Raw genomic sequence first — 70,935 nt, forward strand, 5'->3', positions numbered from 1 at the left:
GGACTTTCCTGTTGAGGCTCTGACTGTGTTTCCTGTGACTGACCTGCTCATCAAGTCATTCATTCAGCAGCAGGAGGAGGTTGGAGGTGGTCAGATCTGGATTCCAATTCAGCTCTGGGACTTGAGTTGTGTGACTTTGGATGACATTGACTAACTTCGTGAGCTGGCCCAGAATTAAAGGGTTTTCTGGGATGTGGAACTTCAACTGCTAAACCCAAGACAGTCCTGGGTGCCTGGCTGGCTCATCAGTAGCCCATGTAGCTCTCAATCCTGGGGTCGTGAGTTCAAGCCCCACTTGGGCATAGAGCTTACATTTAAAAAGGAATGCATAAACAAACAAACAAACAAACAAACAAATAAAAGCAGCATGGCCCCAGGCACAATGGGGATGCTTGGTCACCCCAGATGGCTACTCAATCCTTCTAAGCCTGAGTTTCCAAGTATAAAATGTTGCTACATGCTGTCTGCTTCTCTGCTCCTCATCACCTGGGGTTGTACCTTTCAGAGAACACAAGTGCAGGGGAAACAATTTAATTCCATCTGGTCAGGAGAAGTTGGCTGACAGCTTGGCTATATGCTCCTTCATCCACTGAAGCCAAACTTCTGAAGGGCAAAGCAACTTTTTTAAAATGTCTATTTATTTTTGAGAGACATAGAGTGTGAGCAGAAGAGGGAAGAGAGAGAGGGAGACACAGAATCTGAAGCAGGCTCCAGGCTCTGAGGGACCCCAACCTGGGGCTAGAACTCATGGACCACAACATCATGACCTGAGCTGGAGTCAGATGCCTAACTGACTGAGCCACTCAGGTGCCCCCTGCAAAGCAACTTTTTACTGACATTCTGCTTGGAGTCCTCAGTTGGGCTCATGGTGTGACATGAATCCCTAGTCATGAGCCTCTCTACTTGACCCGCCTCCCCCACTGTTCCCGGCTACTGCCTCTTATGGCCAGGTGAGCGTGGCAAGATCTGAACACACCATGCTCAGCAGGCAGTGGTGAGACAAGGGTTGGGTGTGGGCGGATGAAGGCAGCTTGAAATACAAAACCCAGAATTCTGGTCACAGTGTGATTGCATAATAAAAGGGGTCTTTAGGCTTCAGCCAGGATGGGAGGCATGAGCATGGCAGGAACAGAGCAGTCTTCCTGAAGGGTCTTCCCTCATGCCTGCTGTTGGTCGATTCTCCTCTTGCCTGAGGTTGGTGGCCTCCACATGTTGCCCTGGAGCCCGGTGCACAGTGGACTCAACACAGTACAGGAAGAAGCTTTGGAGCTGTAGTTCCTATGTAGGAGGGTGGGTTTTGAGCACAAAGTAAGGAGAAGTGAACTCAGAAGTGAACTAAGCAGTTGTAAATTTGGCCACCCATACTTCCTCAAAAAGGTGAACATAGTTTTACCATCTGACTGAGAGGTCCTACTCCTAGGTCTAGACCAAAAAGAAACTGAAAACGTATGTCCACACGAAAACCTATAGATGACTGTTCACAGCAGCATTACTTGGAATAACCAAGAAGTGGAACAATCCACATGTCCCTCGATTGATGAATGGATAAAAAATGTAGTATAGCCATACACTAAAATATTCAGCTTTTATATAAAAAACAAATGAAGTACTGGGGTGCCTGGGTAGCTCAATCGGTTGACTGTCTGGCTCTCAGTTTCAGCTCAGGTCATGATCTCATGGTTTATAGGATCAAGCCCGGTGTTGGGCTCTGTGCTGACAGTGCATAGCCTGCTTGGTATTCTCTCTCTCCTCTCTCTCTGCACCTCCCCCAACAGTCTCAACATAAATAAACATTTAAAAAATGAGATACTGATTCATTCAGTATGGATGAACCCTGAAAACGTTATGCTAAGTGAAAATTGCCAGACACAAAAGGCCGCATGTTACATGATTGCATTTATATGAGATGTCCAGAATAGGCAAATGAATAGACACAGATAACAAACAGTTGTTAGGGTGCCTGGCTGGCTCAGTAAATTGAGCATCCAACTTCAGCTCAGGTCATGATCTCACAGCTCATGGGTTAGAGACCCATATCTAGCTTTGTGCTGACAGCCTGATTCTGTCTCCCTCTCTCTCTGCCCTTCACCTGCTCTGTCTCTCTGTCTCTCTCTTTTTCTCTCTGTCAAAAATCAATAAACATTTAAAAATATTAAAAAGAAAAGAAAAAGAAAACAGAAAGTTGTTGCCAAGGTCTGGAGGAGGAGGGAATGGGGAGTGACCACTAATGGGTACAGGGTTTCTTTTTGGGGTGATGAAAATGTTCTGAAATTAGATAGTGGTGATGGTTGCACAATCTTATGAATGTATTAAAGCCCGCATGCATTGTATTTGGTGCACTTCCTAGCATGTGAAATATAGCTCAATAGGAATAATAATAAACAAAGTTTGGCCACTCGGTCCTGGTCCTGGTACATGTAGAAAGTACAGCAATGGAGTGATGCCTTCAGGATCCTGTTGCTACACTTTGGCATTGGGATGGGATATTAGAAGATGGATGGGTTTGGGTGGGTGTAGTCTCCTGCACCCAGGATACAAGTGGAGCCTCCAATTGGGTCACCAGTGGCAAATGCCCATGGAGGTAGTAAAACCTTTGTGATGAATGGGGCTCTGATGGCCAAGTATGTTGTGGAGGAGATAAAGCTTAACATTTTCTTGAGACCATCCATCTCTACCATAATCAGGCTAAGAACCTGAGTATGGGCAGGCCCATTGACATAGGAATTGGGAAAAGATGTGGTAGCCCCTTAGGCCCTCCTTTCTCATGGGAACATCTGGTGGGCAGCCACACATCACAGAGTGTAGGGGAGATGCTGGCTTTAGAAAGCCTCAGTATAGAATGGACTTCAGTGACTTTCCAAGTGGCATTATAGCAGAGAAATGGGACCCATGACCCATTCACAAGTGGCTATGTGGGCAAGGCGCCCCTACACATACTAGCTCAACGGATAGCTTCCTTGAGAGAGATCCTTCAGGTTCCTTTATCTTTTTTTTATGACTCTGTTCTAGTGGGGTTTTGTTTGTTTGTTTCAATAGCATTTATTTCTGCTCTAATCTTTATTATTTCCTGTATTCTGATAGTTTGGGGTTTTATTTGCTGTTCTTTTTCCATCTCTTTGAGGTGTAAGGTTAGGTTATATATCTGAGACCTTTCTTCCTTCTTTAGGAAGGACTGGGTCACTATGTACTTCCCTCTTATGACTGCTTTTGCTGCATCCCAGAGGTTTTGGGCTTTGGTATTATTTTCATTGGCTTCCATGTACTTTTAATTTCCTCTTTAACTTCTTGGTTAGTCCATTCATGTTTTAGAAGGATGTTCTTTAGTCTCCAAGTATTTGTAATCTTTCAAAATTTTTTGTGTGGTTGATTTTGAGTTTCATAGTGTTGTGGTCTGAACATATGCATGGTATAATCTCAAGTTTTTTGTACTTGTTGAGGACTGATTTGTGTCCCAGTATGTGGTCTATTCTGGAGAATACTCCACGTGTACTGGAGAAGAATATGTATCCCATTGCTTTAGGATGAAATGTTCTGAATATATCTGTTAAGTCCATCTGGTCCAGTGTGTCATTCAAAGCCATTGTTGATTTTCTGTTTAGATGATCTGTCCATTTCTGTAAGTGGGTGTTGAAGTTCCCTACTATGATGGTATTATTATCAATGAGTTTCTTTATGTTTATGATTAATTGATTTACATATTTGTGTGCTTCCACATTTGGAGTATAAATGTTTATAATTGTTAAGTCTACTTGGTGGATAGACCCCTTAATTATAATATAATGCCCTTCTTCATCTCTTCTTACAGTTTTTATTTTAAAGTCTAGATTGTCTGATATAAGTATGGCTACTCCAGCTTTCTTTTGGTGACCATTAGCATGATAGATGATTCTCCATCCCTTTACTTTCAATCCGAAGGTGTCTTTAGGTCTAAAGTGGGTCTCTTGGGAGCGCCTGGGTGGCTCAGTTGGTTAAGTATCCGGCTTCGGCTCAAGTCATGATCTCACAGTTTGTGGGTTTGAGTCCCGCATCAGGCTTTGTGCTGACAGCTAGCTCAGAGCCTGGAGCCTGCTTCTGATTCTGTATCTCCCTCTCTCTCTGACCCTCCCTTGATCATGCTGTCTCTGTCTGTCTCTCAAAAATAAATTTAAAAAACATTTAAAAAATAATAAAAAAGTGGGTCTCTTGTAAACACCATATAGATGGATCTTGTTTTCTTATCCATTCTGTTACCCTATATCTTTTGATTGGAGCATTTAATCCATTGATGTTTAGAGTGAGTACTGAAAAATATAAATTTATTCCCATTATGTTTCTTGTAGAGTTGAAGTTTTTGGTGGTGTTCTCTGGTCATTTCTATTCTTTGTTGCTTTTGGTCTTTTATTTTTTCATCTTTTCTTCCCTTAGAGAGTCCCCCTTAAAATTTCTTGCAGGGTTGGTTTAGTGGTCACGAACTTCTTTAATTTTTGTTTGCCTGGGAAATTTTGTATCTCTCCTATTTTGAATGACTGCCTTGCTGGATAGAGAATTCTTGGCTGCATGTTTTCTGATTCAGCACATTGAATATATCCTGCCACTCCTTTCTGGCTTGCCAAGTTTCTGTGGATAGGTCTGCTGAAAACCTGATCTATCTTCCTTTGTAGGTTAAGGAATTTTTTTCCCTTACTGCTTTCATGATTCTTTCCTTGCCTGAGTATTTTGTGAATTTATGATATGCCTTGTTGATGGTCAGTTTTTGTTGAATCTTGTGGGAGTTCTCTGTGCTTCCTGGATTTTGACGTCTGTGTCTTTTCCCAGGTTAGGAAATTTTCCACTATGCTTTGCTCACATATCCCTTCTACCTCTTTTTCTCTCTCTTCATCTTCTGGGACCCCTATGATTCTGATGTTGTTCCTTTTTAATGAGTCACTGATTTCTCTTATTCTTAAATCGTGCTCTTTTGCTTTACTCTCCTTCTTTTTTTCTGCTTCATTATTCTCCACAAGTTTGTCCTCTATATCACTGATTCACTGCTCTGCCTCATGCATTTTTGCCACCATGGCATCCATTCAAGATTGCAGCTCAGTTACAGCATTTTTTATTTCATCCTGACTATCTTTTACTTCTTTTATCTCTGTAGAGAGGGATTCTAATCTATTTTTGACCCCAGCTACTGTTCTTATTATTATGATTCTAAATTCTGGTTCAGATACCTTGCTTGTATCTGTTTTGGTTAAGTCCCTGGCTGTCGTTTCTTCCTGCTCTTTATTTTGGAGTGAATTCCTTTATTTTGTCATTTTGAAGGAAGAAAAGGAATTAATAAGGTAAAAATTTTTTAATTAAAAAATTGAAAACAACACACACACACACACACACACACACACACTCAAATAAATGATGATAAATCCTAGATGTGTTTTGGTCTGGTTATTGATAGGAGCTTGATTGATTAGAGAAAAAAGGGGAAAAATTAAAATTAAAAAATTAAAAACAACACACCCATACAAACAAAATCAAATAAATGATGATAGATCCTAGGTATGTTTTGGTCTGATTATTTAAAGGAGCTAGATTGATTAGAGAAAAAGAGGGGAAAGAAAAAGAAAAAAGAAAACATTAGAAATTTTGAGAAAATGAATACAATGCAATAGAACTTGAAATGATAGAAGTAAAATAGAATTTGAATATTTTACAAAAAAGTAAAAAATTTAGTCAAAATAAAGGAAAATATTTTTAATAAAAACTGAAAATCAAAATAAATGTTTTCTCTTTCTGCATTCAAGTAAAAGAAATGAAAGAAAAACAGGAGAAAAAGAAAATTGAATAGATGGACCAACAAACAGTCTGAAACACAATTGATATTACATCGTTTTTCCCCTAGAAGTCAAACTCTGAAGCACTTTATAGTCCATAAACTAAGCAGGCAGAGAGATGCTGGTGCTCCTGAAGAGTGAGGTTGGCCCAGTTGGGTGGGGCTTAGTGTAACAGCTCGTTCTCCACTAGACGGCGCTGCTTAGCTTACTGGGGTGGACTGTTGTGGGGCCTGTAGGTATGTATGTCCATGGAAGAGCAGGGTGAAAATGGTATCACCCAGCTAGGTAGTCTAGTATCAGAACTCTGTGCTCTCCCCAATCAAGAATTGTGCACCTGTCCTTTGTCTCCAGTTTCCATCCACTCTCCACTTTTTCACTGTCCGTGACCACACCATCAGGTTACCAGGCAGCACCTCCCTCCTGAGTTTTATCTGAGATATGGCTGTGTTTCCCAACCCCTCACTTCTGAGGGACTGTGGCTTTGACCCACTCAGATCCTCTGGGGGAGGGTCTCACTGAGCAATGGCGGGGTGCCAGCCGCACCCAGGAACTTTCGCAGGACCTTCCTGCTGCCGATGTCCAGAGACTTGCAGCTGGGTGCCAGCCTACCCCAGAAAAAGTTCATGCGATCATGTAGCAGCAGCATGTCCAGGATTATGGAAAATCACCCATGGCCCAAAGACTTCCCAGATCCACTCTTCTCCTGGGAATTCACCCTTCCCACCAGAGTACCACTTGGAATTTGAACTGTGAAGTTTCAGACTCTGCACTGCCTTATTTTATAGAGTCTTAATGGAATTTAAACCCTCTCCTTTCTCCTTTTCCCCTTTTTATTTAGTTCAGTCCCTACAGCTGTTACCATTTTTCCACTTTCTCTCTAGCTGCGTTTGTGGAGGTGCTTCCCCCGTACTCTCCCTCCATCTCCATCCTCTCTCCTCAAACAAAAACAACTCCCTGCCCTTCATGGCTCCTATCTCCCCAAGTTCACCTCTCCGCAACACATACCTGCCAAGTTCTGTGGTTCAGGTTTTGTAGATTGTTATGGTAATCCTCAAATCAGTTTTCTAGGTGTGCAGGATGGTTTAGAGTTGACCTGGCTGTATTTCATGTACACGAGACAGATAAAAGAGTTCCATGCTGCTCTGCCATCTTGGCTCCTCCCTCCCATCTTCTTTTTTTAAAATCCTTTTTTAAGTTTATTTATTTATTTAAAAAAGGAGAGAAAGAGAGAGAGAACAAGTGGTGGGGGCAGAGAGAGAGGGAGAGAGAGAGAATGCCAAGAAGTCTCCACAGTGTCAGAGAGAGCCCAATGCAGGGCTCAAACTCACGAACTGTGAGATCATGACCTGATGTTCAACTGACTGAGCCACCCAGGCACCCCAGGTCCCATTATCTTCTGATGGGGCCTGTGAGCTTTGGCTGCAGAGAACTGTTAGGTATAAAGGTGGCTAGATTGGACAGGTGGGATCCAAGCAGAAGTGAAGGAATAATCCCAAACAGGCTCCACGCTATCGGCATGAAGCCCAGTTTGGTGATCTTGAACCGTGAGATCATGACCTGAGCCAAAATCAAGAGTTGGATGCCTAACCAACTGAGCCACCCACGCACCCCTCAAAAATATTAAGCTATGTTTTAAATGATAGGAGACACTTAAGAATCAAAACATCCAATATTGATTCAAGATCCTGTCAGATCTTCCTGGTTTTAATAATGTTTACCCTTCTAGTGTTTTGTTTGGCTTTCATTAAATTTTAAATTTAAATTTTATTTAGTAGGCTCCAAACCCAAAATGAGGCTTGAACCCACAAGAGTCACATGCTCCACTGACTGAGCCAGCCAGGTGTCCTTAGTGTTTCGTTTTTTTAAGGAATGACTAATTAAAACAGAGCGTACATAATTTTCAAATTTTATTTATTTATTTATTTAGACTTAAAATTTCTTATTGTTGTAAATACATGTGACAAAATGTGTTATATTAACCTTTTTTTAACTTTATATATTTTGAGAGAGAGTGTGTGTGCGTGCACGTGCAAGCAAGCAAGCAAGTGGGGGAGGGGCACAGAGAGAGGGAGAGAGAGAATCCCAAGTAGGCTCCATACTCAGTGTGAAGACTGACTTGGGGCTTGAACCCACGAACCAGGAGATCATGACCTGAGCTGAATCAAGAGTCAGATGTTTAACTGACTGAGCCACACAGATGCCCCTTTAACCTTTTTGTTCCCTTAAGTTTATTTTTTTAGTAATCTCTACACTCAATGTGGGGCTTGAACTCACGACCCCGAGATCAAAAGTCACATGCCATTCCAATTGAGCCAGGCAGGCACCCAAATCTTAACCATTTTTTTTTATCCAGCTCAGTGGTATCAAGTTCAGATTTTATTTTAAGGCTTACGATCTCATCCGATGATAATCACATCAGGGTGGCACATGTCCCAAAGCCAGGAGCCTCGGGACTCTCCATTTCCACCAACCCCATCCCATGCCACATTTTGTGCTCCTTTTGGCCCGTTCCTCAAAACCACCAGGACAGAGCAATGTGAGTCAGACTGCCCTTGTGACCATCTTGTAAGACACTAACATTTCAACATATTTTTGTAGCCTTTCTCATGAAATGACTGTCATTTGGCAAAAGCAAATATTCACACCTAGTCAGAATTGTGTTTAGGTTGCTTGCCAGACCAGGAATTTATATCAATGCTTCTCCCATCCCTCCCATATCCATGGGTTTGTAACTTTGGGCAAACACAGCCTATGTGCAGGGACTGCTTGTCATCTGTCAGCCAGTGAGTCGAACTAGACAACCTTGGAAGGGACCCAAGTGGCTGAACAATACTCCCTCCTCACTCCGTGCTCCCAGGTTCCTCCGAGCCTCACCCCAGGGGAAAGTAGCCAGGATGGCAAATGTTCAGGGTCTTGGAGACAGGCCTGAGCCTGAACTTGTACTTGGATTCTCCCAAGAGGCCTACTCCATTGCTGCCCAAGCCTCACCTCACAGATGGCCTCCCACCAACACTGAGGCTCAATGGTCTGAAGACAAAGAGATGCATGTTCATGAAAAGTATGGGGAAGGCTGGTCAAGCAGGAAGGGGGTGTGGCAGGATGGCAAGGGCAGGTTTGTGGGGGCACAGCGGCCGGGCCAGGCAGAGCGAGGGGCCTGGGGCCTGGCTGTGGGGTGAGACTGAGTTCAACACAACCACTGCCCATTCCAGCCCCACCTCTCTTCCAGGAAACGCCTCCCCACCACATTGACCACATCCCCCCAGGTTGCCTTGGAAACACTCCTCAAGGGCAAGAGGAGTTGGGGCACCGTTGCCCAGCAACAGGTGGTGCCCGCCTTTCCGGCCTCATCTGAGGCAACTGCCGGCACCCTGCACAGGGAGGAGTGCTCTGAAGAGAGAGGCAGGAGCCCTGGGGCTGCCCTGACATAAGGTGAGGTGGGCAGGAGGCCCCTGCAGGTGGGAGACATGGAGGGGGGGGCAGAAAGAGACGGCAGAGACAAACAAGGGAGGCACAGTTGGCCAGGGCCAGGACAGAGGCGGAGAGGAGAGGCGGGGACAGGTGCAGAGGCGGTGCCCGGAACCTGGCAGGACAGCAAGCCCAGTGGAACCTGGAGAGAGCAAGGCCAACTCCAAGGAGAGTCCTGAGGGCACAGGAGCACCCAGGTGCTAGCCAGTGGTGGGAGGGGGCGCACACGCAGGGTGGGAGTTGGGAGGAGACATTCTCGTTTCCGCACCCACCACTTCCTCTGAGGCCCAAGCAAGATGTGGGGGAGCCTAGACAGCAGGAAAGAATCCCTGGGGCCCTTACAGTTTTGTCTGAGGCACTCCAGGGTCTGGGCAGTGGGGGGGAAACAAGGCTTCTGGAAGCAGGTTCAGGAGGCTGAGCAGGAGGGGCGGCTGCTGACCAAGATGGGATGCTGGCTCTCTAGCCTTCTGCCTGTCTCCGGCCCTTCTGGGCCCCCTTTGCTCCTCAGTCTTCCGGGGTCTGTTTCCCAGGCCAGATACGGAACCCCTCAGGCCTCTGTCTTCTCATTCTTGTTTGGACACATGCTGCCTCTCTCTTCCTGTAGATAGTGCTGACCCTTTCTCATGTACTTCCTCTCCTGACCCCCTGTCTCTTCAGATGTCTTCAACCCCAGAGCAGCCCTCTGGGCACATGGAGGGACTCTCTGAGTCGGAGCTGGTTACGTGGCCTCCACTGCCCTGTGGGCCCTGCATCCCCATCATGCTGGCCTTGGCCTTTCTTGCCGCCCTCTTCCTCCTAACCACAGCTGTGTTGGCCGAACGCCTCTTCCGCCGCTCTCTGCGCCCAGACCCCAACTACCATGCACCCACCCTGGTCTGGCGTCCTGGAGGAGAGCTGTGGATCGAGCCCAGGGGCACTCCCCGAGAGCGCTCGGAAGACTGGTATGGCTCTGCAGTCCCCTTGCTGATGGATGGGGCCCCAGATCCTCCCACCCCTGGGGGCACCTTGGAGGCCCGAGCCACAGCCCCACCAGTCCCCACAGCTCCACTCACCCCTCCCAGCTCCGTGGTCCTCCAGAGCCCACCCAGGGCCCCAGTCCGCAGCACCTTCTGGGGGCCCCAGGCTTTGGAGGAGAGGCCCTACGCCCCAGGCCTGGTGAGCTGGGCTGAGCCTGAACTGAGGCCAGAGGCCAGCATGCACTTGGGGAGCCCACAGCCCCGGAGGCAGCGGCTGGGGAGCCCTGATCCTGAGTGGGGCCTCCAGCCACGGGTCACCCTGGAGCAGATCTCAGCTTTCTGGAGGCGTGAAGGTCGGACCAGTGTGGGGTTCTGATTCCCAAGGGCCTGGAGGACTGGCCTCTCCTGAGGAAGGCCCTACCTCAGAGGGTCTCTCTGAGGCCTTAAGACTCTGAGGCTCCAGCCTGTGAGCCCAAGTTCATACTTGGGCCCACAGGGAAGAACACCCCTCTGAAGGCCTTTTACATCCGGATTTCAAGTCCCTGGATCTGGGACTGGGCAGGCACTGTATGGACAGAGCATGTGCTGCAGGGGAAGCCCAGAAGTGTCTCTCTGGCTGCCCAGGGCGGAGGCTCAGAGAATTGGAGGTGGTGCCAACTATGGGCCACAAGCCGCCAAATCACATTCTAGATTAAGAAAGATCTCAAGATAACAAACAGGTAGGAAATAGCATCATCACAGAAGCTTCCGCCTTCCTTCATTGTCACCTAAGACAGCGACATCAAGTGCAGGGGTCCTGTGGAGGCTGAAGAACAGACTGAGTGTAGCTGAGTGTCAGTCCTGCCAGCAGAAGAGGACAGGAGGCCAGCCTCCCAGAGCCACGGCTTGTGTGCCTCCAGGAAAACACAGACTGAGGTCAAGAGCAGGCAAAGGAGCACCATACTACGTCCAAACTGTAGCTTTGACCCCATCTTGCAACAGGAAACTCGGTCACCAAATTGGAGAGGCCCCTCCTTGCCTCCAGCTAGGACCTCGAGTCAGTGGACATCAGCGGACAGCGGTCCCACGAAGGCTGACACCTGGCAGCCCTCTGACTCTGACCCTCCAGGGTGAGGGAGGCCGGCCCACACAATCTGAGTTTGATCCCGTGCAGAAAGGAGCACTGTCACAGGGCAGAGCAGTGCCCAGTGTGCGGGCTCTGGCCATCCTCCCTCCCAGCTTGCTGGATCAATCCAGATAGACAGATTTGCCCCGTGACAGGCTTATTTATAATGCTCCACCCGGTAGAAATATTCCACCCAGTGGAAATGATTCTATAACCATCTGTATCACCTGGCCACCCCTCTGGGAGGAGAGCCAGGGGCTGTGTTCCCGGGGGTCCAATTTCCCAAACATTCCATCATGCATGTTAGGATTTTTGCCTTATCATCTTACCACCTGTACTATTATTTACTTTATTTGTTTCTGTAAGGTAATTTACTATTTGTTTAATAAATTTATTGCAAAGGAACATTTTTTGTATCACTTCTGCAAATGGAAAATGAGTTATCACTTGCCATAAATAGTAAGTAAAACATGAAAATAAATACAAGGTTAAACAAAGATGATATGTTCTAAGTAGACATTGTTCCCTCCCAGCTGGAAGCATTCATGACCCAAGGATCTGCTCTTTCTTTTTTATTGATTAAAAATTTTTTTAATGTTTACTTATTTTTGAGAGCAAGACAGAGACAGAGAGTGAGTGGAGGAGGAACAGAGAGAGAGGGAGACACAGAATCCGAAGAAGCCTCCAGGTTCCAAGCTGTCAGCACAGAGCCCGATGCGGGGCTAGAACCCGCAAGCCGTGATGTCATGACCTGACCCAAAGTCGGATGCTTAACTGACTAAGCCACCCAAATACCACTCATTTTTTTAAATGTTTATTTATTTTTGAGAAAGCACAAGTGGGGGAGGGGCAGAGAGAGGGGGAAAAAAGATCCAAACCTGGCTCTGCACTGACAGGCTGATAGCACAAACCCAAAGTAAGGCTCAAACTCATGAACCTCGAGATCATGATCTGAGCCAAAGTCAAATGCTAACCCGACTGAGTAACCCTGGTGCCCCGTGCTCTTTCTATGTAAAATAAAAAAGAGAACTAATGGGCCAACAAGTGTTAGGAACGTGTTAGACATTCTAGAACCATCCTGTGACATTTCCCCGGAAGTACTGAGACAGACTAATGGCCCTGCACGGGGAGCAGCCACCCTGTGGTATTTAATGGCCAGGAACCTCCCAAGTTCACATGCAGGAAATGCTGCTGGGCAGTGACCAATAGTCAGCTCCTCCTTCCTGCTCAGGACAGCCTGGACCTCCCATCTCACTCTTGGGATGCCAGGAGTCAAAGCAGCAGCAGGGCACCTTCTCTGAGCCAGGCCCTGGGGGCTGAGGAATGAGCCCTGGCCTGGGCTCTCAAGGAGCTGAGACTCTCCAGGGGCCGGAGCTGGGGTTGCAGGGGGCGCCATGACACAGGGACACATGACTGATACAAGATAGAGATCAGGGGCCCTGTCCCATCTCGGTAACTCAGGAGCTGGATCAGGACGTCACTTCTCAATGTCGTCATCATCTGATGGGACTGGGTTGTGGGGACTCTGCCCACGAGGAGCAAACACACAGCCCACCAGGGAAACAAAACAGACACACAGCGTTCAGAGCTGAGATGCCAGCCTACCAAGCGCTCGGCAGAGGTAAGGCCGCAGCTCTCCACCTAGCTTTGCCACCCACTCACTCCCAGACTTCAGGAAAGGGATTTTTATGGTACTGGGACTCACATTCTTTTTCTGTACAAGAAAGTGGAAAGTTGAACAAGATGCCCTATGGCAACATCTAGCTGTGACCTCTAAGGATGCTATAAAATGATAAAGGCGTGGGGCGCCTGAGTGGCTCTCTCGGTTAAGTCTGACCTCGACTCAGGTCACGATCTTGTGGTTCTTGGGTTCGGGCCCTGCCTCAAGCTCTCTGCTGTCAGGTTAGTGCCTGCCTCAGATCCTCTGTCTCCCTCTCTTTCTCTGAGCCTCTCCCATTCTCTGTCACTCTCTCTCTCTCTCTCAAAAATAAATACACTTAAAAAAATGAAAGAAGGGTGTGTGCATGCAGTGATGAGTGTGATCTTCCTGATATAGAGCCCAGAGACCTCTTTCCATTCCCAAACCCAGACCAGGGGCCACACGTACCAGGAGCCCAAGACAGGGACACAGATGACTAAGTGGGTGGATTCACAGAAGCGTTAGTTTTGCCCTTTATCCTTTCTGTTTTCATTTTAATTTATTTTTTAAAGTTTATTTATTATTTATTTGAGAAAGAGAGAGAGAGTGTGCACAAGCAGGGGAGGGGCAGAGAGAAAGAGAGACAGAATCCCAGGCAGGCTCTGCACCATCAGAGCCTGATTTGGGACTCAGACTCTCAAACTGTGAGATTATGACCTGAGCGGAGATCAAGAGTCTGAGGCGTCACCGACTAAGCCACCCAGGAGCCCCACTCACTTTTCTGTTTTAAACCTCTCTGCTGTTTGTTTTTAACACCTTCTAATCCCCTTTTCACATTGAGTCTTTCATTTAAGTCTTTAGGCGCTTAAAATATACTTACTGTGTGGTTCTTCATTTGATACTTCTGTTGTCTGGAGTTGGAGGGTGCTTATTCTCATCCATGACAGATGTTTCCTCCTATACTTTCTACTTTGGGGCTGTGAACTCAGAGTCAGCAGGCCCTTAGCAGTGGGAATCCACGTGACCAGGTTTGGGGGTGTCTTTCTAGAAAGGTTCTGGGTTAGCTCCTGCTGAGGGTGCTTCAAGAGTATTACCAACCCTGGACTAATGTATTTGTTCATTTTATCAGGGCTTCAATGACCATGCAGATGGTATAAACTTGAACCCCAAACCCGTGTAAAGGCCAGCCATTGGTAATGAATTCTCGGGATACATTTTCTACTGCCATGAGATCTCAGGGTGAGCCAGAGTTCTTTTATACTCTTTGAGCTGATAGAAATGGAAAGGTATTCTTTCTAGTCTACTCCTTTTTTTAAGTTTATTAATTTATTTTGAGAAGGAGACTGCAAATGAGGGAGGGGCAGATAGAGAAAGGAGACAGAGAGAGAATCCTAAGCAGACTCCTCAATGCTGGCATGGAGCCCTGACTCAGGGCTCGAACCCACAAACTGTGAGATCATAACCTGAGCCAGAGTCCAATGCTCACCCGACTGAACCACCCAGCTGCTCCATTTCTAGTCTATTCTTTCACTGAAAGTATCACCCTTTAAGGGGTTGAGCTTTATATTCAGGTCTCAGGTTTCAATGCCCCAGGCCAGGCATATATCCAAGGTCTAGGCATAAAACCCAAGCCCCCTTCATTGCCAAGTTCAACACAACCACACAGCCCTCTCACAGCTCTGGTTTTCAATTTCCTCTCTGTGGGCGGGGATTCCCCTTACTTTCTTGAAACCCAGTTGTGCATTTCAAAACATGTTTACTTGATTTTATGCTGAATTTCTAAATGTTTCAAGGGGGGCATGTGTTGGTCAGGTTACACCATTCACAAATCACAATGGTCAGACTCTTTCCTCATAATGAACTTCAAATCTCTTCCACCATAAAACAACCAGCCTACCCAGCCATGAATTCTCCCTCCTCACCACACGTTGCCTCACACCTCCTTCCCCGCCAGACTTTCAGAAAGAGCAGTCTGTCCTAACCATCTACGTTCTCTCCTCTCCTCAGCACCCCGCCCTGCTGAGGCTTCCGCATGCTCCCACACCTCCAGAGAAGCTGCTTTCACCAAAATCATGGCTGCATATTTTACAGAAAGGGCACAGGGCAGCCTCCTGAAGGCAGCATTCGACCTGTTGATTCTTTTCTTGACACTGTCTCTTCGCCTGGCTTGTGTGACTCTCCACATATCTGATTTGCCTTCCGTCCCTCTGGCCACCCTCTCTGACCTTTTTGTTGTCTGTGTTCTTCAGAGGTCAGTCCTGGAGTGCTTTTGTTCTCTGACACACTTTTTCTGGACAATCTCACTCACGCTCAGGGCTCCACCTGCTGTCTCTTACCTGACAAGCCCTCAGTCTCCACCTCCAATGGGAGCAGAAATGTGTCATATTCTATGAGTATTCCAAAGTAATAGTAACAGTAGGGGAGAAACAAGATGATTAACTGAAAGATTATCTCAGAGCCACTCCCCAGCTCTCCCTGGGTACAGAATAAGTATTCCTCCTCAGGATAAAACCAGAAAAAACGAGGGGCCCCTGGGTGGTTAATGTCAGACTTCAGCTCAGGTCATGCGCTCGAGGTTTGTGAGTTTGAGGCCCACTTCGGACTCTGTGCTGGCAGTGCAGACCCTGCTTCAGATCCTCTGTCTCCCTCTCTCTCTGCCCCTCCCTCTCTCTTTCTCTCTCAAAAGTAAATAAACATTAAAACAAAACAAGACAAGACAGAAAAAAAGGAAATGCGGGGATCATGGATTCACCTGGGTCAAGAGGCCAAACAGGAGACATAGGAGGCTGTGTGGACTGGGAGACAGAGGTGGGAACAGACCACACGCCTGTCTGTCGGAAAGTAGTCGCTAGGCTATACTTACCATGTCTGTCCTGATTTTCCAGCAGAAGCTAGAAATCCAGATATTTAGGTAATATCAAGCAAAACGTTGGTTACTTTAGGAAGATAGAAAAATAGATAAAGATAGATAGATAGATAGATAGATAGATAGATAGATAGATAGATATAGACCTAGACATAGATATAGAGATGGAGATAGATCAAAGATTCTTGTTCCCCTTCCCCCCCCTCCCAGGTGACACTTGACAATGTCTTGAGACATTTTTGGTTGTAACATCTAGGGGGATACTGCTGGTGTCTAGTGGATAGAGACCAGAAGCCTGCTGAATATCCTACAGCATACAGGAAAGTCTCCCACCACCAAGAATTATCTGGGTCAAAGGCAATACTGTGAAGGGGGGGAAACCCTGACTGAAGACCATCTGGGAGCAGGCAGCCACGCCTCACACCACTAACGGCAGTGTCCAGATCAAAAGCCAAAGGAAGCAAGTCTGTGGGCCACGTGTGATTCATGAACCATCAGCTGGAGATCACTTTTTTAAATTGTTTAAATTTTTTTACTTTTAACGAGAAAGAGGAAGAGTCCGTGAGTGGAGAAGAAGGGCAGAGGGGGAGAGAGAGAATCTTAAGTAGGCTCCATGCTCAGTGTGGAGCCCCAAGTGGGACTCAATCCCATGACCCTGGAATCATGAGCTGAGCAGAAATCAAGAGTCAGACACTCAACTGACTGACTCACCCAGGTACTTTCTTTTTTTTTTTAAGATTTTATTTATATGTTTTTTTAAATAAAAACAAATTTTTAACTTTTAAATGTTTATTTTTAAGAGAGAGAGAGAGAGACAGAGTGTGAGCAGGGGAGGAGCAGAGAAAGACACACACACAGAATCCAAAACAGGCTCCAAGCTGTCAGCACAGAGCCAGAAGCGGGGCTTGAACTCGCCAACCACAAGACCATTACCTGAGCCAAAATCAGACGCTCAACTGACTGAGTCAAGTAGGCACCTCTGAATTTTTTTTAATGTTTATTTACTTTTGACAGAGAGAGACAGAATGTGATCAGGGTAGGGGCAGAGAGAGAGGGAGACAGAGCCTGAAGCAGGCTCCAGGTTCTGAGCTGTCACCACAGAGTCCAAGGTGGGGCTCAAACTCACTAACCGTGAGATCATGACCTGAGCTGAGATCAGATGCGTAGCCAATTGCACCACCCAAGCACCCAGAGCTCTCTTTTCAAACAAACTTGAATACATGCTTGGGAAGTCTCCTGAAGTGAGGATGGAGGATCCCTCCTTGTCTTGGCTTTGGTGGAGTGAGGTGTGTCAGCTTGCTCCCAGATGGTCTTCAAACAGGGTTCCCCCACCTTCACAGTATTGACATTTGACCCAGATAATTCTTGGTGGTGGGAGACATTCCTGTATGCTGTAGGATATTCAGCAGGCTCTCTGGTCTCTATCCACTAAACACCAGCAGTATCCCCCTAGATGATACAACCAAAAATGTCTGCAGACATTGCCAAGTGTCATCTGGGTGGGGGGAGGGGAACAAGAATCTCTGATCTAAACGAAGCATTCTTATCAATTAATGCACCTGCCCACAGAACTGTCCTGTTCAGGATAGGCCTGCCGGGAACCGTGTGGGCCTCCTCTTGCTTTTGGTAGCACCCGAAAGGATTAAGATGCAGACATCCCTGGAGGAAACAGATAAATGAGATAATACTCAGAGGCTTCTAGGAATTCATTGTAATTGGAGAATAAAAGTTCTGGAAATTAAACATATAATTGCCCTGCTTAAAAAGTTAATTGGGGTGCCTGGGTGACTCAATGGGTTAAACATTGGACTCTTAATCTCAGCTCAGGTCTTGATCTCAGGGTTGTGAGTTCAAGCCCTGCATTGGGCTCTACCCTTGGCATGAAGCCTACTTAAATTTAAAAAAAAGTTAATCAAAGGAAGGTATGAGACGAAAAGTTTTTAACATCTCTTAGGATGTAGAACAAAATGAGAAAGAACTAGAAAATATGAAAGAAACACGAAGAGATAAAGGATCAATCTATTCAATATTCATCTAACAGAAGTTCAGAAAAAGAGCACCGAGAAAATGGAGGAGAGGAAATACTCAAAGATTCTATCTGATTGAGAAAAAAATATTTCAAGCCGAGAAAACAGGTCTGAAAAGTGGCCCTCACCTGGCTGCACCCTGGTTCTCCTGGAAGCTCTTAGAAACACACACCCCAACATCCCTGCTTCTCCTCAAGGTGGCGTAAGGGGACCAGATTCAGCCTCCTGCCAGACACCACACCACCACCCCAACAAAACCAGACAAAACACCAGAAACAACGGTTTTCAACACACTGGACACCAAGCAATGAAAGACAGTGACAGACGCACCGAAATCCCAGAGAGAGAGGAAAACAAGCGAGGTTTGTCCTTTGAGGACACCAGGGGGCTGTGCTCAGGACCCTTTCCCACCAGCCAGACCAGCATGTGACAAGGTGGAGGGCAGAGTGTCCAGGAAGGTTTGGCTTAGTAGCGGGGAATAAGCACCCCGAGCTGAACACTGCTATGCACCTGCCTAGCAAATCAGACAGATCACAGAGGATCTGGCACTCGGCGTGGTAAAACTCACAATGCTGGCCAAGCAATCACAGATGACCGGGCAGGCAGACAGGCAGGAAACACGACGCAGAATGAGGAGAGTAGCCAATCAACTGAAACCAACCCAGAACTGACACAAATGCTAGAATGAAAAGGATGAATGAAACAGCAATTATAAACTGTATTCCATGTCTTTAAAAAAAAAAGTTAAGTACAGACATGGAGATATAAAAAAGACATAACTCAAACTTCTAGAAATGAAAACTTCAATGTCAGGGGCGGTTGGCTGGCTCAGTTGGTAGAGCACACAACTCTTGCTCTCAGGGTTGTGAGTTCGAGCCCCATGTTGGGTGTGGAGATTAAGTAAAAAAAAAAATCTTAAAAAACGGAATGGCTAACATTAACAACTCGGGCAGCAACCTATGTTGACGAGGATGCAGAGGAGGAGGAAACCCTCTTGCACTGCTGGTGGGAATGCAAACTGGTGCAGCCACTGGGGAAAATAGTATGGAGGTTCGTCAAAAAATTAAAAATAGAACTACCCTAAGACCCAGCAGTTCCACTACTAGATACTTATCCAAGGGATAAGGTGTGCTGTTTCGAAGGGACACATGCACCCGAATGTTTATGGCAGCCCTATCCACGATAACCAGAGTATGGAAAGAGCCCAAATGTCCATCGATGGATGAATGAATAATGACGATGTGGTGTATATATATATACAACAGAGTATTACTCAGCAATCCAAAAGAATGAAATCTTGTATTTGCAACTATGTGGATGAAACTAGAGGGTATTATCCTACACAAAATTAGTCAGAGAAAGACAAATATTATATGACTACACTCATATGAAGACTTTAGGATACAAAACAGATGAACATAAGGGAAGTGAAGCAAAAATAATGTGAAAACATGGTGGGGGACAAAATGTAAGAGACACTTAAATATGGAAAACAAATAGAGGGTTACTGGGGGGAGTTGTAGGAGGGGGGATGGGCTAAATGGGTAAGGGACATTAAGGAATCTACTCCTGAAATCATTGTTGCACTGTATGCTAACTAACTTGGATATAAACTTTTAAAATATATAAATTAAATAAAAATTGTAAAAATACAAAACTTTTTAAAAGCAATTATTCAAAATGAAACACAGAGAAAAGGTTCTTTGAATGAAAAGCACATTCGTGTGCTGTGGGACGGCCTCTTGTGGCCTTACATGTGAATAACTAGAGCTGAAGGAGAGGAAAGACACAGGGACACAGGAAAAGGATTTTAAGATCGAGTGGCTGAATAATTTCCAAGCTTGATGAAAATTATAAACCCACAGATCCAAGAAGCTCAACAAATCTCATGCACAAGAATCTACATCAAGGCGCACCATGATCAAATTGCCCAAAGGGCCACCTGGCTCGCTTAGTTGGTAAAGCAGACAACCCTTGGGCTCGGGGTTGTGACTTTGAGCCCCACATTGAGTGTGGAGATTACTTAAAAAATAAAATCTTCAGAGGTGCCTGAGTGGGTGGCTCAGTTGGTTAAGCATCTGATTTCGGCTCAGGTCATGATCTCATAGTTTGTGAGTTCAAGCCCCACATCCAGCTCCATGCTGGTGGCGAAGAGCCTGCTTGGGATTCTCTCTCTCTCTCTCTCTCTCTCTCTCTCTCTCTCTCTCTCTCTCTCTCCCTCTCTCTCTCTCTCTCTCTGCCTTTTCCCCATGCTCTATCTCTCAAAAAAATAACCTTTAAAATAAATAAATAAATAAATAAATAAATCTTTAAAGGGGCTCCTGGGTGGCTCAGTTGGTTAAGTATCTGAATCCTGATCTCAGCTCAGGTCTTGATCTTGGGGTCATGAGTTCAAACTTTATGTTGGGCTCTGTGCAGGGTGGGAAGCCTACTTAAAAAAAGGGGGAAAAAGGCAACGCCCAAATTCATGGATCCAGAGAACAGATTGGTGTTTGCCAGAGGTAGGGAGCGGGGGACGGGCAAAGTGGGTGAAGGGGGTCAAAAGGTACAAACTTACAGTCATAAAATAAGTCCTGTGGATGTAATGTACCATGTGGTGTGTATCATTAACAACACTGAAATCTATATTGGAAAAGTTACTAACAAAATAGATCTTAAAAGTTCTCATCACAAGAAAAGAAAATTGTGACTATGTGTGAGGATGGATGTTAACTAGACTTCTTGTGGTGATCATTTTCCAATATACACAGATATTGAACCATTACATTGCATACTTCAAACTAATATAATATTATATGTCAGTCACATCTCAATTCAAAAAAAAAGTGAGGGCAACAGGAGACATTTTCAGATTTACAAAAGATGAACCCAAAAAGGCTCACACCAAATGAAAATGTGAAAAGACATCCTTCAAGCAGCAGGAAAATAATCCTAGAAGAAATCAGGATTTACAAAAGGAATGAGGAGCATCAGAAATAGTAGATATAGGGGCATCTGGGTGGCTCCGTTAGGCGTCCGACTCTTGGTTTCAGTTCATGTCATGATCTCATGGTTTGTGAGCTTGAGCCCTGCATCAGGCTCCACTCTACGAGCATGGATTCTCTCTCTCTCTGTCCTCCGCTCTCTGTCTCTCAAAATAAATAAACTTAGACATAGGGGCGTCTGGCTGGCTCAGTCGGTAGACCATGGGACCCCTGATCTCTGGGTTGTGAGATCAAGCCCCATGTTGGATACAGAGATTATGTGAAAAAAATTTTAATTAAAAAAAATAGTACACACATGGTGATGTATATACATACATATTACTCATGTTCTTATTCTTTAAGTACCTTTCAAAGATAATTGATTTTTTCAACAAAAAGAATAGTATATTAGGGGGAGTTGAATATATATGAAAGTTAAATACTGACAACGATAACATAAAGGCCAGGAGGGAGAAATGGGAAGTCTACAGTTGTAAGGTTTTTATACTATGTATGATGTGGTGTAAAGCCCCTCAAAAGCAGACTGACATAGGTTAAAGATGAATGCTATCAACCCTAAAGCACACACACACACACACACACACACACACACACACACACATAAGCTAAGAGTTATAGCTCATAGGACAACAAAGGAGGGAAAAACTATAAAAAATACCTCCAACAAAAGGCGTCAGAAGGGACTCCTGCGTGGCTCAGTCACTTAAGCATCTGACTTCAGCTTGGATCGTGATCTCGTGGTTCATGAGTTCAAACCGCATGTCAGACCATATGCTCGTGAGTTCAAGCCCCACATCTAGCTCTGTGCTGACAGCTCAGAACCTGGAATCTGCTTTGGATTCTGTGTCTCCCTCTCTCTCTGCCCCTCCCCTGCTTGCACTTAGTCTCTGTCTCTCTTGAAAAGAAATAAACATTAAAAAAAATTAAGGCAACAAAAAAGGAAAAATAGAACAAATAAAAAAAAAAAACAAGTAGCAAGATGACAGATTCAATTCCAACCATATCAATGATTACATTAAACATAAATAGTCCAGGCTAAATTGGAAAGGAAGAAGTAAAATTACATTTTCAGAAGACACGATCTTATATAGAGAAAATCCTAAGGAACCCACAAAAAATTATTATAACCAATAAATAATTTGACATGGTTGTAGGATACATAATCAACATACAATATATATAAGTTCATGAAAAGATGTCCAGCATCATCGGTCATTCGGGAAATACAAGTGAAAACTGCAATAGGACACACTTTCACACCCACTAGGATGGCTAGGATAAACAAGAGAGACAAAAAGAAATAGTGGTGAGGACGTGGAGAGACTGGAACTCTGTACATTGCTAGTGGGTATGTAAACCGATGGAAAACAACTTTGGAAAGCAGTTTGGCAGTGCTCAAAAAGTTAAATACTGGGGAGTCTGGGTGGCTCAGTTGGCCAAGCCTTGGACACTTGATCTCAGCTCAGCTTGATGTCAGGGTCATGAGTTCAGTCCTCCATGCTTGATGTGGAGCCTACTTAAAAAAAAGTTAAACCTGACCCAGAAATTCTCTAGATATCTACACCCAAGAAAAACTGAATACCTAAGTTTACACAAAAACCTGTCCATGAGTCTTTACAGCAGCATTATTTATAATAGCCAAAAAAGTGGAAGCAAGACATATGTGCATATGTGCATGTGAATGGATAAACAAAAGGTGGTCTACTCACAAAATGAAATATTATTCAGCCACAAAAGGAAATGAATTACTGATGCATGCTACAATGTTCATGAACCTTGGAAATACGCTAAGTGAAGTCTGTCATACACAAAAGGCCTCTAAAAGAAACAAGTTTGGTTATAAGGACAACCAACAGAAAGACTACTGATAAAAATAGAACTAACAGGGGTGCCTGGCTGTCTCAGTGGGTAGAGCATGCAACTCTTGATCTTGGGGTTGTAAGGCAAAGCCCCATTTTGGGTGCAGAGATTACCTGATAGATAGATGATAGATAGATAGATACATACATACATACATACATAAAATTTTTTAAATAATAAAACTTGGGGAGCCTGGGTGTCTCAGTCATTTAAGCATCCTACATTATTAGCTCAGGTCATGATCTCTCATTTCTTGAGTTTGAGCCCCGCATCAGGCTCTGTGCTGACAGCTCAGAGTATGGAGCCTCTTTTGGATTCTGTGTCTCCCTCTCTCTGCCTCTCCCCCGCTCTTTCTTTGTCTCTCCCTCTCTCTCAAAAATAAACATTAAAAAAAATTTTAATAATAAAACTAACCAAAGTAAAAAAAAAGAACATGTGTATAAGCTAAATTCTTTGTCCTTGACACAGGGAGTCTAGAAACCTTTAAAAGCTATAAAGGATCATCTTTACAACTCAAGAGAGGCACCAGAAGAATTAAAAACAATTTCTTAAAAGTGGTTCTCGGGGCACCTGGGTGGCTCAGTCGGTTGAGTGTCTGGCTTTGGCTCAGGCCATGATCTCACATTTCATGGGTTCAAGCCCCATGTCAGGCTCTGTGCTGACAGCTAGTTCAGAGCCTGGAATCTGTCTTCGGATTCTCTCCCTCTCTCACTCTGACCCTCCCCTGTTCATGCTGTGTGTGTGTGTCTCTCTCTCAAAAATAAATAAAACATTAAATTTTTTTTAAAAAGTGGTTCTCTCCAGGGAGTGCATACAGATTTTCACTTCTTCATTTTATACCATGATAACTGAATTAATTAACGAATGAAAAATAAAGGCAAGGATAAATTAACTGTCAGTAAAGATACATGAAGCTTTTTTTGGTTCTCTTTTAATTACTGTATGCAGAGCGTCCCTGAATTGTTGCCACAGACAGGTCACGGGAACAGTTCTCTTACACTTTCTCTGTCTTCCCCAGTGCGCTTTCATTCATTAGGATTAATTAGACTGGAATTTACAAAAGTCAAGTCTTGGTTTAGCCCCTGAAATCATCCGTCTCTTTGGGCAGTCACTCTATCACAAATACAAAACTGTGTCAAGTACAGTCTTTTACCTAAAAAGCTGCCACATCTCAGTAAGTTCCCCTTCCGGCTCGTAACATTCGAGAAAACAAAGCAAATCATGCAAAAAATAAAAATGACATTGTTTCGGCTTTCGGTGAGAGTATAGTTAAGGGGCTTTTATTGTTGTTTATTCATGTGGGAAGAATGATTTTTATCCAGCCTTTAAGAAATCAGCATTGTCTGGAGCACCTGGGTGGCTCAGTCAGTTAAGCGTCCGGCTTCGGCTCAGGTCATGATCTCAGGGTTTGTGGGTTCGAGCCCCATGTTGGGCTCTGTGCTGACATCTAGCTCAGAGCCTGGAGCCTGTTTCAGATTCTGTGTCTCCCTTTCTCTCTGCCCCTCCCTCACCCATGCTCTGTCTCTCTCTCTGTCTCAAAAATAAATAAACTATGAAAAAAAAAAAGAAATCAGCATTGTCCTTCACATACTGATATATGATTTCAACAAATCTGCTTTCTTTTGGCTGAAAAGCAACCAAATATCAAGAAGCAAGTGGGATAGCTCTTTGTTGGTACTAGGGCTTCGGAACCTCACAGCTGAATTGCTGGAAGAGAGGGAAAAAGGTTACTCAGCAACCTACCAAACTAGAGAGATGTTTCAGGATCTCTGTCTCTGATCATTTTTCCAGTGCAGTATACCAGATTCCAGGGATCCCAAGACACTGCATGCCTGGAATGAAGAAAGCCCGCATCATCTGGCATAAATCTGAGGTGTGCAATGATCAGTGGAGACATTATTCACAGATCTACAGTCAGATTCCCTTCAGTGCTTTGTAGATCGGTTTTACAAGCTGAGCTACTTAGGGCCTCAGAGAGCAGGTCTTAAAATGTTACTGAGTAACTGCCAAAATGATCTATTACTCAGGAAGTGACTGGAACAAAGTCCAGAGGTACTGAAATATTTATGGAGTTTTACCTACTATATTGTCTTGAAGGGCTAGCGATAAATTAATATATGTGTCCACACCACATACAACCACAGTGGGATCTTTTAAAGATCCAAAGTTGAATTGCTTTCAGATACACTTTGGTTTGCTAATGTCTTGCCATTTTTAAATGTCTCCAGTTTTTAACTGGCCTTGGCACATTAACTCACGCCCACTGAGTTCACGGACTCTGTCAACCCGGTTTGACCTCTTGCCTTCCTGGACCTGGACCCCTAGACTGAATGCCCCAGTTGGAGGGTGGAGGGCTGGGAACAGCGAGGAGGACTTGAACCAGGGGTGGGCAGGTGGGCAAATGGAAGCAGGATGGATGGGTTGATGATGAATAGAAGCCTTGGAACCCTCTGAAATATACAGGGTCTTATAAAGTCGCTGAGAGACTTTGAGCAGTTGGGTCTGGCGCCTTAGACCACTTGGCCATCCTGACACCCTAAGAGACCTTGAGCAGTTGGATGGAGAGCTGGTGAGGGGAGTAAGCTGGAGAAGTGGGTGGAGGAAGGAACTGTGGCACACCTCTCCTCGGCTTTCACCCTTGAGCAGATGCACTGAGTATTCATAGCCTCCCTGGCTGTTATCTTTGGAACCCCAAAAGGAAGATGGAAGCAGAGAAAGAAGGTGGTGTGGTTGCAGTGCCCTCTGGTGGCCAAGAGGGGACTTGACATTTGGTATTCTTTTTTTTTTTTTTTAATGTTTTATTTAGTTTTTTGATACAGAGAGAGACAGAGCATGAGCGGGGGAGGGACAGAGAGAGGAGACACAGAACCAGAAGCAGGCTCCAGGCTCTGAGCGGTCTGTACAGAGCCTGACGCGGGGCTCGAACCCACGAATGTGAGATCTGACCTGAGCCGAAGTCGGAGGCTTAACCGACTGAGCCACCCAGGTGCCCCTGGTATTCTTAGGTACAAATATTTTCATTGTCTATTCTCCCCCCGCCCCACCCCCCCAGAATATAAAGACAGGGATTTTTGTCTGTTTACTCATTGTTGTATATATACTGTCTTGAATAGTGCCTGGTACCTAGTAGGTGTTCAATACATATTTATTGATTGAGTGACTGACGGATTTCAAACCCTGCTCCACCACTGTATTGATGCATGACCCTGAGCAGCTCTCTTAACTTCATAAATCTTCAGCTTCCTCATGGGTAAAATAGAGACATTCACTCCCACCCCTCACGAGCACTGAGGGACCGAGGCCTACCTACTTGGGCTGAACAAGGGCGCTCAGGCAATGGGTATTCCCTGCTCACCCACCAGCCAGAGTTGATGATACATTATACGCTGACTGCAGCACCCGATTTGATGGGCACACTCACCATAATGAGCAAGGGCCTTACTGGGCATGGGCAGCTTGGGGGAAATATCCAAACCCAATCCCAGGCTGGCCAGACAAGAAGGAAGTGTACCCAATAGACAGGGTGATATCAGGTGAGGTGTGAGATTTCTCTTCTTCCAATCCTGCCTCTGACCCCCCCACTCCCACAGCCACACCCAGCTCTTCCTACTGCCCTGAACCATGGGGCTCCATCTGTCCTCTGAGTTTTGCACATGCTGTTTCCTCTGACTACGTTCCCTTCTCTCCAGCCGCATTGCCACAACCCACGGTCAAGGCTCTGAGGGGCTGCATCAGCCTCCTCCTGGGCTCCCTGCAGCCACTGTGGCCCCCTCAAACACATCTTTGTGCAGTGGACTCAGTCTAAACTGCAAATATGCTTATCTCACTTTCCAGCTTCAGTCTGATTGTTCTTAGGACAGAGTCCAAGTCCTCTGACCTACCATCTTGTGGTCTGGACCCAGCCCAGCTCCTAGCCATCTTGCCTCTCTTGATCCCATCTTCAAATCTTCCACCAAACAATCCAAGTCATTTCCTACCTCTGAGCTTTGCCCTTGCAGTCCCCTCTGCCTGGAAATCCACTCCCTTGCAAGGAAGGCATGTGCTGTTTTTGCCTGCTCAGGATCCATTTCCTTTTTCTCTGGTAATGGAATCCCCTCCCAGCTCTCGGATCTGGAGGTGCCTGTAGGACTGACCCATTTCTGGCTTCAGGGTGAGCTTGAGACTGAGCCTGGTAGATTTCTTCTTTCTGTCTTAATTGGGATGTGGTGGGTGCAGCACGCACTCCCCAGTTGGCCACAGCCCACTCCACTTCTCCCATATATTTTATGAGCTTGGGTCCTGGAGGCTTTGCGTTTGAGATTCCTAGTATGTATGATACACTTCTCCCTTCTGCGTCTGTCAGGCTCTGATTCCCTCCTGGATCCCAAGTGTTTTTGCCTTCCCACTCCCAGCACATCCGGGAATCCTGATTTCCTTATTTTGACACTCAAAAGTGCCCCCTGGTTCTATCAGTGTTCAGTTATGCCCCTTCAGGTCTGGGGAGCTGAGGCTCAGAGATCTAAGTTCCTTGGAGCCGGGAAGTCTGCCTAGCTGAACATGACCGTTTTCCCTGGAGAAAGGACAGGAGGACCCAGGGGTGGATGGGTGTATTAAGGAGAACAGGAGTATCCCCAGGTGGCACCACTGGGCCGTGTCCTGTGAGAATGGTCCCTTCAGATCACGGCATCACCAAAGAAGCAGCTCACCACTTCTGCCCAGCATCTTTGCTAGAATCATCTCCACTGTGTGCTCTCAGCCTGGCCACAGCAGGCACTCAGTGTGTGAATGATGGTCTTGGCTTGTCTGGGACTTTCACATGGGAGATGAGCTCATTGTTCTATCTGCTCCCTTCCCAGCAAGGGGTCTCCATCACTGAGGAAGGGGGGAGGGGGGAGGTTACCCCCTTCAAGGCAGACTGGGACCCCCAGACTTCCTCTGGGAAAGGAGCTTTGTGGGTGAGCTGTGTTTCTCTCCTCCTGGCAAAAGGCAGAGAAGACAGCTGGTTCTAGGAAGGGTGAGGTAGCTCCAGACTAGAGCCTTTCTGGGAAAGTCACTTCAGGGGCCACTTTGCCCTAGAGAGCCCTCATGTCCTTTCTTCCCAGAGCCACTCCAGAAGGGTTAGAGACAGGTGAGCCCCAGGCTTGAAGTGAGGGTAGAGTGGCCAAACAAGTGAGGCAGACCTCAGGTGTGGGAGTGTGTTTGGGAAGCTGGATTTAGAGTCTCTGCTTAGAGCCCTGAGACTTGACTTAGCAGGAAAAGAAGTTGACATCTGAGGGGCGCCTAGGTGGCTCAGTCGGTTAAGCATCCGACTTCAGCTTAGGTTGTGATCTCACAGTCTGTAGGTTCAAGCCCCGTGTCGGGCTCTGTGCTGACAGCTCGGAGCCTGGAGCCTGCTTTGGATTCTGTGTCTCCCTCTCTCTCTGCCCCTCCCCTGCTCACTCTCTGTCTCTGTCTCTCAAAATAAAATAATAAAGACATAAAAATTTAAAAAAAAAAAAGAAGTTGATGTCTGAACATGGACCTCCACCTTCCCATCCCCTACTCCCTCACACTGTGCTCTGGCCCCAAATGCTCCATGCCCACCTTCCTTTCCAAGCTGATGATAGCACTATGGCACGAGGACCTAAAGGGCCCGTGGCACCAAATGGCGACACATGGTGGACTCTTCCGGAAACCTCAGAAACGATAGTCAGGTTCTCACCTCCTCCAAGGAGGTGGCAACAATAGCCGAGAGTGAGAGGGAACATAGTTAATAACCGGTACAACGTGAGCATCGACCAGGTGGAATGTTCTAGCTGAATATCAGACCTGATGCCATTTTTCCTCAAATATAAAATGTCAGTGACTATAAAATACACATGCTACTACTGGGAAAGAGACGTGTCAATTAAACTATGACCAATGCTTTCTTATCACTTACAAGTTCTTTCTGGTATTTGTTAAAAGAGCTGTCTTGGCCAACACAGTGTCCCCGTGTTTTATCTACAAGCTGCATGCCAGGGCCACGATGGGCTGTGTGATTCCTGCTGCCCAGCTGACAGCAGCCACCATTGGTTAAAGTCGCACTTTGACGTGGGAGACGAAGTGGGTGAAAAAAGCCATATCTTAGAATCGATTGACTATGGTGATTTCTAAGAGTTCCTGAACGCTCATTATGTGTTAACTATCACGCAAAGAAATCCAGACGGTTGATCATTTATCAAACCCATTTTACAGGGTAGCAGAGGTGAAATCAGCCCTCCACCCCACACAGGCAGAGCCAGACTTCAGCCCAGGCTAACACCTAGCGAGTCCTGAACTACAGCCTCCAGGGGCCCAAGCAACCGTGTTATTCCACTCCCAGGGGCACTCTCTTTTGCTTTAGGGCCGGTAGGCACGGCACACTGGAGTGGTCCCTTCAGCAAAGAGCTTGAGGGAGAAATCAAGGGCCGGGGCAGCCTGGGTCAGCATCCCCAGAGAGATGACGTCAATGTGGGGCCCGCAGAATTGAGGCAGGTTGGCCAGGGTGATGCCCCCGCTGGCCTCCACGCCCACACTCGGGAACCGGGCCTTCAACGCAGCAGCCGTGGGGTGCAGCTCCTGCGAGACACAAGCCGGGAGGGTTTGGGGGGGGGCGGTGAGAGCGAGTGACGGGACCCCTCCCCGGGAAGCAGACCCCGCCTCACCTCGGGCCTGAAGTTGTCCAGCAGGACGAGGTCTGCTCCTGCCTCGGCCGCCTCCACGGCCTCCTGCAGACTGCTGACCTCCACCTCCACCTTCAGCGAGAAGTCCGCCACCTGCCGGGCGCCTCGAACAGCCTGGCGAGTGGGGGAACCGGAGGGTGAGAGCGAGGACAGGGGCACCTGGCACGCGGGGCACAGTGAGCTGGGCCTGGGGTTTGAAGGGCCCCCCCCGTGGATAACGAGCTCGGGGTTAATTTTACGTGGCATAGGAATGGCTTCTTTCACCAGGGTGGGGGGGGGGAACTACGTGAGGAGTCCCACTCCCACCCCCCACCCCGGAGGCACTGTTCACAAGGGCAGGGGGGGGAGTCCCTGGTAGAGGGGAAGGGCTGTGGCTGAGGGTCGGAGCGGGGCTCAGCCGGACACGCACCTTTTCCACTCCGCCGGCTGCCAGGACGTGGTTGTCCTTCACCATCACCAGCCCTCCCAGGTCGTAGCGGTGGGCGACGGCCCCGCCCACTTGAAGCCCGTACTTCTCCACCAGCCGGAAGCCTGGCGTGGTCTTCCTGGTGCCCGCCACGTGCCCGGCCCAGCCGGCCCCCCGGGTGGCCTCCACCGCCAAGGCCGCAGCGCTGGCGACCCCACTGCAGCGGGCCAGCGTGTTCAGGGCCACCCGCTCCCCCAGCAGCAGGCAGTGGGCGGGGCCCCGGACCTCGGCCACCTTGGCCACAGGCACCAGCTTGGAGCCCTCGGGGAGGAGCCAGGAGACCTGGCAGTTGACTCGGGCAAAGATGGCATCGAAGAAAGGCCTCCCGGCCAGTACCCCGGGGGACTTGGCCCACAGGGCCGCCTGCGCGGGGGCTGCCCCGGTGACCAAGGCTGCGTGGTTGGGACCTGGGCAGTCCTCTCGGAGCCAGCTGTCTGCCAGGGCCGCCAGAGTGGCAGGGGGCAGCAGCAGCGCCAGGCCTGGGAGGGAAAGACGGAGAACAGGTTACATTTTGGCCGCCTCTCTTGTAGTCAGGCGTGGTTGTCAAAACATTTAATGACCACCGGGGCGCCTGGCTGGCTCAGTCCAAGGAATCTGTGATTCTTGATCTCCAGGTTTGGAGTTGGAGCCCAGTGTTAGGTATACAGATTACTGAAAAATAAAACCTTAGGGGTCGGGGGTGGGGGGAAATTTTTAACAACCAGCTAAACTGGGGACTAGCCAGCCAATCAAGATGAAGATGTGGGGGTCCTGGAAGAGGGGCTTGTGGGCGACACAAGGTTGTCAGCAAATAAATAAAAGAAAAAGAAAAAGAAAATAAAGCAAATAAAAATGCAGGGCACCTAGTTAAGTTTCTGACAAACATCACATTTTTTTAAACAGTCTTTGAAAAAAATGTTTTTTGAAAGACAGAGCATGAGCAGGGGAGGGGCAGAGAGGGAGGGAGACACCGAATCCTAAGCAGGCTTCAGGCTCTGAGCTGTCAGCACAGAGCCACATGCGGGGCTGGAACCCAAGAACTGTGAGGTCACGACCTGAGCTGAAGTTGGAAGTTCAACCGACTAAGCCACCCTGGCCACACCACCTTTTTTTTTTAGTATAAATATATCCTAGGTGATATTTAGAACATACTTACACTTAAAGTTTATCTGTTGATTATCTGAAATTCAGATTTAACCGAGTGCCCTATATTTGATGTGGCAAACCTAGTGCTAGGTCAACAGCTATTTATCAACTGGGAGAGAAGGCACATTAAAGTCACCGCAGCCTTTCCAGTCTGCCTGGCATAGAAGAATTAGCTATAAGTGGAAGCCCCCAGAAGGATGTGTGTGCCCCACAGCACCAAGTGTTTTAACGGCTGGAAGGTCAGCTTTTTCCAGATGCAGAGGCTGAGGAGAGGCAAGTCGGCTGAGGTCACACGGCATACTGGCCCCAGAGTCAGACTCACCAGGCCTTGCGGTCACGGCCATTTGTCCCTCCACCTGTGCGCTCTTGCTTGGAGACTTCCTCCCACGCCTGATGTTTCAACAAACTGTCCTCTCTCTAGAGATGGGGTGATACGAGGAGGAAGGTGCAGGGGAATGTTGGGTTTGAACCCTTGCTCTCTGAGACACAACTTCGGGAGTGTGGATGAGTCCTTTCCTTGTAAAACAGAGTTGTGGACAAGGTGGTGCTTCTGGCCAGCGTGTCGCGGCTACTGGGCTCCTAACGTCTGTTGAATGAGTGGGTGACGGCAGAGGCTGAGCTCAGGCACAGTGCGACATCGCCATCTGTCGGCCAGGAGAAGACAAGGACAGAGTTTGTTTCCCCTCCAGGGGTGGACGGAGAAGTCTGAATAGCATGTTGGGGGTTTTTTTGCTTCCTCATTTTGCTCCAGGTTGAAGTGAAGACCAGGCATTCCTGTTTCCTCTACTCTTACAATGAGGCCCTTCTTGGCCAGCCTTTCTTCCCCAAAGCCAAGCACCCAATCTTCACGCCGCGCCCTTCCCCCATACCCTCAGACTCAACAATTGCACTAGGCCCTCCTTTCTTACACACTGCCCCAAGTGGCTTCCGTTCCTCAGAACCATCTGTGTCCTGGCGGGTGCTGAGAGCAGTCAATAAAACCAACAAAGACATAGTTCCCATCTTCACTGTTCACCATCCAGAAAAAGCCAGTGGACATAGAGCTGAGATGCAGAAGCCTCCACACCATCCATACAAGGTGCAGTGATGTTTGCTTTTTAAAGTGAATCTGGGAGCGCCTGGGTGGCTCAGCTGGTTAAGCGTCCGGCTTCGGCTCAGGTCATGATCTCACATTCGTGGGTTCAAGCCCCATGTCGGGGCTCTGTGCTGGCAGCTCAGAGCCTGGAGCCTGCTTCGGATTCTGTGTCTCCGTCTCTCTCTCTGCCCCTCCCCTGCTTGTGATCTGTCTCTGTCTCGCAAAAATAAATAAATGTTCAAAAAAACTCTTAAAAAAGTGAATCTGAACCCATCCCCTGTGAGTAGTATAGTAAACAAGCTGTGAGGCACCCCTGCAATGTAATCTTCCTGGACAACAAAGAAAGGAACCAAGTACTGATACACACAATGGTGACACATTTCAAATGTATTATTCTAAGTAAAGAAGCCAGATTCTAAAGGCTACATGGTATTTGAGTTCATCCACATGACATTCTGGAAAAGGCAAAACCACAGCAAGAGAACAGACTGGTGGTTTCCTGGGGGCGGGGGAGGGACGGGCCACAAAGGAGCAGCCCCCCCCCCGGGGAGTTTTTGGATGGGACTGAACTATATTTTGTCTCTGAAGGTGGCTACACCACTGATGCGTTTGTCAAGACTCACAGAACTATGCACAAAAAAGGGTGAATTTCACTCGCAGTAATTATACCTTCTTAAACCTGACTTTAAGACAATAAAGTAAATCGCTCTCCTGCTTAGATCCCCACTTTCATTATGTCCGTGCTAGCCAACGCTTCTCTCCGTTTTTTTCATTTATTCTTTTGACAAGTCCTGATGGAACACCTGCTCTGTGCCAGTTAGTAATTGCTGGGTGACGGGGTGGGCAGCTCCTCCTCTTAGCTTTCAGACCTTAGCCTATGTTGTTCCAAGCTCGTGCCTCTGCCCGCAAGTCCCTTCCCTTCCCCTCACCCCAAACTCCTCCTCCACCTCGACTCCTCTTTGGGGTCTTCTCTTAGCTATCAGTTCCTCGGCAGGGGGCTTTTGCGCTCCTCCTAAATCAGGCCACGTGCGCGCCTGACTCCTTATCTATTGCTGTCTCCTCTCTAGGGACAAGAAAGTGTCCATCCAGAGAGCTCACTGCCCTGTCTCAAGTGTCTAACACACCGAACACACTGAGCTATACAAATGTGCTGCTTTTATAGGTCAAAAATGGTCACCTATTGGCAATTTCATATTGTTTAGCTTAATACTAGGTGCTCAATGATATCCATCCAAGCAGAAAGGCTGCACAGGGGGAGGAATCGGAACCCAGACTCTGGGGCCACATGGCCTGGGTTCCAATACTGCCTTGGCCGCCTTTAGCGAAATGATCTTGGGCAAGTGACTGAACATCTCCAGGGCCTCAAAGTTGCCTCCTTTGTGACAGGGATAACAAAAATAATCGCCTCACGGGGTTGTATGGAAATTAAGTGGGTTAATATTTGCAAAGCCTTCAGGAACACTGTCGGGCACATAGCGGATGTGTTTGCCAAAGGACAGCTGAACATTTACCAAGGGTCGTGGGAGCAAAGACGAAGAAATGACTAAGCGTCCATGAAAAAGGGGGAGGTGGTTTTAGTGGCCTTGAAGGATGAGTAACGTTTTCCAGGCAGAGTTATGAGGTAGAAAGGGCGTGGGGAGACATTTCAGGCTGAAAAAGCAGGTGTTCAAGGCTCAAAAGTAAGAAAATAGAGAAAGTTTGAAAGGGAGGACTTCAGGAGAGAAAAGGGATGGCCAGAGTGAAAAAGGACTGAATTACTTAGCTGAGCAATTTAGATCCTAGGGACCATCACAGAATTTTAAGCAAGGGAATTATTATTATTTTTTAAGATTTTATTTTTTAGAACTCTCTACACCCAGCGTGGGGCTTGAACTCACAGCCCTGAGATAAAGAGTCACATGCTCTAAGGGCGCCTGGGTGACTCAGTCTGTTAAGCGTCCGAGTTCGGCTCAGGTCATGATCTCGCCATCCATGAGTTCGAGCCCCGCGTCGGGCTCTGGCCTGACCACTCAGAGCCTAGAGCCTGCTTCAGATTCTATGTCTCCCTCTCTCTCTGCCCCACCCCCACTCACTCTCTGTCTGTCTCTGTCTCTCAAAAATGAATAAACATTAAAAAAAAAAAGAGTCACATGCTCTAGCAACTGAGCTAGAGAATTACAGAATTATCGTTTTGTTCCAGAAGAGTAACTTTAGCCACCAACTGCAGACCGGTTGGGAGGCAAAAGGATGCTGAGGTGATTGGCCAGACAAAAAGAGACAAAGCCCATAGGAAGAGCAAGCAGGGACAAATATGAGAGCTATAGAATCCACTGGAATTAGCAGCTCATGATAAGTAGAAGCCTTGGGTTTCTGCCGTGCGTAGTTGAAAACTGACATACGGAGCAGTTCAGGGTGGAGGAGGATGGGGACAGCAGAAATCAACCGACTGCGTGCTTGTCGTGTGCCCGCCAAGGGCACCGCACTTCCCTCCGGCTCTCTCCTCTGAAACCCACCTTGGGGAATTATTGGCATTTTACGAGTATGGAAACTAGATATCCAGGAACTCCCTGCGTCATGCCCTGGTGCCACAGCTTATAAATAAACAGCAGAGCTGAGGGGGGGCGGGGGAGTGACATTGGCTTTGCAGATGTTAAGGTTGAGCTGCCAGCAGGAAAATGGGCGTGGCCGTGTCCTGGTGGTGGGACCTGGAGTTCAGAGAGACACTGGGTGAGGGACGGGGATTTTGGAGCCACCAGCAGACATGGGTGAAAATAGCAACCAGTAAGATCATCAGGTCATGTAAGAAGAGGAGGGCTCTGGGAAGCACCAGTATTTAAGAGAAGCAGCACCAGGAGGGAGTGGGCGTCTGGAGCCAAGGGTTTCAAGAAGTAAGATGTGAGCAGAAACAAATAGAAAGAAGGCTGCAAATGGGCATAAGACTTAGCAACTGGGAGGCCATTGCTGGGTAGTGAGGGCAGAAGCCACCTTCTCATGGTCAAGGAGTACATGGGAAAAGAGGAAGTGGAGTTGGTGGGTGTGACCACGATTTTTAGCAGAAACTGAGAGAGCAGGGCCCCACCTGCGGCGCTTTTCAGCCCTCCTGCTCAGCCCCAGTGCAGACCAAACAAATCAGAATCTTTCTGGGTAGGTCCCAGGCATCCAAATTTTAGAGGAGCTTCCCCTGTGACTCAGATGCACATAAGGGTTAAAAACAAATGCTCCGAAATAATTTAGGCAGAGAAGGATAGATACCATATGTTTGCACTTATAGGTCTAGCAGGAGAAACCTAACAGAGGACCATAGGGAGAGGAAGGGGGAAAGAGAGCTGAGGAGAGAGAGGGACACAAATCATGAAAGACTATTGAATACTGAAAACGAACCATGGACTGAAGCAGGGGGAGGGAGGGAAGGGGTGAGGGTCATGGAGGGGGGCACTTGTGGGGAGAAGCACTGGGTGTTATATGGAAACCAATTTGACAATAAACTATTAAAAAAACAAAAACAAAAACAAATGCTCCAGGGAACCTGGCTGGTTCAGTCAGTAGAGCAAGTGACTCTGCATCTTGGGATCATGAGTTTGAGCCCCACGTTGGATGCAGAGATTATTATAGAAAAAAAAGAAGAAGAAGAAGAAGAAGAACCTATGCTCACTTGTGCTCACACAAGTCCACACATGCTGCCTTCATTTCTATGAAATGTCCAGAAAAGGCAAATCAAAGCAACAGACATCAGAATAGTGGCTGTCCGGGGTTGGGAATGAACTCTAAATGGCATGGGGTTGTACTGGAGTGATGGAAATGATCTATGGGGATGCTGGGCAATTTGGCAAATTTACTAAATTCACTTAGACAAAACAACCAAGAAACTATGTGCTGCCGAAGGGCAGGGGCGCCTGAGTGGCTCAGTCAGTTTAATCACCTGACTCTTAAGCATCTGACTCTTGATCTCAGGGTCTTGATCTCAGGGTCGTGAGTTCAAGCCCCACATTGGGCTCCATGCTGGCTGGGGAGCCTATCTTAAAAAAAAAAAAAAAAAAGGTAGAAAACACCTTGTACCTCAGTGAACTCTGGACACTGAAAATCAGGAAGAAAGACAACCAGACACTGGAATTCCTGACAGGAGAGCGTACCACCACCCAGCAGTAATCTTGCCTGAATAGCTAACCCAGAGCAAGATCAGAATTCTTGATACAACCACCAATTTACAAGAAAACCAGAGGACAAAGGAACACGTTAAACTCTACCATGGGAATACAGCCAGCAAAATTCAGACCATAGGAAACTCTACCAGAGGACAATCTAATTTCTTCAACAAATACATTGCAAGAAAAAGAAAAGATTGAAAGGATCTTAAAACAGGGGTGCCAGACTGGCTCAGTCAGTAAGGCATGCAACTCTTGATCTCAGGGTCATGAGTCTGAGCCTTATGTTGGGTGCAGAGATTACTTAAAAATAGTATCTATAGGGGCACCTGTGTGGCTCAGTTGGTTAAGTGTCTGAGCGAGCCCCAAGTGGGGCTCTGTGGTGACAGCTTGGAGCCTGCTTGGGATTCTCTCTCTCCTCTCTCTCTGCCCTTCCCCCTGCTCATGTGCTGGCAAGCAAAAATCTCTCTCAAAATAAACATTTTTAAAAGATAAAATATTAAAAAGTTTTTTAAAGAATCTTAAAACACATACTAACCAATTGCAACATATGGATCTTATTTGGATCCTAATTCAAACAAAGTGAAACCAAATTAGAGTATTAATGAGACAATTGAAAATTTAGACACTGACTGGATATTTGATAGCATTAAGGACTTTTTTTTTTTTAAGAAAGAAACGTCCTTATCTTTTTCAGAAAATACATGTGAAGATGTTCATGTATAAAGGACTTGAGAGCTGGTTTTACTGTAAGGTAGTCCTGAAAGGTAGAAAGTAGAAGTGGTGTGGATGGAGCCGGGCTGGCCAAAAGCTGGTGGTTGTTGAGACTTGCTTGATGGGTACAGGAGGCCTCATCATATTTTTCTGTTTACTTTTGCGTATGTTTGAATTCTTTATAATGAAAAAAGTTAAGAAGGAAGGAAGGAAAGAAGGAAGGAAAAAAGAAAGAAAGGGGAGAGAGAACCCTCATTTGACACAGGGTCAAGGAAAGTTGTGGGTTGTGTTATTTTGTTTTGTTTCTAAGTAGGCTTCCCGCCCAGCAGGGAGCCCGATGTCAGACTTGATTGAACTCACAAACTCAAGATCAAGACTTGAGCTGAGATCAAGAGTTAGATGCTTAACCAACTGAGCCACCCAGGCACCCCAGGGAAAGTGTTTTTAGGATGAGTGAGGCAGTCCTGCTCAACCTTGGCTGCTCAATGGAATTATCTGGGGGAGCTCTCAAAATGCTGATGCCTTGGCCGCCTCCCCCTGCACCCCGAGATTCTAACTGGTCTGCAATGTGGTAGCATGATTCCAATTTGTAGCAGAGCTGAGAGCTTCAGATGTAGAGGAAGAGAATCATCATTACCACCCGTCAATACCTACCATATGCCAAGCACTTGCCCCGTTGCCACCGGCCTGGCACGTTGTCACAAATCCTACCCCCGGATCCTCAAGCTAGAGCTCATTCGTATTTACAGAAGGAAATCTGAGACTCAGCAATGTAAAGGAAACTACCTACAGAGCGGAGCCAGGAAAAAATAAACCTAGCCAATGACCAGTGTCCCTCTCCAGGCCGGATACTTCGGGAACTCCACGAAGCCTCCCCCAGCAGGAATTACTCTCTTGGAGACTTTGAGATCCACTGTTCCGCTTGTGTATCGCTGAGTCAGAATGTTACCTGCTCCGTGTTCCATGTTCCCTTTGTGAAAAATAAACAAATACCTCCTGGTTGCTTCAGCCCCCTCACCAGGCATTTCCAACAAAAGGGATTCCTGAGGGAAACAGCTGTTACTGAAAGGAACATCGGAGAAGGGAGGGCTGTTTTTGCAACTGCCTGGGAGACCTTGACCTAGAAACTACCACCCACAGGGGCAGCCGTAACACCCTGTTCCGCCTTCTACCCTTGCAGTCGTCATATGTGAAAGTTGTCTCAAGATGCCTAGACCTCAGAGACTATAATTTTATCCTGTGGGATATGACTTAGATCTCTCCATTGGTTGTTCAGAGTTTTATTAAAATTGACATCCCGGGCCACCTGGGTGGCTCAGTCGGTTAAGCGTCTGACTTTGGCTCAGGTCATGGTCTCGTGGTTCCGTGAGTTCAAGTCCCACATAGGTCTCTCTGCTGTCAACTTGGAGGCTGCCTAGGATCCTCTGTCTCCTTCACTCTGCCCTTCCCCCGCTCACGCATGGGCATAATCTCACTCTCGAAAATAAATCAATATTAAAAATTTTTCAAAAACTGGCATCTCTGTTTTTGAGGGGATGCAATGCATCTTGGAATATTTGTCGCCTGCATTTCCTCCCTCCTTTCCATCCTTCCATCCTTTCTTCCTTCCTTAAGTTTTATTTATCTAAGTGATCTCTACACCCAACATGGGGCTCGAACTCACAATAGGAGTTGTGCGCTCTCCCAACTGAACCAGCCAGGCACCCCTCTTGCACTTTTCTTCTTTACAAATGTAATAATGTATAATGTACAGATAAAGGGATGACCCTGGCAGAATATATGAAGATTTTCCCCCTAGGGCGCTTTTGCTGTGGATGGTGGACTGATCTTACTGTGCTTCTATGTGGCCCTAACTGGATGGTGGCTCGGGGCCGTGAGAAACTAGGCCAGAATGAGAACTTCCACACCTTCCTCTTTCCTTCTGTCATTTAACTTGCTGCAGTCTGTGACCAACGGGCACAAAGGAGGCTCTGTGAACACACCTAAGATGAGCGTAACAAGCGTGTTCTTACTTTCCTGTGTGACAATGTGGCCTGGGCCAGCAGCTATGGGGATGGCACGTGTTCCACCTAAAACCAAGTCGGGGGGCTCCTGGGGGGCTCAGTCGGTTAAGCATCGAACTCTTGATTTCGGCTCAAGTGGTGATCTCATAGTTTATGGGTTCAAGCCCTAGGTTGGGCTCTGCGCTGACAGCCCGGAGCCTGTTTGAGATTCTCTGCCTCTCTTCTCTCTTTGCCCCCTCCCCTGCTCTGTCTCTCTCTAAAAGTAAATAAATATTATTTTTTAAATGTCAGGACTGGGGCTAGCTGGCTCAGTCCGTAGAGAACACGACTCTTGATCTCGGGGTTGTGAGTTTGAGCGCCACGATGGGGGTAGAAATTACTTAAAAAATAAAATAAAATAAGAGCTAACACTTTCACAGTCCTTCAGAAGCGCTGTGCCAAGCATTATATGTATACACATAAATACATGTGCAATCTTCAAAACAGTCCTTTGAGATATGTCTCATTATTGTCCCCATTTTACAGTTGAGGAAACTGAGGCACTGAAAGGGCAAGTAACACCCAAAGTTCACAACGTTCACACAGCTGGGAAGTGGGGAGTCAGGATGATAAACTCAGGCAGGATGGCTCCAGAGTCCCCTCGCTCACCCCACCTGACCACACACTGCCATAATCTAGCACTAAATTATATTTTTTAATTGCCATATGTTCATTACGTCAACATTCAGAGTTCTGCAAACCACGCCCACAGGCCCAGGGCTCTTCTGCTGTAGTAGGAACACCCTGGATCGGGGTGTCAGGAACACCTGGGTCCGGGGGTACTGGGTGGCTCAGTCAGTTAGCCATCAACTCTTGGTTTCAGTTCAGGTCATGATCTCATGGCTCCTGAGATCAAGTCCTGAGTTGGATTCCACACTGACAGTGTGAGGCCTGCTTGGGATTCTTTCTCTCCCTGTCTCTCCCCCTCCCAAATGTGTGTGTGTGCACATGCACATGCGCTCTCTCTCTCTCTCTCTCTCTCAAAATAAAGAAATAAACAAACAAAAAAAGAAACCCCTGGGTTGGAATCTTACTCCACCACCTACACACTGAGGGACCTTAGGCAATTTGCCAAACTCTATGAGAGTCAATTTTGTGCAGAAATCACAGGACTTTTCAGAGGCAAAGACCTGTCCACGAGACATACCCCTCACGAAGGACCTCCTGCCACCACCCCACCCCACCCCCATCCCCCAGGAAGAGGAGAAGAGGAAGCACAAGAAGAAGCGCCTGGCACAGAGCCCTGACTCCTACTTCATGGACGTGACGTGCCCAGGATGCTACAAAATCACCACCGTCTACAACCATGTACAGATGGCACTGTTGGATGCTCCACTGTCCTCTGCCAGCCTACAGGAGGACAAGCAGGGCTTACAGAACGATGTTCTTTCAGACAGAAGCCTCATTAAAAGCCCCTGAATCAAGATAAGTGGGAAACTATCCCAATTAACAGATTTGGGATAAAAAAAGGAAAGAAAGAAAGAAAAAGGAAGGAAGGAGGGAAGGAAAGAAGGAGAGAAAAGAGAAGAACTCACAGGGCTGCAATGAGGAGGAGGTAAGGCGACGGACAGAGAGTGCCCTGAGCTGATGCCTGGCCAGATGGCTCTGAACCCAGGTGTGTGACCCTGGCAGATTCATTCTTCCATCTATTTATTTGTTGATCCATTTGGCTAACGCCAGATGGAGACAGAGGCTGGTGAGCACAGCAGTTTCTAGCTAAAGTTCTTTTCTTATCCTCTTCTTTCCCTAGGAGAGGGAAATGACCTCCAAATAGGGCCAAATGGGACCACCCGTCACACAAGTGGGAAAACGATCTACAGAATTTCAGAGCCATCAGAGAGTAGGGGGCTGAACCACAGGAAGGGGCCAGATGGAGCAGGCCTTGAATGACAGAAAAGAGTTTAGGTTTTATTCAATAAGCAACAGGAAAATCACTTAACTTTTTTGATCAGAAGTCACTTTGATATTTAAGTATTTAAATTGTGCCTAGAGTTCTTGAAAGATGCAAGATGGGAGGCTGTTGCAACAACCTGGGCAAGGAACAGTGACGTGGGGACCTGTAGGTGAGGGCATCTCCTCCAAGGCTGTAAAAGAGCTCAGCACCAGCACCCTGTACCCAGACTGGCCCCCTCCGGCCCCACCCTGCTCACACCTTGGCCATGTCTGACGTCTTCACCTTTGCCCACCAACTTGACACCTGCTTCGGCCCCAACTCCGTCCTCGCTCCCCCTTTCCCCTGTGTCCCAGCTTTTGCTTCAACCCTTTGATTTGTCTGTGCCCCCAGGGCATTGATCAGTGCCAACTCTTCTGACTCCACCCAGAGTTCCACCAACATCACATGAGCGAAGGCAGTGAAACAAAGGAAGCCTCCACCAGGCTGCTCCCCCAGAGGGAGGTGGAAACAGAAAAGGAAGAGGTTCAGGTGACGCTCCAGTGAAGGCCTTCACTGTAGGATGGGTTCACTGCCTGGATATTGGGGTGCAAGAGAGAATGGGCAAAGATGACCCTGGGGCTTCTGTCCAAGTAGGAGGATGGTGCGCCAGGGACAGAACGGAGCCGATGAACGGGGAGGTCTTTGAGTATGACATGCCAGGGAGATGTCCAGGTGCAGATGGACCCACAAGACTTCCAAAGATGGAACCGGGACTTGGGGTGGGCTCAGAGCTGGAGAGACAGATGTGGGGAATCAACACTACCACCGGCATAACTACACCGAGTGATTTCTGCGTTGCAGGCACTTGGTGAGTATTTTATTTAATCCGAACCACAACCCAAGTGAAGGCAATGTTTTCACTTCTTCAATGAGGAAACTGAGGCACAGTGAGGTGAAGCGTTCTGTCCGAGGCCGCACAGTTAGCAGGTGGCAGCGGTAGGACTTGAACCCAGGCTCTTATTCTGAGGTCATTTCTAAGACAGACGCTGGCCTGGACCCCCAAAAGCTGGTTCCACAGCCAAGCCGGAGGTGCTAGGTATGGGGGGACCAGCAGATGACCCAGACCAGAGGAAGCAGGTCAGAGCTGGGAAAGAAACAGCCCAGGGAGGGCAAAGGGGAAAAAAATGCAGAGAGCTCAGGAAGGGGCTTCCTGTCTTTGAGGCACTGGCCAGATACCTTCCATGAGTCTGCCATTTGTGAGCTAGGAACTATTATTGTCATCCTACAGATGCAAGGAAATGAGGATCTGAGAAATCAAGTGACTTGCCCAAGGTCACACACCCTGTTCCTGGTGAAGCCCAGATTCAAACAGGAGCCTTTTGACTCCAGAGCCTGGCCCCTACCATGGTGCACAGGGCCTCCTTACCAACAGCACCCCTGCCCCCAGGCAGAGTCGCTGAGCTCCAGACCCTTCCCTTCCCCCACCGTCTGCACAAAGGAGGACTGGACTTTGCTTCCCCTCCTCCCAGCCTGCTGTGTCGGGGCAAAGTCCGGAGCTGATCCCCAGACATGGCCTCCTCCAGACCACCCTGAACTTCCTTTCTTGGGGCTCTGGCCCCTTTCTGCCCCTTTCTGCCCCAGAACTCATTGGGGATCATAGAAAGAGAAAGAAGGGTGAGAATTGGACTTCTGGAGATAGAAGAAGAGCTTGGAGTTCAGAGAGGTTGGAGGGCGATGGGGGAGGGCGGAGAGTAGGTGGGAGGGAGGAGAAAAGGGGGCAGGCACAGTTGAGGGGAGTAAGAGACTGAGATTAGTTGATATGGGGAGGGAGGCAGGAGAGGGGACGTGGTGAGGCAGGGACAGGGATGAGAGGCCTGGGAGCCCCCTTTACCTTCAGGGTCCATGACGGCTTGGAGTTGAAGGGCCAGCGAGTCCACTGCTCAGATCCTGTTTCTTGGAGGCCCAGAAGGGGTGGGGCTGCCAGAGGAAGGAGGAAGGGGCTGGTCCAGCCAGCCCTTCCCAAGTTCTCAGGGGCTCCCTCCTGCCCTCTCCCAGGACCCCTGGGGCTGTACAGACCTTCTTCCACTTTCTACTGGACTGGAAGAGCTCTTGCTTGCGTAACTCGGAGCCAGAGACCCAGTTCCCTCCGCACGCCCAGCCTAGGGGAGGCTGCTGGTGACAGCTGGAAAGCTTCTTTGATGGGTGCACTGGGAAAATCGTGGGCTTGAGTCCTAGGTTCAGATCCTAATTCCCTCCTCATTCCCAATACCTTTTCCTTTTTTCTGCCCCTCAGTTTCCTTAGCTGTAAAATGGGATCATTCCTCCCTGGCGCATTCAACTGATAATCCAGGGAGAAAACTCTGCAGATGACACTGAGTACAAAATCAACACTTCCCTTCCTTGCCCTCCCCTTCCTAAGGTCTATTTTTCACCTCGAACCTTGCTTGCCTCACTCTAGTCCAGGCCTCCAAACTATTTTCTCCTAGATGCCATTTTTATTCCCGTTTCTCTTTTAAGGACTCTTTGCTGTCTCCTGCAAGTCCTTCATCCTATGTCCAACCTTCACATTTCAGTGTTCTCTAGGTGCAGAGGGACTGGTTCTCTTTTCCTCCTCAGCACACAGCTAAACTACAGTTTCTAGACTCCTCTGCACTGAGGCCACTAAGTGACTGAATTCTGTCCAGTGGAAAATGAGCACAAGTGATACCCCCCCTTCCAGACCTGGCCCTTGGAAGTCTTCCCATGATGCTGACCTCTCTCTCCCCCTGGGAGTGACAGGGACACAAAATGGAAGGAACCTGGGTCCCTGAATGACCTTACGGAAGGTCACTTTCCAATGCCAGCACTGAAATGTTACATAAGCAAGGAAGAAAACATCTCTGGACTTATACTCGAGATTTGGGGGCTGTTTGTTAGCCCGCCCTAACACCACAGCTCCCTATTCATGTTGCACAGTGAATGACATAGTTTATGCATTTATCCATCTTGCCATTATTTAAATTGCTATCTAAAGTCAGATGACTCTCGGGGCGCCTGGCTGGCCCAGTTGGTAAAGCATGTGACAATTAATCTCAGGGTTGTGAGATTAAGCCCCACATTGGGTATAGAGATTACTTAAAAATAAAACCTTAGGGGCACTTGCATGGCACAGTCAGTTGAGACTCTGACTCTTTTTTTTTTTTAATGTTTTTTAGTTTATTTTTGATACAGAGAGAGACAGAGCATGAGGGGGGAGGGGCAGAGAGAGAAGAAGACACAGAATCTGAAGCAGGCTCCAGGCTCTGAGCTAGCTGTCAGCACAGAGCCTGACGCAGGGCTTGAACCCACGAACATGAGATCTGACCTGAGCCGGAGGCTCAACCGACTGAACCACCCAGGCTCCCCTGAGAGTCTGACTCTTGATATTGTCTTAAGTTGTGGTCTTGTAGTCATGGGATCGAGACCTGGGTTGGGCTCTGCGTTGACAGCATGGAACCGGTTTGAAATTCTCTCTCTTCCTTTCCATCTGCACCCCTCATCAACTCTTAAAATGAATAAATATTTTTAAAAAGTAAAATATAAAAATGTTTAAAATATATAGAAGATATATATATAAAATAAAATATTGAAGGGCACCTGGGTGGCTTAGTCAATTAAGCATCTGACTTCAGCTCAGGTCATGATCTCACAGTTTATGAGTCGAGCCCTGCATCGGGCTCTGTGCTGATTGCTCAGAGCCTGGAGCCTGCTTTAGATTCTGTGTCTCCCTCTCTCTCTCTCTGGCCCTCCCCGCTCATGCTCTGTCTCTGTCTCTCTCAAAAATAAACATTATAAATAAATAAATAAATAAACAAAATATTGAGATGACTCTGAAATTTCTTTCCAGCTCTGACTTCCCTCCTAAGTTCTAAAAAATGAATTTATTGTGTTCTCCCCCAAAACTGCTCATCTCTCTGCATTTCTACATAATGTTATCCACATTTCCTCCACCTCCCAAGACAGAAAACTTGAATCCTAACTTCATTCTCCCTCCATCACCCAATAGCCAATTGGTTCTAAAATCTGATTTTCTGAATAAGTGTATTTCACACCTGACCTATCTTTCCCCCTTAGGCCAGACCCCCACTATATCCAACTTGAACCAGAATAATGCTCTCACTTTGGGCTGCACTCCCTTCAGGCCATCCTCCCGGATGCCAGGTTCACTCAAAAGACAGAGCCAAGCTTGCCACAGGTTTACTTAAAATCATCATTTGTTCATTCACTAATTCATTTATCCTTCCATTCAGTAAATGCATATTTACAGAGCCAGAGTTCCAGGCTCTGAACTCTGGAATCACAAAGATGACCCACGGACTTGGAGGGGCTACACCCTGATGGGTGAGGAACACCTTCACAGCCCAGATAAGGCAGTGGCATTTGAGCTGAATCTTGACGGTTTAGAGTTTGGCAAGAAATCAAGATGTGTGTGTATCATGGGGCAGGCTGCGGGGTGGGCTGGCTTCAGGCAGAGCGCGTGCAAAAAGCATTAAAAAAAAAAGAAAGAAACTAGAATGTGCTGGTACTTAACTTTTTACTGTCTGGAGAAAATTAATATTTTTAACATTTTGAACTATACCCTCACACGCACATCAAGAGAATCACATGGCATTTTCAGGGGCCTACAAGGAATTTGATGAGGCTGGAGGGCATAGAGTGTTTGCACTAAGGGCTGACCAGTCAGGGCCAGACCTCAGAAGGGTCTTATCTTCATGCTAAGGCTCTGTCTTGACCTCATTAGGAGGGAATCTAGACCTTTGTAGAAGGGTCACTGGGACCATCATGGGCAGAGGGTAGAAGTGGTTATGGTCAAGAAACCCAAAGAGAACTCTGGGTAGGACCCAGGCAAGGTGTGCTGGAGACTGGGAAGAACAGCGTGGAAGAAGAGTCAGGAGAACTTGGCACCCAAGAGACAAAGACAAGAGGGAGTGAGGTTTGATGATATTCCGAGAGGCCCTGGGAGAGTCTAGAACAGACTTAGGTTTAGTGACCTCCCCGCTGCTTTCAGAACTGAATTCAAACTCCCTGGTCCTTCACAGCGGGGCTCCCACCTGCCTTTCTAGCCTCATCTCCTTGAACCAGACACCCCAGCCCCTTAGCGAACACCTTCCTGGCAATGTTTTTTTCTAACCACAAAAGCGATAGGTATTTATTATATAAAACTGGGAAAATCCAGAAAAGGAGAAACAAAATAAAAATCATTCCTAAATCTATCACCTGACAGATAACCACAAGGAACATTTGGGATATTTCCTTCAAGTCTTCTTTTCCTCAAGTCCATGTTTTTGCATTTTCATTCCGAACTAGATTCAGACACATTTACAGATCAGTAACTAGCTCTTTGTTCCCAAGTGATATGATATTATAGACATTTTATTGCAGTTTTGGAGAACATGGTTTTTTGGCAAATATGACAAGTAGAATACGCCATTCACAAATAATTTTGTCCTTCATATGTTTGGCCCTTTCATGACCACACTTTATATTTCTCTCTTTTGTTTCTCTCCCCACCCCACGGCCTTTTGGTCTTTGGTATCTGCCATTCCCATTCCACTGTGCGTCATTAAACTAGTCACATGGTCCTTACCATGTCTTTGTGCTTGCTGCCCCCTCTGCTGAGAGGGCCTTTCCCCCCTTTACAGCTTGGCAAACACCTCCCCAGCCCCCCACATCTCAGAGGGGTCCTCTCACGCTTGCCCATCAGCCACCTGGAGCTCAGCCAACAAGCCCCTGAGGGAAGTCAGCTCTTGTCCCAAGGCTCCCGCCCTCCCCCAGCAGGGTGTCACTCCCTTCTTTTGGTGCCCTCCTAAAACTTTATTTGTACCTCTATTTGAACACTTTTCACATATTGTGCTGTTTTTTGGCTGTGAGAACTCTATTGGGTGCCTTACCCATCCCACCTCGTTTCCTACAGGATCGGCCCAGGACCCAGTAATAGTTCAGAAAAATGATTGCGTGTGTCTGTTAAGAAGGGGTAGAGCTGATGGCCTCGGAGTTCAGCGACAGTCTTTTCGAAACCTGAAATTGGGGCGCTTGGTGTGACAAATTTAAGACAATGGTTGTGGTTTGTCTTGGGGACTTTGGAGACTAAGGTTAGCCCAAATAGCGCTGTGAGAAGTAGGAAAAGGCACCTGGTGGTGGCAGTGGCAGTGGCGGCAGCAGCATGACTGGTGAAGGCTGCATCCGTTCCAGCTCAGCCAGTCCCCAGACCAAGCACAGGTGGCACAAACTGTGGTGGCCGAGTGGACCCATAACCACTTTCTACCCATATGATGTGGCTACTTTTCTGCCCCTTCTCTCCCCTCTCTTCTCCAAACCACAGGAGCAGATACACTCCTGAACTGTTCCCTTCCCCTCAAGGTCAGGCCACAGGCAGTCACACACTTGACCTTCCCAAGGGCCTCTCTTTCTATAGGTCAACCTATCTCCTCTCAGCCACTGCACCCTCTGACTCAACAACTTCCTCTTTGCAAATTTCCTCCTTGTCCTGGGGAAATACCAACTGCCTATGGTGCGTCTGGCCCCTTGGGCTCTGGAGTGGGGTCTTCCCCCCTCACCCCCTCATCCCCGCCCCTAACCATCCCAGCCCAAAGCCACAGGGGAAGTTCCCGGTTCTATGGGCCTGTCAGTCTCACGGATTCCCCTCAGAGAAGGGAAGGAGTCCACCCCCAGTGGAAAAGGAGATACAGGCACATTAAACAAGCGGCGCCTGGTTGGCCCAGTTGGTTGAGTGTTCTCAACTCTTGATTTTTGGCTCAGGTCATGATCTCACACCTCGTGGGTTTGAGCCCTGCACTGGGCTAGTGCTGACAGTGCAGAGCCTGCTTGGGATTCTCTCTTTCTCCCTCTGTCTCTGCCCATCCTGCTCGCTCTCTCTCTCTCTCTCTCTCTCTCTCTCTCTCTCTCTTTCTCCCTCAGAATAAATAAACTTTAAAATAAATAAATAGGGAGACCTGGGTGGCTCGGTTAGTCCAACTCTTGATTTCAACTCAGGTCATGATCTCACAGTTTCGTGAGTTCAAGCCCCATGTTGGGCTCTGTGCTGATCATGAGGAGCTTGACTGGGATTCTCTCTCTGCTCCTATCTCACACTGTCTCTCTCTCTCTCAACTAAATAAATAAATACAATTTAAAAATCTACATTAAATGGGTAACAGCAATGCCCCTCCCCCAACTTCACCACTCCTCTCCCCTACCTTGAAAGCAATCAAGCTGGAGTAGGGGGGGCTCTGAGCACGGGAAACAGCGGCTGAGCTGAAAAACCACACTCAGGTCACACATGCAGTCCATCAAGCCCCACACTCTTTATTGCGCTCCAGACCCAGCCACATCTTCTGCCGCCTCCACCCCACCTGAACAAAGATGAGAACACGGATGTTCTAAAAAGCTCCTCATGTTGGCAGCGCCTGCCACTCCTCCCGCTGGCCCTACTCACCGCCACCTACACCAACGCGGCCAACGCCTCGCCTCTTGCACCCAAACTGCACCCATGACAGGACCCACGTGGGTGCCGGGGTTTCTGAGGACCCCACCTGCCCTGGGGAGGAGCTGCAGCCTCAGTCCACAGGTGGGAGGAGTGTAGGACCCGGGCCAGCCTAGGATCCGAGAGCACAGCTAGATGACGCCACCCAGTCCCTGCTCCAGAGGACTGTGCAGTGTTAAAGGAGGCTCGTGGGCTGAGCCAGTAGGACTGTCCTATTCTATGAGGCCAAAAGTACTTTCTAGAGTAATCCTCAGCGGGAGTCTGCTGGGTTGTCGTGTCCATCTTGCTTCCTAGACTCCAGTGTTCCCAGGGGAGTCCTCTGAGGAACACATAGGTCAAGGAAGTTTGGCATTATGGAGACTCAGCAGCTGATTTCAAGGACAAAAATGTGGAGAAGAGGGCGATGGGGAGAAGTCGGGATTGATGAGGAGAGTTTGTTGGTTCAATCTGAAAGTATCCGGGGGGTTGGGTGCCGGCTGGGAGACCTGGGGTTGAGAAGCGGATGAGGGTTTGGTATGAACACACTGGGTGAGGACCCAGAGGATGCTGCGTGACAAGCTAGTGGTGACGATACAAGAGAAGGTGATGAAGGCTGGGAACCATCCTGACCTGCACGCTTGCTTTTCACAAGCACTGAGGGGCCTCCACATCTCCGGCCTCTGGCCCCTTGGAGACAGGGGCCTCCACAGCTTCATCCTTGTCACCCACCAGCGGCTCCTCCTCCCCCTTCAGGGTGGGGTCCTGCCTCAGCTCCTCCAGCTCCAAGGAGCCCTGTTGAGACTTGCGTCTATCGAAGAAAGTGGTGAGTGTGGGCTGCTGGCCAGAGCCTGCCCCCTCAGAGACCCCAGGGCCCTTCCCGCCCCCCGCCCCTCCTGCTCCTGCTGTCAGGGCCTCCTCATCAGACGCGGGGGCCGGCCCGGCCCAGGCATCTACAGCCCCATTGCGCTTCCCTCCCCTGCTTAGTATTAGGGCCCCTGTCTTCCTCTTCTGCCGCCGGCGCCACAGCACGAGTAGGATCACAAGGAGCACAACCACCGCCAGGGCCACAAGCACAGCCACCAACAGGGTGTTATTTGTCCCTGAACCTAATGGGGGATCCCCACTGCTTGCGTTTGTGAAGGCCTCTGGGGTAGAAATGGGGGCTATTTCTACCCTGGAGATGGTGGAGACACTGGGCCCCTTGGAAATTGCCAGAAAGCCAGTTGACATGGTAAGAGGGGTTACACGAGCCACATCAGAGGTCTCCAGGGAGCCAGTTGCCTTGGTGGCGGAGGGTCCCCTGGTTCCATCAGACGTTTCCAGAGAGTCGGTTGCCATGGTGGCAGGAGGTCTCCTGGTTCCATGAGACGTTTCCAGAGAGATGACGGAGGGCCCCTTGGTTCCATCAGACGTTTCCAGAGAGTCAGTTGTCATGGTGGCAGGAGGTCCCCTGGTTCCATCAGACGTTTCCAGAGAGATGACGGAGGGCCCCTTGGTTCCATCAGACGTTTCCAGAGAGTCAGTTGTCATGGTGGCAGGAGGTCCCCTGGTTCCTTCAGATGTTTCCAGAGAGATGACGGAGGGCCCCTTGGTTCCATCAGACGTTTCCAGAGAGCTGGTTGCCATGGTGATGGAGGGTTCCCTGGTTCCATCAGACGTTTCCAGAAAGCCAGCCGCCATGGTGGCGGGAGGTGCGCTGCTTAGAACAGCGGTCTCCAGAGAGCCAGTTACCATGGTTCCATCAGTCGCAACGTGGAGTTCCAGAGAGTCTCTTAGTGATTCGGTATTAATTTCCAGGTTTGATGACTTCTTGGTGGCAACTTCCCCGGAGACTGATGGCTCAGGTACATGGAAGTCACTGCTGGGAGCAGGGGAAGTCCTGGGAAGGACCACTTCATTGGCCATATAGGAAGCTGAAGAAGGTGAGGAGACCTGGTGCCCGGTGCCATCGCTCTCCTCAGGGACCCTTCCTGTTGAAGGATCGGAGGTCACTATGTTGAGGTCTGGGGCCTCAGAGGAAGTTGGAACCAAAGAAGCAGAGGCTTCTCCGGAGGCAGACATCTTCAAGGTGGTTGTGATGTCCCCAAGCGTTGAGTTCATCTCTTGGGTCCAGACGCTCCCAAAGAAGAGGAGAAGCAGGATCATTTCCATGGAAACACACATGAGCAGGAGTGGAGACCTGAGGGTGGGGAAGTTGAAGAAACACCAACACATAAAGCACTGAGGGGGAGAACCTGGCCGGGCCTTCCTCCCCATCTGCCCACTTCCCTGCTAACTGCCAGGCCTAACTTGTGGTTTAACGGCTTTTTCCACCCTTGCTTTTACTATTATCAGAAATAACACGGGAACAGATGCTGGCGGCTCTGCCATCAGCTCTAACCTACAGGCCCCCTCAGGCCCTGGCTGCTCAAGTGCCAGCAATGGCTAGCCCCTTGGCCCTCCCTGACCCTATTCAGCCCCAGGGGCTTTTGATCTTTTCCCATCATCTACCAGGTTCTTTTCGAGCCACAACCCATTCCCAGGTCTACAAAGTCTCCCGCCCCACCAGGCCGCACCCCATACCAGCTCACTTGATGAGGGCACAGGGTTGGGACCAGACCACTCCAACTCCTCCTGAAGCTGGGACAGGACTGGGCAGATGGGCCCCAGGGGGAAAGGAAGTGGCCCTGGCTCCACCCACCCCACCCCAGCATCCTGCCCCACCCGCGCTGCTCCCACAGCTGCTGTGCGATGAAAGCTCCATCACTTGCTCTTTCTGGGATCTGAAATGATGCCAGGGGCTCTGGGGTCTTGGTTGAGGCAAGTGGGGTTGTGGCGGGTGGCGGGGGTCTGGAACGGGGACTTCGCTGAGAACCGGGATAGCGAGGGGTGAGGCTGGGCTAGGGAAAAGGGTCAGAGCCGGGGTGATGCAAAGTCGTGCTTGAGAACACGGGGTGCGGAGGAGGACATGAGAGGAAAGGGTGGCTTCCTTTGCATTTGTGGTTCCCAAGTCGTTAGACCCAAAATAGGGTAGCACCCTTTCCTGCCCCCGAGAGAGCAGGGTAGCACCCTTTCCTGCCTCGAGAGCTCCCCGGAACTACCAGGGCAAAAAGAAGCCTCGACTCTGGTTGGGGACCACAAAAGCCTTTGCAGGCTGTGTACAACCCCTTGTGAGCTCTTGATGACGTCTCAAGAAGCTGGGGGCCACCACAATGATCTCCCAGTTGTGGGGTACTTAGCTAGACCAAGGTGGTTACTAAGCACTCACACATCATGCTTTTATTTGGGGGAAAAAACTAATAAAGATGTGGGAATCTATATGGAAAACAGTCTGGAAAAATATATACTGAGGCATTAACCTCAAAGATAAAGTTTCTTTGGATAGGTTTGAGTCGGGGTTTTTTTTATTTTCTTCTTTGGATAGCTGCTGTTTTCTGAATTTTCTCTAATTATTTTCCCCTCCTACTCCTTCTTCTTTTTGTGTGTGTATACACATATTTTTTTCACTTCTTTTATTTATTTATTTATTTATCTTTTCTAATCTGTAAGCTTTGACTTTCTGCATAAGTCTGATTTTGGTTTTTGCCTTTCTTTAAAAAAAAATAAATACTGGATTGAGTCTCGGCTCAATAAGTTAAGCATCCTACTGGCCCAGGTCATGATCTCATGGTTCACGAGTTTGAGCCCCGCATCGGGCTTTGTGCTGACAACTCAGAGCCTGGAACCTGCTTTGGATTCTGTGTCTCCCTCACCTTCTGCCCCTCTCCCACCCGTGCTCTCTCTCTTTCTGTCTCAAAAATAAATAAATATTTTAAACAATCAAAACCAAGTATTTTTTATTTTATTTATTTATTTTATGTTTTTGAGAGAGAGAGAGAGAGAGAGCGCATGCATGAGCAGGGTAGACAGGCAGAGGGACAGAGAATCCCAAGAAGACTCCACATGCAGCACGGAGCCCTACATGGAGCTCAATTCAATGACCCTGGGACCTGAGCCAAAATCAAGAGTCACATCTTCAACTGACTAAGCCACCCAGGTGACCACAAACCCATTTTTATATTGTAAAAGTAATAGTATATGTACGTGGTAAGTGATTGAACAGGTCAGTGTCAAGGCCTGCGGTTACACCCCACTCACAAGCTAACGAGTTGTCTGACGCAGATACATGAGACACCTGAGTCCCAGGTAGGGGACTCCATTACTCGCGGCAGAACAAGCAGGAACGTAATGTTTGCATCAGCTCCCCTTGCCCCCACGTCCTGAAGGGTAACACACAGGGGCTTGCCCTGCAGCTAAGGAACCCTGAGCTTGGGGCATTGCCCTCTATTTGAGCAGGTGGTAAGCAAGCCTTCTCTGCACAGAGACATTACTGTGTCCCTCTGTTACTCAGCCCGAGAACAGCCCCAAGAAATGGCCTGGATGAGAGCAGCTGGGACCTGGGTTCTTGGCACGCGACAGGAGTGTGCAGGATGCTCAGGGCCTTCGGGGACTGACTCCCCTCCAACAGTCAGGAAAGTGTAAGGAGGAAAAGCTTCAAACCCTGCCAGCAGATAAACATTCATGGCAAAATTGTGTGTTACATCCGTGCTTACGCAAGCATATACCCATGTGTTCCATTATATTACGTTTCATTGTACATACTGTTCTATGCTTAACTGAATGGAAGAAAGAAGGAAAGATGAAAGAGAAAAAAGAAGAAAAGAAACCATTCCGTTGTCGGACATTTAGGTTATTTTAACATTTTACTATGGCAAACAGAAAAGTAGAAATAATTGGCTGAAAAGTAATTGGAAGTTAAATTTTTTAAGTTGATTTATTTATTTTGAGAGAGAGAGAGAGGACATAGCAAGGGAGGGGCAGGGAGGGAGGGAGAGAGAATCCCAAGCACACTCTGCACGGTCAGGGCAGAACCTGATACAGGGCTCAGACTCACGAACCATGAGATCATGACCTGAGCCAAAACCAAGAGTCAGGCACTTAGTTGACAGAACCAGCCAGGCACCCAGGTCAAAAATTTTTAATTCTAAAAAGTCAACCAAGGCGCGCCTGGGTGACTCAGTCAGTTAAGTGTCGGACTTCTGCTCAGGTCATGATCACACAGTTCATGGGTTCGGGTCCCGCGTCAGGCTCTGTGCTGACAGCTCAGAGCCTGAAGCCTGCTTCAGATTCTGTGTCTCCCTCTCTCTCTGCCCCTCTCTGACTCATGCTCTGTTTCTCTCTGTCTCAATTTTTTAAAAAAGTCAACCAAAATATTTGTAAGACTATCCAGAGATTCCCAATTTCCCAATCTTTAAAAAACTTACAGAAGCAAAATCCATTTTTGACAAAATGTCATTTCAACCAAATTGCTGCTGACAAAGTTGTATGTTCCCCAGGCTCTATGTGGGGCCCCAATTCCGGGGACAAAAGAGAACCAGGATGGGTCCAGGCTCTATCCTGAAGCTCTCAAGAAACAGAGACATATCTGCACAGACTGTAGACCCTGGGGTGGAGGTAGAGATCATGAAAATGTGAAAAAGACATCACTGAAGAGAAATACTTCGAAAACTCTGGTAGCAGCAGTTTGCCAGGTACAGAACCAAAGGTTCTCCGTGCATGGTTCCAGCTGCTCCTCACAACAAGTTCATTTTACAGGTGAGAAAGCCAAGTACAGAGAGATTAAGTAGCCTGTTCTAGAACAGGCCAGACTCAGTGCAAAATACTTCACATTTACATAGTGTTTACTCTTCACAACAACCCTGTGAGGTACATGTCATCACCCTAATTCTAGGTGAAGAAACTAAAAAAACAGTTCAGAGACTTGTCAAGGCTCAGACAACCAGTAAGTGCTAGAGATGAGCTTCAAAACCAGGTTGGTCTAAGGACCGAAGGCCAAGGATAAGGATCACCAGGTAAAACCAGGGTAGGAAATTTAATTACCGTGCTACACTTAAAGATATGTTTGGGTATAAACGATTCAAATAGTATATGCTAAAATAAAGACTAGATTCAGCCTTAGGAAGTGTCTAGGAAGACTTCAGAAAAGCAATGTCTTCAAAGCTGAAGGGAATGGGGACCCCACTCCTTCCTTTATACCCTACATCTAATCTGTCTGTACATTCTACTGTCTCTACCTTCAAAATGGCGCCAGCACCCGAAACCCAGATCTTGGCTTCTAAATACCACTCTCCTTGGAAAGGAACCAGGACTCCTAGGATAACAGCTGATTCCAGAGCCAGGGCAGGGAAAGTACAAAGTGAGCCTGGAATATCTTGTTGCGTCAGGAAGTAAGGAAACGCTCAAAGAATGATAGGAACATGTCAAAAAGACAAGGAACTAGCTTAAAGGAGTTTTCCCAGAGCCGAAGCAGAGATGCTTTGAGCATCAAAATGAATCATTGTAGTGATCGATTAATGCACTGAGTAAAGAAAGGACCCATGAGTTCATATGGCTGCTGAAAATATTAGAAAGAGTGGAGATGGAAGGGAGAGAGATGGGAGAGAGGAGGGAGCATGGAGAAAGTTCTTTTCCAGTAGAAAGCTAACTTCACTGTAGAAGGAATGTAGAGTTTTTAAATGACCAATTTACAGCTACCATAATAATTGATTCAAGTCAGAATGAACTGTTGAGGAAAATTGGAGCAGCAGGGGAGGGGTGCATGGTGCATATATGATATTTTTACAGGCTTAAAATATCTCCCCACAAGATATATATGTATTACGAAGGAAAATTAGCAACTTCACGGTGGAGAAATCTAGCAGACATCATCCTAACCAAGTGATCACACTTTTTTTTTTAAGATTTTATTTTTAAGTAATCTCTACCCCAACGCGAGGCTGAAACTCAAAATGCCAAGATCAAGAGTTGCACGCTCCACTGACTGAGCCAGCCAGGTGCTCCAATCAACTGATCAAACTTAAACATCACCAGTCATGGTGCAAACCTACATCAGGAGGCTCCAGGTATGGTACACTGAGGACACAAAATCACATCTATGACAGTCCCAGCAACAATGTAGAACCTGATTGTTAAATATCAGGCAAGGGGTGCTGGGCTAGCTCAGTCAGTTGAGCACTCAACTCTTGATTTCAGCTCAGGTCATGATCCCAGGTCATAAGATAGAACCCCACGCCCAGCTCTGCTCTGAGTGTGGAGCCTGGTTGGAATCTTCAATCTCCCTCCCTCTGTCCCTCTCCCCTGCTCATGCTCTCTCTCTCTCTAAAATTACACACACACACACACACACACACACACACACACACACACACACACGGCAAATCCAAATTGAGGGACATTTTATAAAATAACAGGCCAACATCAGCATTGGGAATGACAAAGAAAGCCTGAGACATTCTTGTGGATCTTAAAAGAGTGAAGAGATGTGACAACAAAATGCATTATGGACTGGACCCCGGACTCAGGGGGGAAAGTTGCTATCAAAGACATGAGAATAGTTGGCAAATTTGAATGCAGACTGTAGAGTAGACAATAGTATTGAATACACATTAACTTTCCAGAACTTGATAAGAACATTCTGGTTGTGACAGAGAATGTCCTAGTTTGCAGAAAATACATCGTTGAGGTACATAGGAGTAAGGGTGCACAATGCGGAAATTTCCTCTTAAATGATTCCACACAAAAAGCAGTAATAACAATAAAAGTAATAATGTAGGAGATAAAAAACGAAGTGCATGTGTCAAAATGCACACAGATAGTGGAGAAGCTTCTGGGTTGGTGAGAGTATGGAGGAGATTCATGGAGAGTGACGTGCTCCAAAAGGCACGAAGCTACACCCCCTCCAGCATTGATGCCTTATGCCTCTGTCCATGGGGCTATTCCTGACTTGCACTATTCTCATATATTTTAACATTTTCCTAAGCCATAATTTCCCTCATTTGTTTAGCACCTGCCCTGAAATTTGAGAAGATTCAACTATGAAATAAAAAAGCAAGAAGAAGGTCCTCCAAATTTTAATTCTCTACTCAGTTACTCACAAGAGGAAGAAGCCTTTTTTTTTAATTTTTTAATGTTTGTTTCCTTTCTGAGAGAGAGAGACAGAGAGACAGAGCAAAAGAAGGGGAGGGGAGGAAGAGAGGAACATGGAGCCCCCTTTGGATTCTGTCTCCCTTTCTCTCTGCCCCTCCCCCGCTTGCACTCTATCTTTTTCTCTCAAAAATAAATAAACATTAAACATATTTTTAAGGGGCGCCTGGGTGGCTCAGCTGGTTAAGTGGCCAACTTCGGCTCAGGTCATGATCTCACATTTGTGGGTTCGAGCCCCGCATGGGGCTCTGTGCTATCAACTCAGAGCCTGGAGCCTGCTTCAGATTCTGTGTCTCCCTGTCTCTCTGCCCTGTCTCTCTCTGGCTCAGAAATAAATAAAACATTTTTTAAAAAAATATTTTTTAAGGAAATTAAAACTGTGATACTGAATAATGAAAGTGTTAGAATATAAAATCAAGAAGGGCACCTGACTGGCTCACTCAGTGGAGTATATGACTGTTGATCTCGGTTGTGAGTTCAAGCTCCACATTGGGTGTAGGGATTACTTAAAAATAAAAACTCTTAAAAATAAATAAATAAATAAATTAATTAATTAATTAATTAATACAATCAAGAAACTATCTTAGGGGCTCTTGAGTGATTTGGTCTGTTGAGTATCAGACTCTTGATTTCTGCTCAGGGCATGATCCCAGGGGCAGACTCCACACTGAACATGGACCCTGCTTCAGATTCTCTCTCTCTCTCTCTCTCTCTCTCCCCGTCTGCCCCTCTCCCCACTCACACTCTCACTCTCTCACTCTCTAAAATAAAAAGAAGATGAATAAAGAAACTATCCCAGAAAATAGAAGCCCCCAAAGTGGAAGGTGGGGGAGAAGATACAAGAGACAACATGTAAGACCACATTATTTCGGGTAAATCTACCTGCTCTAATAAAGAGATCTAGGAATGTAGCCAAAAGAACAAAGTAGATTATTTCTCTCTAATGAAACTAGTCCAGGTTAAGTGGTGGTGGTTGGGGACACAGCTCTGTACCGTGCATCATTCAGGGATCCGAGTCCTTCCTAGTCATTTTTCTGCAATCCACTGTTGCAAAGATAAATCTGCTGTCTTGATGAAAAAAGAATATGGAGGAGGCATGCTTTGCCCACCTTCTTAATCTTATGCCTAGAAATCTTAAATATCGGGGTGCCCAGGTGGCTCAGTCGATTGAGCATCTGAATTCGGCTCAGGTCACAACCTCACAATTGTGAATTGGAGCCCCACATCAGGTTCTGTGCTGATGGCATGGGGTCTGGAGCCTGCTTCAGATTCTGTGTCTCCTCTCTCTCTGCCTCTCTCCAACCCACACTTTGTCTCTCTCTCAAAAATAAACAAAACATAAAAATATTTTTTTAAAAGACCATAAAAGATTTTTTAAGTCTTAAACATCAATTTCAAAATATTCTGTTGGTGAAAATTCAGTTGGATGAGCATACCTAACTGCAAGGAAGGCTGGGAAATGTAGTTCAGCCATGTTCCCAATGGGAGAAGGGATAACTGGATTTTGGTAGACAATGAGTTGTGCTCACCACAGAGACACAGTTGATCAATCCAAGAGGCTCAAGCCAACCACACCAGGAAGAGAGAACCAAAAAAAAAAAGAAGGAAGGGGGATGATTATTCAAGAAATAACATAAGACACTCATTCAGCTGAAAAAACATGCATCTTCAAACTGAAATGCCCATCCTAATAAAAGACTACTTCATTAAATATATTTCTCTGTATTTTATTCCTTCTGACTCAATTTATTTTTTTGAGGGGAGGGTAGAGAGAGAGGGAGAGAGAGAGAGCAAGCAAGGGAGAGAAGCAGAGGGAGAGAGAATCTTAAGCAGGCTCTTCCCCCAGCACAGAGCCTGACGCAGGGCTTGCTCTCAGGACTGTGAGAGTATGACCTGAGCCAAAATCAAGAGTCAGATCCTTAACTGACTGAGCCACCCAGCCATCCATAAAAGAAGACTCATGCCCAGACATTTCACAATCCCAAAGATGCCGCTTATGACTTACATCTTTCCTAAGGAATAGGAGGAGGCAGTTGAGTCCCAAAAACATAGATGAAATCGGAAATGAAAAAGAAGACATTACAACTGACACTACAGAAATACAAAACATCTTGAGAGACTACTATCAACAATTACATGCCAACAAATTAGACAACCTGGAGGAAAGAGATAAATTCCTAGAAATATACAAACTATCAAGATTAAATTGTGAGGAAATAAAAAATCTGATCAGACTGATCACCAGACTGAGATTGAATCCTTAATCAACACATGAATGTTCAGGATCAGATGCCTTCACTCCTGAATTCTATCAAACATTTAAAGAAGAATTAATGCCAATCACTCCCAAGCTCTTCCAAAAAAATAGAAGAGGAAAGAATACTCCCTAATTCATTTTACAAGGCCAGCATTACCCCAATACCAAAATCAGACAGGGACACTACAAGAAAATAAAATTATGGGTCAATATTCCGTAATGGACATAGACACAAAAATCCACAACAAAATATTAGCAAACTGAATTCAACAATACAATAAAAGGATCATACATCAACAAGTGAGATTTATTCCAGAGATACAAGGATGGTTTAACATCCACAAAGCAGTCAATATGATATAGCACATTAACAAAATGAAGCATAAAAATTACATGATCATCTCATTAAGTGCAGAAAAAGCATTCAACAAAATTCAACACCCACTTATGATAAAAACCTCTCAACAAAGTGAATATAGAACATAATGTCTCAACATAATAAAGGCCATATTCGACAAGCTCACAACTAATATCATACTCAACGGTGAAAAGCTGAAAGCTTTTCTTCTAAGATCAGGAACAAGGTAAGAGTGCCCATTCTCACCACTTTTATTTAACATACTGTTGGAAATTCTATACCAAGCAGTTAGGCAAGGAAACTAAATTAAAGCCATCGAGATTGTAAAGGAAGAGATGAAACTCTCTATTTGCAGATGACATGGTATTATATGTAGAAAATACCACAGACACCAGTGTGGTTCAGTTATTTGGGCTTCTGGCTCTTGATTTCCTCTCAGGTCATGATCTCATGGTTGTGAGATCGAGCCCCACATTGGGCTCCACGCCAGATGTGGAGCCTATTTGGGATTCTCTCTCTCTCCATCCCTCTCTGCCCCTTCCCCACTAACCCTCTCTCAAAATAAATAAAATTTTAAAAAATAAAATACTAAAGACCACCCAAGAGCTGTTAGAACTCATAAATGAATTCAGCAAAGCTGCAGGATACAAAATCAATACACAAAAATCAGTTGTGTTTCTTTTTTAAATATTTATTTATTTTGAGAGAGAGTGTGTGCACATGCATGAGTCAGGGAAGAGCAGAGAAAGAGGACGAGAAAGAGAGAATCCCAAGCAAGTTCCACACTGTCAGCTCAGAATCGGACATGGGGCTCAATCCCAAAAACTACACGATCATGATCTGAGCTGAAATCAAGAGTCAGATGCTCACTGACTGAGCCACCCAGGCAACCCAAATCAGTTGTGCTTCTATACACTAACAATGAATTATCAGAATGAGAAATTAAGAAAACAATCCTATTCACAATTACATCAAAAAGAATAAAATGCATAGGAATAAATTTAATGAAATAGGCGAAAGACCTCTACACTGAAAACTATAAGACACTGATGAAGGAAATTGAAGATGACACAAATAAATGAAAAATAGGGGTACCTGGGTGGCTCAGTCAGTTAAACATCCAATTTTGACTCAGGTCATGATCCCATGGCTCATGGGTTCAAGCCCACATTGGCCTCAGTGCTGACCCCTCAGGGCCTGGAGCCTGCTTCTGATTCTGCATCTCTCTCTCTCTCTCTCTCTCTCTCTCTCTCTCTGCCCCTCCCTTGCCCATGATCTGTCACTCCCTTGCTCGCTCGCTCGCTTGCTCTCTCTCCCTGAAATACGTAAACATTAAAAATTTGTTTTAAAAATAAATGGAAAAACAGCCCATGCTCATGAATTGGAAGAATTAATATTGTTAAAATGTCCATACTACCCAAAGCAATCAACAGATTCAATAATCACATTGAAAAAATTTCAATGGCCTTTTTCACAGATATAGAACAAAGAATCCTTTTGTATGGCCACAAAAGACCCCAAATAGCTAAAGTGACCTTGAGATAGAAGAACAAAGCTGGAGGTATTGCATCATGCTTCCTGATTTCAAACAAAGCTGTAGTAATCAAAATTATATGATATTGGCATAAAAACAGGCATATAGACCAGCTGAACAGAATAGAGAATCTAGAAGTAAACCCATATACATATGGCCATTTCACTTATGACAAAGAAGCCAGAATATGCAAATGAGGAAAGGATAGTCTCTTCAAGAAATGGTATTGGGAAAACTGGATGGCCACGTTAAAAAGAAAAAAAAATGGGGCACCCAGGTGGTTCAGTCAGTTGAGCTCTAACTCTTGATTTCAGCTCAGATCACAATTCCAGGGTCATGGGATTAAGCCCAGGGTCAGGCTCTTCATTGAGCATGGAGTCTGCTTGAGATTCTTTCTTGGGGTACCTGGGTAGCTCAGTTGGTTGAGCATCTGACTCTTTATTTTTTCGGTTTTTTTTTTTTTTTTTGAGAGACAGAGACAGCGCCAGCAAGGGAGGGTCAGAGAGAGAGGGAGACACAGAATCAGAAGACAGGCTCCAGGCTCCGAGCTGTCAGCACAGAGCCCAATGCAAGGCTCGAACCCATGAACCGTGAGATCATGACCTGAGCTGAAGCCGGACGCTTAACCAACTGAGCCACCCAGGCAACCCAAGCATCTGACTCTTGATTTCAGTTCAGGTCATGATCTCATGGTTAGTGAGATTGAGCCCCATGTCCGGGTCTGTGCTGACCATGTGGAGCCTGCTTGGGATTCTCTGCCTGCTTCTCTGCTTCTTCCCCACTCATGCGTGCAAGTGGGCTCGCTCACTCGCTCTCTCTCTCTCTCTCAAAATAAATAAATAAATATTTAAAATATATTCTCTCTGTCCCCCCTCACAAGCTCTCTATCTCTCTTTAAGATAAAAATGAAAGAAAGAAAATAGACCCTGATCATATACACAAAAATCAACTCAAGAGGCACCTGGGTGGCTGAGTTGGTTAAGCTTCCAACTTTGGCTCAGGTCATGATCTCATGGCTCAGCTCATGGGTTTGAGCCCTGCATCAGCCTGTCTGTTGTAGGCCTGGAGCCTGCTTCAGATCCTCTGTCCCCTCTCTCTCTGACCTAATCTCTCTCTCTGTCCCTCCTTCTCTCTCTTGCTCTCAAAAATAAATAAACATTTTTAAAAATAAAAAATAAAAAAATAAAGAACTCCTACAACTCAATAGCAAAAACAAAACAAAAACAATTCAATTAAAAATGAACAGAAGAGGAGCACCTGGCTCACTCAGTCGGTAGAGCACGTGACTCTTGATCTCAGGGTCATGAGTTCGAGCCCCATATTGGGTATGGAGCCTACTTAAAAAAATGGGCAGCGGATCAGAATAGACATTTTTCCAAAGAACATATACAGATGGCTAACAGAGTCATGAAAAATTGTTCAACATCACTAATCATCAAGGAAATACAAGTCAAACCCCCAATGAGATATAATCTTGCACCTGTTAGAATGGCTAGAAAAAAAAAAAAGACAAAACAAAACACCAAGAATTAAGAGGGATTGGTAAGGATGTGAAAAAAAGAGAACATTTGTGTGCCATTGGTGAGAAAGTAAATTGGTGAAACCACTATGGAAAACAGTACAGAGATTTCTCAAAAACCTAAAAACAGAATTACCATGTGATTCACCAACTCTTCTGGGTATTTATCTGAAGGAGATGAGGACACTAATTTTAAAAGACATCTGCAGTGCCATGTTTATTGGCTCATTATTTACAATAGGCAAGACATGGAGCCAACCTAGGTGTCTGTCCATCAATGGATGAGTGGGGGGAAAGTACTATAGGTATCACACACACACACACACACACACACACACACACACACTGGAATATTATTTAGCCATAAAACAAAAGGAAATCTTACAATTTGTGGCAACATGGTTGGACCCTGAGCGCTTTATGCTAAGTGAAAGAACCCAGACAAAGGAAGACAAATACTATATGGTCTCACTTATAGGTGGACTCTAAAACAAAACAAAACAATGAATTCGTTGAGACAAGTGGTTGCCAGAGGTGGGGGGAGGAGGGAGCAGACTTGTGGTGGTTTCATAATATATACAAATATTGACTGACACATTATATTAATAGGCTTTATGCCGTACACCTCAAATTAACATATACTTGTATGTCAATTTTGTTTCAATTTAAAAAAATAGATGATGAGGTTAATGAGAGAAGAAAAACTGAGCCTAATAGGGGCACCTGGGTAGCTTAGTTGGTTAAGCGGTTGACTTCAGCTCAGGTCATGATCTCATGGTTTGTGGGTTCCAGCCCCGCATCGGGCTCTGTGCTGACAGCTAGCTCAGAGCCTGGAGCCTGTCTTTGGATTCTGTGTCTCCCCTTCTCTCTGACTCTCCCCTCACACTGTCTCTTTCTCTGTCTCTCTCTCAAAAATAGATTTTAAAAACATTTAAAATTTTAAAAGAAATGAACCTAATAAAGGGCTAATAGAGGGACCAACATCACATTTGACTGACTAGCAGTTTCCTGGGGCTAACCCCGGAAGGGACAATTTACATGATGAGATGGCTTAAGCAAAAAGGCGTAGTCAGTAGTCAGTTCCTCAGAGGAGTTTAGTGTTTTCCTGGTACTCACTTCTGAAATTAGTTTTCTGGGTGCCTGAGTGGCTCAGTTGGTTGAGTGTCAGACTCTTGACTTTGGCTCTGGTCACAGTCTCACGATTTGTGGCTTTGAGCCCCTATTAGGCTCTGTGCTGACAGCACGAAGCCTGCTTGGGATTTTCTCCCTTTCTCTGCCCCTCTCCCACTCACACTCTCTCTCTCTTTCTGAAATTAATTAATTAATTAATTAATTAATTAAAAAAATAAAAATAGTTTTCATGTGAGAACATACTTCATGCCAGTTGATGTCATGGTCATAATGTCCAGTGGACACTGCATCAGACATGAGTAAGGGCCTGGGTCTTGGAGTCAGACAAGCTAGCTCACAGGCTACTCCGCCAGTCAAAACTGTGTGCACCAGGCACATTTCTGGGTCTCAGTCTTCCTGCCCTTTAAAATGGAAATAAAGGAGGCGCCTGGGTGGCTCAGTCAGTTAAGGCTCCGACTTCAACTCAGGTCAGATCTCACCTTTGTGGGTTCGAGCCCCGCATCAGGCTCTGTGCTAACCACTGGCTTAGAGCCTGGAGCCTGTTTCCGGTTCTGTGTCTCCTTCTCTCTCTGCGCCTCCCACTCTCATGCTCTGTCTCTCTCTGTATCAAAAATAAATTTAAAAAAAACATTAAAATGGAAATAAAGGATCTACGTCTACAATATTTGTTCATTTATTTCACAAATATTTGTTGGATACTAACCATGTGTCAGGCATAGGATACAGTAATGAACTAAACGAAGTGCCACTCACGTGTCTTCCTGGAGGTGACCTTCTCCTGAGGTGAGACAGACTCTAGAAAAATCCATACCGTTAGGTATTATGGAGGAACAGAAAGCAATGAAGGGGTGATAGGAATCAATTACTTCAATAGGAAGGCCTCTCTGGGAGAGTGACATGTAAGCAGAGACCTGTGGGCAGTGGGGGCCCTGCCCATGTGATCCCTGGGGAAGGGGATTCCAGGGAAGAGCAACACCAAGTCAAAGACCTTTTTTTTTTAATACAGTTTATTGTCGAGTTGGTTTCCATATAACACCCAGTGCTCCTCCCAACAAGTGCCCTCCTCCATGCCCATCACCCATTTCCCCCTCCCCCACCCACATCAGCCCTCAGTTTGTTCTCAGTATTTAAGAGTCTCTTGTGGTTTGCCTCCCTCCTTCTCCTATTTTTTCCCTTTCCCTCCCCCATGGTCCTCTGTTAAGTTTCTGCTCTTCCACATATGAGTGAAAACATGGTATCTGTCTTTCTTTGTCTGACTTATTTCACCTAGCATAACACCCTCGAGTCCCATACATGTTGCTACAAATGGCCAGATTTCATTCTTTCTCACTGCCATATAGTACTCCATTGTATATATAAACCACATCTTCTTGATCCAAATGTCAGTTGATGGACATTTAGGCTCTTTCCATGATGTGGCTATTGTTGAAAGTGCTGCTATGAACATTGGGGTACATGTGCCCCTATGCATCAGCACTCCTGTGTCTCTTGGGTAAATTCCTAACAGTGCTATTGCTGGGTCATAAGGGAGTTCTATTATTAATTTTTTGAGGAAACTCCACACTGTTTTCCAGAGTGGCTGCACCAGTTTGCATTCCCACCAACAGTGTAGGAGGGTGCCCGTTTCTCCACATCCTTGTCAGCATCTATAGTCTCCTGATTTGTTCATTTTAGCCACTCTGGCATGACATGACGTGGTATCTCAGTGTGGTTTTGATTTGTATTTCCCTGATGATGAGTGACGTTGAGCATTGTTTCATGTGTCTGTTGGCCATCTGGATGTCTGCTTTTGAGAAGTGTCTGTTCATATCTTCTCAAAGGCCTTTTTAATAACTGGGTCATGCTTGCTGTCTTCTGAGAACCCAGAGGAGGACAGTGTGGCTTGAGCAGGACACACCACAAATCAAGAGAGGTCAGAGAGGAAACAGGGCCATATCCTGGAAGGTGATCTCTTTTTCTTTTAAGTTTATTTACTTATTTTGAGGAGAGACATAGACAGAGACAGAGACAGAGAGATCATGCATCCAGGCATGAGTAGGGGAGAAGCAGGGAGAGAATCCCAAGTAGACTCTGCACCAACACTAGGCTCGAACTTATGAAACATGAGATGAAACCCAGAGCCAGCCGCTCAACAGACTGAGCCAACCAGGTGCCGCCTATGACGTGATCTTATGGACTTTTGCTCTGAGTCAAAGGAGAGCTCTTGACGGGCTCCATCTTTGAAAAGGACTCCTCTGGCTACCTCGGAATGTGGGGTCGGGGGCACTGTGGGAGCAGGGAGCCAGTGAGGAGGCTCCTGCACTGGCCAGAAGAGAGACTGCCAGGTCCAAACCAGGATGTCGGGGGATGTGGAGATAAGAAAGTGGCCATTGCCAAACATCTTTTGAGGTAGAAGCAGCAGGGTTATTTTTAACATAATGGATATGGGGGTGCAAGAGAGCTGATCAAGGGGTTTTTTGGCCTGACAAACTGTAGGAATGGAATTGCATTTTCTGATATGGGAAACCTAGGGTGGAACAGGTTTGGAGGAGAAGATAAAGAGTTTATCCGGGAACACATTAAGTTTGAGAAGCCCATTAGATACCCAGGTGGGAGTATCAAGTAAGCAGTTCCAAAGCTCATGGAAGAGGCCTACACTGAAGATGTAAATTTGATGAACCTCAGCATTTGCATGGTGTTTATTTATTTTTTTTTTTAAAGTTAATTTCTTTCTTTTTTTTATGTTTTTTTTTTTTGAGAGACAGAGAGAGACAGCGCCAGCAAGGGTGGGTCAGAGAGAGAGGGAGACACAGAATCGGAAGACAGGTTCCAGGCTCTGAGCTAGCTGTCAGCACAGAGCCCGACGCAGGGCTCGAACCCACAATTGTGAGATCATGACCTGAGCCGAAGCTGGATGCTTATCCGACTGAGCCACCCAGGTGCCCCTGCATGGTGTTTAAAGCCATGAGTCTGAATGAGTTCACCTTAAAAGTGAGTGTGGATTCAGAGAAGGCCCAGCATTGACATGTGAGATGAGTACTGCTCCAATTACAGAGAGGATCATAGGGGCTCAGAGAGCTCAAGTGATTTGCCTAAGGGCACAGAGCTTGTAAGGGGTAGAAGCTTTGGGGCTTGTTGCCCTAGGCTGGTTGTCATGTACCTTCCACCCCCCAGATCCATCCTCTGCTCTGTTCCTTGTCTCAAGGTTCTTTCGCTCTCTGGCTTCAACTTGGGTTTGGCTAACGGTAGGACAGGCTGGAGATCAGAAGGAGAAGCAGAGCAAAGACAGGACATTTCTTTCCTGATTCCTTCCTAATCTGAGTCACATCTCTGGCACTGGCTTCATCACCAACCCATGTCTAGCATCTGTCGGGTGGCCTCCTGTGATACTGGGACTCATAATAAGGAATATATATTTAGTCTTTGTCCCCATTTCAGGCACAAAGCTCCCCAAACCACACACACACACACACACATACACACACACACACACACACACACACACACACACACACACACACACTGGAATTGGTGATCAGGATTCTACCCCAAAGCTGCATCTCCAGCTTTCATAATTTCCTCCCCTTCCCAGACAGCCCTGGGGATAGCAGCAGCTCTCCGTTGTGGCTAATCCTTGAGTGCTTCCACGTTCCTTGTAGGTTCTTCTAACTATCCTCACGTCTACATAGAGTCCTAATATTAAAGCCTCTAGAATTGTGTTGCCCAGTAGGATAACCTCTAGCCACATGTGGGTATTTGAATTCAAAGGACTTAAAATTAAATACAATTTAGACTGCGCTTCCTCCATTGCACTAGCCACATTTCAAGCGTTCAACAGCCAATGTGGCTAGTGGCTACCATTTTGCTAAGTGTAGATATAGACATTGCAGTCATTACAGAAGGTTCCATTGGATGGCACTGCTCTAAAACCATAAGAATTGGATTCTGTCTCCTTCTGGGACTGACTGGTACATGCCTCACATCTGTCAAAAACAAGGCATTTTTATCCAGTTTACATATTTGCAAATCCAGTTTCAACTGTCATTGACCCTCAATCATTCTAACAACTGTTCAAGACATAATGTTTAACCCTCATACACAGCAGAAGGGAACTTGTAATGGTGCAGCTGCTCAACATGGTAAAACGTGCTTCCCCATATGGTCATAACCATCTATGACCCAAAATTTCCACTCCTAGTCATGCCCCCATGAGAACTGAAAACATAGAAACTTACACACATATGAAAACTTGCTCACAAAGCCCCATTATTTATCACTGCAAAAAAGTGGAAACAATCTACGTGGCCAGCAACTTATGAATGAATAAACAAATGTAGTGTTGCCACACAATGGGACAGTATTCAGTTTTAAAGGGATGAGGGGCACCGGGGTGGCTCAGTCAGTTAAGTGTTCCACGCTTGATCTCTGCTCAGGTCTCTGTCTCAGGTTCATGAGGTCAAGCCTTGCGTTGGGCTCCACAATGGGCATGAAGTCTACTTATAAATAAATAAATAAACAAACTATAGAAGGAATGACACAGTGATCCCTGCTACAGTATGTATAAACCATGAAAACATCATGACAAGTGACAGAAGCCAGGCATGAAGGACCACATATTGTATAATTCATTCATTTGAAATGTCCCCAAAAGGCAAATCCATAAAAACAGGAGTCGACCGGTGGCTGCCAGGGACTGGGGAGGTAGGAGAGAGATGGGGTACAGGATTTCTTTTTGCAGGGATGGAAATGCTCTAAAATTATTGTGGTGATGGCTGAACAACTCTGTGAATGTATAAAATAGTCATCGAGTGTACACCTTAAACGTGTGAATTATATAGTATGTGACTTTAGCTCCATAAAGTAATTATAAGAAAAAGGCACAATGTCTAAAAGCAATGAAGTAAAAACTGGTATCTTATTAGAAAGTATTGGAGGTGTGGGGCCCCTGGCTAACTCAGTCTGTGGAGCATGCAACTCTTGATCTCAAGGTTGTGATTTCAAGCTCCATATTGGGTATAGAGATTACTTAAAAAAATAAGATCTTAAAAAAAAGGAAAGAAATAAAGAAACATGGAGGTAAATACCAGTAGAAACAGCTCAAGAGAGTTTTGAGTAGTTGTACAGGAGGGAGATTGGTGGGGGAGAGTGCAAAGAAATGTTTTTTTCAAAATAAGCCTTGGAAAGCTATTTGAATTCTTAAAACTTTACTATTATTATTTTGATAGAAAAACAAACCTTTTATTTTATCTTATTTTATCACTTTATTTTATTTTTAGAGAAAGAGTGTGAGCATTCAAGCAGGGTGAGGCGCAGAAGGAGGAGAGAGAGAATCTCAAACAGGCTCCACACTCAGTGCAGAGCCTGACATGGAGCTCAGTCCCACAACCCTGGAATCATGACCTGAGCTGAAATCAAGAGTTGGATGCTCAACCAACTGAGCCACCCAGGTGCCTCAAAAACCATAAGTTTAAAATAAAACAAGATTTTTAAAAAGAGGAGTTTGCTGCCAAAAACAACTCCTCTAAGGAGTTAGTTTGGAAAACAGTATGGAGGTTATTCAAGAAATTAAAAATAGAACTACCATATGATCCAGTAATTGCACTCTTTGGTATTTTCCCAAAAAAAATGAGGACATTAATTGAAAAAGACATATGTACCCCTATGTTTACTGCAGTATAATTTACAATAGCCAAGATATGAAAGTAACCCAAATGTCTATCAATAGATGAATGGATAAAGAAGATATACAGATATATAGATATAGATATATAGATATATAGATATATATCTTGCTGCCAATGACAAGGTTTCATTTTTGTTAGCCATAAAAAAAGAATAAAATCTTGTCATTAGCAGCAACATGAATGGATCTGGAAGGTATTATGCTAAGAGAAATTAGTCAAAGAAAGACAAATACCATGATTTCTTTCAGTTTGGAATTTAAGAAACAAAACAAGTGAGCTGAGTGGCTCAGTCAGTGGAGCATCTGACTTGGCTCAGGTCAGGATCCCATGGTTCATGGATTCTGGCCCTGTGTCCAGCTCTGTACTGATGGCTCGGAGCCTGGAGCCTGCCTTGGATTCTGTGTATGTGCCTCTCTCTCTGTCCGTCCTCTGTTCATGCTCAGTCTCTCTCTGAAAAAACAAATAAATAAAACATTTTTAAAAGGTTAAAAAAAAAAGTAAAAGAAAAAAGAGACAAACAGACTCTTAACTATAGAGAACAAACAGATGGTTACCAGAAGGGAGGTGGGAGGGGATGGGTGAAATAGGCGAAGGAGATTAAGAATACCCTTACTGCTATGAGCCCCAAGTCATGTACAGAATTGTTAAAGCACTATATTGTACATCTGAAACTAATATAATGCTGTATGTTCATTATACTTGAATTTAAAAAAAGAAGAGTTTAGTTCATATCAACACCGCCCTCCCCCCACCTCTGCCACCACCACGTTAATAGAGCTATGTACCCAGGACAGTGGTTTTCACATAAATAACCAAGTGTGATTCCGTAGCCTGCCTTGTTTCCACTGAGGGACAAAACCATGCTCCATGAGCCTAAGAAAAGGTCAAATAAATCCTCATGGGACAGGGCAGGAGGACAGGATGTGGGAGGGCTCCGTGGGAGAGCCTGGATTCGGAGTTCCAGAGACCGAAAGGAGCCTGAACACAGCAGAGGCAGAAAGGGGCCAGGGCTGGCTGGGCCAGAGTGTGGGATAAAGAAGGGATAGAAAGAAGAACAGGAAACAGGCTGAGCTCAGAGCTCATGGCATTTGGAACAGGAAGAGGCTTGTTGAGACCCCTTGTATCCCAAATCTCAATTTGTCATGCTCCCTTCGGCCCCAGTCCTCAATTCCCTCCTTGGGGCCACTGAGACCATGAGGCCTTAAGCAAGTGTGGTCTCCACTTCAAACCACCCTTCCAAGCTCTTTTCAAAGAATACTTTTTTTTAATGTTTCCTTATTTTTGAGAGAGAGAGCATGAGCAGAGAGTCTGAAGCAGGTTCTGTGCTCACAGCAGACAGCCTGATGTGGGGCTTGAACCCACAAACTGTGAGATCAGAATCCGAGCTGAAGTCAGATGTTCAACCAACTGAGCCACCCAGACACAGCACTCAGTGCTGAGGACACACAGGCCCCCAGTTCTCATGGAACCTACTGCAGCCATCGATAAAGTTATGAAGGCGGAGCAAGGACCTATGGGCCACATGACAGGACTTCTACTCAAATCTGGAGGTCCAGAAAGTCTTCCTAGGGGCCGTCTCAGTCAGTGGAGCGTGTGGCTCTTGATCTCAGGTTGTGAGTTCAAGCCCCACCTTGGGTGTAGAGATTGCTTAAGAAATAATAATACTAAAATCTTTTTTTAAAAAAGGAAGAAAGAAAGGCTTCCTAGAGGAAGAGATGGCTATGCCTTTGCCTGAAGTTTAAGTAGTAGAAGTTTTCCAGGCAGAGAGAAGAGGGAAGAGAAGTCAAGAAGGTGGGAAGAGCTTCAGTAAAAGCCTGGAGGCAACAAAGAGCCTCGGATGTGGAAATTGCTGGAAGGAGCTCAATGTGGCCAAAATGTGGGGACTTGGCAGGTGGTGAGAGAAGTACACACAGGCCTGAAGACCCTGGTTGGGAAAGGTGAGAGCAAACCTGCCTGGCGTCCTGTTCTAATGCAGGGTCCACATGCAGTCTGGTCAGTAATGACACCCCAGGCAGCATAATGCCAGTGCCTGCCCGCCTACTGCCCGTGCTAGGACTTGCATAGCCCAGAGTCTTCCTGACATACCCACAGGAGTCAAGTTCATTTGGCATATACTGGTGTTGTGAAGATATGAAATAGTTCTGTGAAGAGCTCCTGGCCCAAGACATCCCTCCAGTGTTCCCCATGCCAGTCACTCTGGCATTTTGGGAAACTCCAGAAAGC

The 70,935-nt window shown here is 46.5% G+C and overlaps 3 protein-coding genes and 1 pseudogene across 5 annotated transcripts; 2 read left to right on the top strand and 2 right to left on the bottom strand.

Moving 5' to 3' along the window:
- The first annotated feature begins 9,085 nt into the window (after positions 1-9,085).
- On the top strand, positions 9,086-11,722 carry C8H16orf54 (chromosome 8 C16orf54 homolog). Its single transcript, XM_029947866.1, has 2 exons — positions 9,086-9,218; positions 9,912-11,722. The coding sequence occupies exon 2, from the start codon at positions 9,912-9,914 to the stop codon at positions 10,584-10,586; it is 675 nt and encodes a 224-aa protein (XP_029803726.1). The 5' UTR covers positions 9,086-9,218; the 3' UTR covers positions 10,587-11,722.
- Positions 11,723-28,849: 17,127 nt separating this feature from the next.
- On the bottom strand, positions 28,850-43,422 carry QPRT (quinolinate phosphoribosyltransferase). Of its 3 annotated transcripts, XM_029947731.1 has the most exons (5): positions 42,846-43,422; positions 42,661-42,746; positions 29,763-30,298; positions 29,336-29,467; positions 28,850-29,249 (listed from the first exon to the last, which is right to left on the bottom strand). In XM_029947731.1, the coding sequence occupies exons 2-5, from the start codon at positions 42,671-42,673 to the stop codon at positions 29,031-29,033; spliced, it is 900 nt and encodes a 299-aa protein (XP_029803591.1). In that variant the 5' UTR covers positions 42,674-42,746; positions 42,846-43,422; the 3' UTR covers positions 28,850-29,030. The 3 variants fall into 3 exon arrangements, with proteins under 3 accessions (XP_029803591.1, XP_029803592.1, XP_029803590.1); XM_029947732.1 differs by having other exon boundaries at positions 42,661-43,422; XM_029947730.1 differs by lacking the exons at positions 42,661-42,746; positions 42,846-43,422 and adding an exon at positions 31,267-31,530.
- Positions 39,977-40,305, top strand: LOC115299333 (annotated as a pseudogene).
- Positions 43,423-48,067: 4,645 nt separating the features above from the next.
- On the bottom strand, positions 48,068-50,893 carry SPN (sialophorin). The gene is made up of 2 exons (XM_029949721.1): positions 50,820-50,893; positions 48,068-50,428 (listed from the first exon to the last, which is right to left on the bottom strand). Exon 2 carries the CDS (start codon positions 50,410-50,412, stop codon positions 48,895-48,897), a length of 1,518 nt encoding a protein of 505 aa, XP_029805581.1. The 5' UTR covers positions 50,413-50,428; positions 50,820-50,893; the 3' UTR covers positions 48,068-48,894.
- Positions 50,894-70,935: the final 20,042 nt, after the last annotated feature.

This window comes from Suricata suricatta, chromosome 8, assembly GCF_006229205.1.
Source record: "Suricata suricatta isolate VVHF042 chromosome 8, meerkat_22Aug2017_6uvM2_HiC, whole genome shotgun sequence".
Taxonomy (NCBI): domain Eukaryota; kingdom Metazoa; phylum Chordata; class Mammalia; order Carnivora; family Herpestidae; genus Suricata; species Suricata suricatta.

What these genes read in the sequence shown, in the direction of transcription:
- C8H16orf54 (XM_029947866.1), top strand. Translation starts at nt 9,912, where the DNA reads ATGTCTTCAACCCCAGAGCAGCCCTCTGGGCACATGGAGGGACTCTCT.
- QPRT (XM_029947730.1), bottom strand. Translation starts at nt 31,288, where the DNA reads ATGGCCGTGACCGCAAGGCCTG. An exon ending in CAGCCGGCGGAGTGGAAAAG is followed by an intron (nt 29,468 to 29,762) that starts GTGCGTGTCCGG and finishes CCCACTCGCCAG; the next exon opens with GCTGTTCGAGGCGCCCGGCA. An exon ending in TGGACAACTTCAGGCCCGAG is followed by an intron (nt 29,250 to 29,335) that starts GTGAGGCGGGGT and finishes TGTGTCTCGCAG; the next exon opens with GAGCTGCACCCCACGGCTGC.
- SPN (XM_029949721.1), bottom strand. Translation starts at nt 50,412, where the DNA reads ATGTGTGTTTCCATGGAAATGATCCTGCTTCTCCTCTTCTTTGGGAGC.